This window comes from Ixodes scapularis, unplaced genomic scaffold, assembly GCF_016920785.2.
Source record: "Ixodes scapularis isolate PalLabHiFi unplaced genomic scaffold, ASM1692078v2 PGA_scaffold6__148_contigs__length_123643588, whole genome shotgun sequence".
NCBI lineage: Eukaryota > Metazoa > Arthropoda > Arachnida > Ixodida > Ixodidae > Ixodes > Ixodes scapularis.
The window spans coordinates 71110441-71182529 of record NW_024609881.1 but is presented as its reverse complement, the minus strand read 5'-3'; the positions used below and the strand labels follow the sequence as shown (position 1 = coordinate 71182529).

General features: G+C 46.8%; 1 protein-coding gene across 1 annotated transcript; it reads right to left on the bottom strand.

The window, feature by feature from the left end:
• Positions 1–17532: 17532 nt before the first annotated feature.
• On the bottom strand, positions 17533–45998 carry LOC121838293 (plancitoxin-1-like). Its single transcript, XM_042294446.1, has 7 exons — positions 45837–45998; positions 41890–42103; positions 31081–31153; positions 30246–30413; positions 28333–28530; positions 22704–22948; positions 17533–17667 (listed from the first exon to the last, which is right to left on the bottom strand). The coding sequence occupies exons 1-7, from the start codon at positions 45956–45958 to the stop codon at positions 17533–17535; spliced, it is 1155 nt and encodes a 384-aa protein (XP_042150380.1). The 5' UTR covers positions 45959–45998.
• Between the last annotated feature and the right edge of the window lie 26091 nt (positions 45999–72089).

Sequence of the window (72089 nt, the reverse complement as noted above, 5' to 3'; positions counted from 1 at the left end):
ATGGGAACACCATTCATAGATGCTGAATACAGGGTGTTCCCCACAAAAAATTTGCACAGCTTTTTTTTTTTTTTTTTAGCAAAAATAGGTTACGCTTACAGAACGCTTTTTCTCCGCCCAAATGTAGCCCTGTGGTCCGAAGCAGATGACAAAATTTAGGAACCAACAGCTACATTATTGAAATGCTATAACCATTTTTTTTAAGTTTCAATGGGAAAATGGCGGCCGATGAAGCTCTCATCATACATGGAACTCAATGGCGCCGGTTACCGAAAACGGGCGAAAACACGTTTCATTTTCCCATTGAAAGTTTCAAAAAATACCCTCATTTTGGTTGCGATAACAGTTAGTTTTAAAACTTTGACATCTTGTTCGTACCGCTAGGGCCAAATTTGGCTGAGAATGAGCTTCTGTGGATGCATAGTTTATTTTTGCGGTACAAAAAAACAACAAAAACACTTCTATATTTTTTTGGGCGGACACCCTGTACATAGCTTGCCCTGAGGTCACTTGGTCAGACATAAGGGACGATAGGGCGCGTGAGAGCCAACGTTACTACCAGCGTTGTTCGTGTTTTTGTACGTGCTCTATTATCACTGAACCACTAATAAACAAGGATTAGTGACTTGCGCTTTACATGCTGCCTTATAGGTCCCTTTACCTTCGTCGTCTTCAAGCTGAAAGAAAGTGTTAACTCATGCACGCCGTAGTGTATTTTGATTAAACCAAAGGCTAGGATTAAATGTGAAGCGTTACACAACATCGTCCCTATAGGCTTTTTTGCGGTTGCTTGTCTTATGTTAGCGGGCAATCCAAGATGCACGGGGTCCAGGGCGCGTGCTTTATGCCTTGGATTGAGGTTACACAAAAAAGTTAGATATAGTGAGAAAATCAAGGTCCATGTGTCGTTTCCACGGAGATTTTTTCGCCAGTGAAAAGCCAGAAAGGAGCTGTTGTCAGCTCTGCCTCAATGAAACGCGGAATGTCATATAATTCGCGCCCTTGTCTGGATCGCATTTATGCAACGGGGAGACTTAACAAATAATAGGTAAAACATTCCCAGAAGTCATGCTCTTCAGAAGGTCTGAACGTAGTGGTAAGGGAAGTGGCCAAATTACCTTATTTAAAAAAAAATTCAATTACATATGTACTTACTCTTAGTGATACGAGAGAAATGTTATTAAATTACACTACGATTTCTCACAAAGGAAAAGCGAATAAGCACATATAGAAATTATTTCAGAACAGTAATGACATATTCTTTTTTATACCTTTATCAAAATGAGGACCATTAATCCTTTCTCGCTACAAATTAAACCGGAGAACACGTTTCGTGAAGAGAATGCGCAGCTTGTTTCTAATATTCGAGATACGAAGCGCATTCGATGTTTCGGGACATTCGTTCCCGAAAGAGCCAGAGCTGTTTCGGGAACGAAGGTTACGTCCTTAAATTCCTGTTCCTTCTTCAATTTTTTTTTTTTTTTTTTTTTTTGCTCTAGCATTAGAATTTTGTGTTTGAGTACTCCTCGAAATAATACATGCTTCCAACGACCCAACAGCCTTCTATCCTGCAAGGGGTGTCCCTGAGCCACATATATGTTTTCTAAGGCATTTTGTGTTTCAATGCGAAAGCATCAACTGTCCCTTGGAGCGGAGTCGGCATTTTGCGTAACCCCGAAAAACGGCAGAGAAATTCTCTTTGCGGAACGGCTCTTAAAATGGCTGCGACGCGGCCCGCACGCCGCATAGTCCAAGGAACGCCACACCACACTGCTGGCGCTGCGCCCGCGCGCCGCCCCAGCAGCGCACACCCGCCGCTCCCAACAGCCCGGCCGAACTATGTCCGCAGAGAATGCCCGGTCGGCCTCTCCAGAAGATAGCGGGACGCGCAGCTTGTGAAAATACGCTACATATACGAATGCTTTTGCATTCCTACACATACGCAATCTCAAAGAGATAAGGCAACGAAATTTCGACGCTTTTTTTGTGTGGTCTATACGTGTTCAAAGGAGCAGTACCACATCGAACATACCAATATCTTGTTAAAAAAGACACGAAAATGTAATTTAAAACAAATTAGGTGATTAGCAAAGAGCACCTAATGGATGTCTCTAAAGCCTCGTTCCTAATGCCCGTCAAGAAACCTTGACAGGTAGTGACGATAACTGTCTCGCCTAGAACTATACGTGGCTTGCACATTACGTCATTTCCGATGACCTCCAGAGAAAAGGGTAAGAAGGAGCTCTCCTCTTACCAGGATCCTCCTTTGTGCCTCCCGGTTTTGCACAGGCGTCGCTATTCTCCTTCCAGTAGATTATAGAAGATCAACCTGTCACTCAAAATTCTTACAAAAGCAGCTTCCCTCTCCTCCTTTTACATGGTGTTCAAAAGTATGCGATGTGACGTCAGTGCAAGCAGCCTATAAATGCCTTGAATCTTACGTCGTCCCGACAGCTCTACGGCCAGCAGAAGAGAAGAGGGGAGGGAGGAACTCCCCACTCAACGGGACTCTCTTTTCTGTGTCCCAGAAGTCGCTATTCTCCCTCTAGAAGATTATAGAAGATTAACCCGTCACTCAAAATTCCCACAAAGGCAGCTTTGTGGTTTGGAACGGCGAGGGCATCCTGGCGACGACTTGCCGGAGATTTGCTTATTCCGAGACAGATTTCGTCACGATTGCGCCGGACGTGACGTGCTTTCCGCTGGCTGTTCTTCGAGCGTTTGCCAGAGTGGGCCATTTATAACGAAAATAAAACGTGCGATTGTCATTTACGGATATTGTGGATCACATTCAGCCTATTTCTGAACACGACGGGCATATTTCAATTTTTGTTGAAGTATCCCTTTAAGTGCCCTCCTGTAATTTTTATTTCTCCTTCTAGTCTTATTCGAGCTGTTTTCTTTAATTGCCCGAGTTTTCTATGCGCGCTAAAACATAACCGAAACCAAGAAAAGCAATTCAGTATTTTATTACCATTACTGCCCACTTGGGTAAATCATCACATCACTATCTTACCTAAACTATGGTGCCTGGAGCCCGTCTTCGACTGGTGTGTTTAGCCTCCTATTCCGCGCCCACACATCAAAAGTGGTCCCAAAGTGGCAACGAATGGCGTCACAGAAGCCGAAGTGTCATGCTGTTGCATGTCGCGATCCTGGCGGCTGGTCGCAGAAATGCTAACGAGAAGGCTGCGAGTAGCACAACCGAACACGACCGTCGCTGTTGTCATGGCGTCCCAACTTCTGGCTGCCGAAACTTCCGTGGACCGCCACACTTGAGAGCGACTTGGAGCAGATCAGGCATATCTGCTACAAACACCACCGATACTGGGACGCCACCAGGATCGCGACCGGCGACAGCATGACACTTGTATGACGTCATCCGGCGGAAATCGAGGGACCACTTTTTTTAGGCGCGCTAAACACACCAGTTGGGGACTCGTCCCAGGCACTATACCAAGAATGAATGAATCGCATTATGCAGTGCTCTAAAATTAACTGCATTACCGTAATTTTATTAGAGTGAATTTATTGCTGTCGCCACTGAGCAGTAGGGCCTACGAATGCCCCGAGTCAAATAACACGCGTGAAGAGTATATGGATATACAAAAATTTCATTATTTAAACGAGAACGCTGTTTAAATATTTCCTGAGTGTAAAATGGAGTCACTAAAACAGGAGTCGTTTCAATGAACTGTGCTGACCATTAGTTTACTCCTCTGAAACAGGGGACTCAGGGTGTAAGCCACGGGGTTGTCTTCGTCGTAGATGCTCTGACGTGACTGCTTCCAGCGAGGGCTGTGGCTTGGTTCGTGGTGGAGTCAAAGTAGGCAATCTCTTCACCGTCCGGAGTTACATAATAGCTGTCAGTAGTCTTTATCTTCTTCATCTTGGGAAGCTTATAGACGACAAACCTGCAGGAGAGTGTATTTAATTGAACGACAGGAGCGTTCCATTCAACTTTGTTATCGAAATCCTTGATATATTTTTTGTAACCACATTGTATCTCCCGTGAGCGCATGAAAAAAAGTGCACTGTAAACCCTACCCCCCTTTCACATTAACGTGTTTTTTTTTTTTTAGAAAAAATTGATACAAAGCTTATAAGCGCGCCTTGCCTTAGATGATCTGGTTGTGCGAAGGCAACGCCGTCGTCCTCCAAATCTTGAACTCCAGCGAAAAACGAGGGCAATAATTACGCGAAAATGCCAAGACGATGGGAAGAGTGAAAACGCATTATCACTCTCTGCCATCCACGACGTAGTCTTGCAGTTTTTGCGTACGGAACCCCCTAACTTTTGCACGAAAAATGCACTGACAGTTTACTCCTGTTAAAACGAAATTAATCATACGCATGATATTAGAAAGTATATGAGCCGCGAACTTTAGTTTGTGAACTTTAGTTTAAGGTTGCGCTCTGCGGTGTCTGTCGCCATTTAGCGCGTTTATCTTCTACAGAAACCGCGGTATAAACGTGTATACCTGACCAGTAAAATTATAGTCAGTGTCGTATCTTAGCACGCTGTGTCTCGGTGGCCAAATGCGATTACCCGATATGCGATCAGCGAGCTAGATTTGTGTTAATCCGGTTATATTTTAGAAGCCTACTATTACTTCTGGCATAAATTCATTTGCTTTTGATCTTAGGCCTTGAATATTCTGGGATCATACCCCTTTCTTTTGTTTATTCATTCGTGCCGTTTTAGTGCCCAAGAAAGCAACCAATCAGAATTGACTAAAAAAGCAACCAATCAGCCTGGCTGCTGACACCTTGATGCTTGACGCACCGAAGTGTTGCATAGGTGAATGGAGTGATTTCTAGAACGTGGTACTCGTGCAACGCCTACAAAAAAAAAAAAAAGCATTTTTTTTAGAAGAAGAAATTTTTTGCAGAAATTTCCGGGAGTAGCGTGCAGTACTTATTATGAGGGTGAACGCTTATGCAGTGATTGCGACATTGCTATGAACCGAAAAACATTATCTTATACAAGGTGTATCACAGAATGCCGGCCAAATCGTTCCAGTAAAATGCACTGATTTCATTCAGTCTATTGGTCCCTGGCCAAAGGGTATATTTAGAAAAATTCATACCGTTCGGCCTAATTACGGTCGGTGACATGCAAAGTATTCAGGGCAGGCACGTAGCCAAGGTGGAGAGGAAGTCCAGCCAAATAGAATATTTCGAAGGGGGGGGGGGGAGGGGGCGGGGGGGGGGGGGGCAGGCCCCATGCCCCCCCCCCCTCCTCTCTTTGGTTACGTGCCTGATTCATGGAAAGCTCTTCTCACCTCTTTCTACTTTAGCAGAGTGAATGGTGGAAAGAAGGTTGCATCCTCTCCAGAATTCACTCTGCTAAAGTGGAAAGAGGTGAAAGGAGCTTTTCCTGAACTCTTAACCTCTCACCGACTATAGCTTCTCAACTGCTTTCGAGTCATTACATTCCTAATTGTTGAATTGAATATTATGGTTTCAGTTAGGAACCTTCTCGGCACCATCAGAAACTGCCAAGTCAGCCCCATTTTATAAACGTTTAAAGCAGACAACAGATTATTGTATTCCGAAATGACGGTCGACGCGCTTTGTCTTTATTGCATTCTACCAGAACGTACCTCCGCGCCAGCGGTACTGCTCCCTGAAGCCAATGCGCGCCAACACCGCACTGCCTTCAGCTGTGCTGTTCGAATGCCTTGATTGAATAAGCTTTGATTCTTGGGTTCACCTCCGTCGTGCGAGGAATGCGTGTGGCGCACGCTAGTTGCGCACTTTTTAGGGCCGGTCCAAACCAGCCCGCAAAATATCTCCCGGAAAAATCCGGGAAATAGGAGTGACGTCGCTTGTGACATCAGCGGTGAAACTTTTCGGGTTCCGCAATTCCAGCTGAAAGTTGAATATATTGATCTTCTCCCGCACGGGGCAGATGAGGCCGGAAAGCGCCGCATTTTCCCAGTAACCAATCAGGGAAAGGCGGTCCACCCTCCTAGCCGTTCTCGCAAACTTTGCGCGGGAGAGGGGTTGTGGGTGGGTGGGAGTGATTTGCTTGTCGTTCCTCGGGACTCCTACAGAAGGACAAAGGTGCACTAAAATGCTTTTTGAGAAGTTTTATTGCCACGGCTCCATCTACGACTTTGAAGCGTCCTAAAAAAATACATTAATTTGAGGCCGCTTTCCGCATTAAAAAAATGTTCAAAGTTCCCGACACTTACCATCGGCGCACAACGACAGATGGCGCTCAAAACTTGCTGAATATGGTGGAGCAGCTGATTGCGCCTTTCAGACACTTGAGAAAGACGGGTTCCCGCGTCGACGAGCGGCCGACCAGATCCGCTCATCCACGCGGGAACCCATCACTTTCGACCGGCTGACAGGCGCCGTCCGTCGTTCGACCATATTCAGCAAGCATCTGTCGTTGTGCGCCGACGGTAAGTGTCGAGAACTTTGATCGCTTTTTGTAATACTTAAATCGACCGCGCATGAGTGTAATTTTGTTTTTTTTAGGATGTTTAGAGCTTGTAGATGGAGTCACAACGAAAGAACGAGGATCTCATGAACCACTTTAGTGTCCTTCTAAGATGGAATTGCTTCTGACGTATTCCCCCCCCCCCCCCCAAAGCTATCCAAAAATCCTTCAAGGGGTGCCTTTTCTCCGTCTCCTGCCCGTGAAGACTGATATGATTTTTTCCCTCTCTACCAGGCTCTGTTAGTATAGAGGAGGCTATGACATAGGGTAGTCAAACGCGGAATCGGTTTCTAGTCATATCACTTTTGCACGGCTGTCGAAAATCCATCTTTTCCTTCATACGAACGAGGAATCTTCCAGAATGTGTTGAGGGACTAGCTCCAGGAGCACGCTGGCGTTTGTCCTTTCTCAAATGCACGCGCTTAAGTAAACAAAAGAGCAAATGACGGGTTGCTGTTTGCTTCCAGCCTAAGAGAATGCCGTCTGCATGAAAAATTGTGGATAGTGCAGTACTGCACAAATCACATTTTTTTTATGCAGTCCGCATTCTCTTAGGCGGGAGGCAAACATGTCTGTGTCAAGTTTGACATGCTATGTCTGCTTAACTTGTGTCACTAAAAAGGTTTTACGCAATAATAATCAAACGACCACATAGTGGTAATATGCTCATTCTTGTTGAAACCCACAGGTGCGGGAGGGGAATTGAATTCTGGGTGTACAGGTTCTGCACCGCGACTTGCAGGACATGACCTCCATACTTCGTTTTCCCAAAAGTCCAGACGCAGCCGCTGGTGTTCATCGTATTTTTGTTAGTGTTCTATCATCCCTAACTCAATCATAAATGTAAAAGACTAAGTGACTTGCGCTTTTGCAGCAGCTTGATCGGTGCAATTAGCTCGTAGCGTCGCCTGCATCTGGATTTAAATTGAAACGCAGTATAGAACACGCCATTAACAAAAATCTACGATGCCGAATCTGCGTTCAGGAGCGTCGTTGGTCATATTATCTACATCCGTCTTGATTTATTGTTGTGCTTGTTTGACCCACGCTCTTTTATCTTTGTCATGTTTTTCGCACACTGAACTGAAGCGCGCTATTTTCTTATGTGCAGTTTTGACCGCGGTGTTTTGGCGCGTGCTCTGTTGTTGTGTGCTATTCTGCCGCGTTTCCTGGAGATGCACTGTATTCTGAGGGGAACTGTTTTACGGCCAAAGAAACGAAAGAGAAAATCGTAAATTCTTACCGCAATAAAAACGCAGAGAAGATTTGTATTTTAGTTATTTTCTGTCAGATAATGTATTGAGGTGGTAGTTCCACTGGAGTTTATATAGCCAATATGCAGAGAGCAACCTGCGAACTTGGCCCGGTGGCACGCCCGGTAAGCGTGGGGGGCGTCCACTGTTCTTAGGCCGCTTGCAGAGCAAACGTCGCCATGCGAATTTCATCGCTTGTTCGTAGCGTTTTCGTTTTATTAATTGTGTTTATAACATCCCGAAAAAATCCTATATGTTAAGTTTTCACTTGGTAACTGAATGAGACCTAAGTCTAAATTGTTTGCAATCTAAACACCAGGATGAATTTCTGGAAAACGTTTCAGCGTTGACGAGTGAATCGTTGCGCAAGTATTGCATTTTAAAGATACAACTGAAACTTGTTGGCCGCTTTATAGGTCTCCTCAAATTATTTGGTTTCACATACTCTTTTATATATTATAGGCCATACAGCCCCCAAAACGTAGAGCTTCAGTAAATCTAAAGAAAACCGGCGGATTTCAATTAATGTTCTAGTATCCTTAAAATATACATCTTCGCGACTGTTACTTTCACAATTAGTAGAGACGAGAGGTCCTTCAAATATCCGAGGCATATTTTTTTTAATCGCCCGCTACACATAAGGAAACACTCACCAGTCCACATTTTGATTTTGGTGGTTCTTACAGTGCACATGGTGCTCGTGCTTCACGCTGTAAGAGTTCACTGTCTGCAAAAGTGTGAGTACAGCAACGATACTTCTAATGGAGTGAGACATAATGTAATGTCTTCCCTAATGCTTCTGAAAATTGTTTTATAGCTCCGTGTAAAAAAGATGATGAGAATCCACTTGTATTTTGCTCTTATTTGTCAATCCTGAAAGGAACGTTTTGTGCGCCATAGGCCAAAGGGCCGTCTCCACACCCAATACGTGGGTGGGGAGACGGCATTGTCGTCAATGACAGATGCTGCTGTCTCTGCCACTGACGACGATGCCTCGCAGCTTCTTGCGACGAAGCCTTGTGGCTGACTGCATATGCGCCTTCGGGTCATTTTTAACCGCTATTTTAATACCAGTCGTGTGAAAACGGGGCAGCAGCACGCAACACTGCACTTTAACATGCTGGTAATGAGCCTCAATAAACGTTTCCTTTTCAAGTGTGACCGTGACTTGTTAAGCTCTTAATTGCATTCGATATAAATATAGAGGAATATAATAGGGAACACTGATGTTTATAACGCATGGACTTTAATTGCAGCCTCATAAATCCGAGGTTAATAATATAAATTTTAATATGACAGCAATGATGCGTGCCCGTGTAGTGCCTGTAAATACAGCGCTCTATGTTCCGAAGGCGTCTAGTGGCGAGTTCCGCCATGACGAATTGTCCTGTGACCAGTTTCCTTACTACTCTTCGTCCCACCCGACGATGGACTAAAGGCAAATGCTACGGACCGCCAGATCCAATCACGAGCCGCTTAAATATTGTGCGATATTTCGCCTTGATGCACCTATCGGATCCCGCGTCTCGGATCACTGATCGAGGGGATGGGTGGACAGTGGCTCGAATCGAAGAGCACTGGGTGACTCAACAATTTTACCTTGCAAAGAAAGCCGCGACATAAAGGCTCTTTGCAGCGTTAAAGCTATAGACATTATGCGGCGCTTTTGGATTCGGAGCATTATTCGTTCACGCCTAATCAACGTTGAGCGTGTCATAGTATAGCGTGGAACGGGATTGGACATGGCGGCCCGTGGCTTTGGCTTTTAGTCCATCGTAGGATGAGACTAAGTATTCCAGTTGGTCTATGACAAATCCTTGCATGGCGAACGGGAATATACACGATAACAAGTGTTCTAGCAAGTTAACTACGTGTCATCTCATTCCTTCATTCATCTTTCTCCCCAACTCAAGGTATTGAACCGAGGCGCGTCTCCTTGGATGTTTTCTTCATCTCTTTTTATAGCGCAGCTCTTATGCGCCCGTTTCCGGCTTGAGCGGCGTCGGCGTCACCGTAACCGCGCGGTGCATTATGAGACACGTGACGCACTGATGGCGTCATCAGTGGCGGCATCGTCATTGTCACTGATGACGTCATCAGTGACGTCACTAATGACGTCATCAGTGACGTCACGGATAACGTCATCGGGATCCGCATCGTCATCGTCACGTGACTTCATAGGGGTCACGTCACCCACGTGAGGCCATGTGACCCTCGTGAGACGACGGCCACGCTGCTCAGAGGGAGGAATACCAGACAGGATGAGGAGGTGAGAGGAAGGATATATCTTCTGATTATAATGCAATTAAATGCAAAGGTGCAAGCGAGCTGGACAAGAATGATGAAAATAATCCCTGGAGAAGGGGAACAAGAGGGACAAAGGACAAACACATATCTCCTAACACAGCTAGGTGACTGGTGCGCGACTGAAAAAATCCGCCTGGTCCGGGTATCGAACCCGGGACCTCTCCATTACAGGTGGAGCGCTCTAGCAACTGAGCTATTTTTTTTTCTTTGTTGAACACAGAATGCAGCATACGAATGCTAAGTCAATACACACACAAACCGCCCAACAACTTGTGGGCTAACTAAAATTCTTTCATATTTTTCATCGACTGAAACAAGTGTGCCCAGTCGGGCGCAGTGTCGGGGGACCTGCAGTATACAGACTGTACCTGCGTAACCAAATCAATAAAATGAAGCCGCGCAGGTTTAATGTGTGGGTTTGCATGATGCCGTTCCATTCGGGTTTTCCACAAACTAAAAAGGCTAAGTACCATAAATAAATCATAAGGAACCGGGTCTCCTTCTCCGACTGGCACAAAACGGATAGTGTCATGTGTTATAGTCAGATCCTTCTTCAACGTCCTCTGAAGAATATCCCACAAAAACACCGCATCCCAGCAATGAATAAAAATGTGTTCGGTTGTTTCTGGTACTTTGCACAAGAGGCAGTCAACCGACCAGGGAACAAAACATCCCCTTTCCCTCAACCACGGCTTGACAGGTAAGGTGCGGCTATGTAGTTTGAAGAAGAAGGACTTGACTGCGGGGGGGACACACATTCGTTTAACGCGGCACAATACGTTTTGCCCTGGACAATGGCTGTAAACAGTGCGATACAGGGGCGCGGGAAAAAGCAATTCAATCAAATCTCGCGACAATCTCTTTTTCTTTACACTCTCTAGGTACCCCATAGAAAATCGTGCTTGTAAAAAGGAGGCAGCATCTTTCACCTCTTTCAGAAACCCAAAAAGACTCAAAGGTTCACCACAGTCGCTTGTTACTAGCATAGAGGGCAGTGCGTTCGCCAGTTTTATCTGGATAACAGTTCGAAAGAAAGGATGGTTCTGGTCTCGAAGAAAGGCGAAACGTGAGACCAATTGTTTCACAAACAAGTGGGTGAGTCCCAGTCCACCGACTTTGACGCGGCGGAAAAGGTTATCCCGCCGCGTCCTCTCCCAGCTGGAATTCCAGACAAAAGTGGCAAATACTCGGTGGAACTTTTGTATGCTCGTTCGCTTGCATGCCAGCACCTGCAACACGTACCAAAGTTTTGCGACGAGAAAAATGGTGCACGCTGTGGCACGGGTAAACATCGATATATCACGGTTTGCCCACGAGGTTGCCTTTGATTTTAAATCTCCTAGGACTTCGGCCCAATATGGCGTGCTATTTTTGTAGTGCTGTAATGGCACTCCGAGATAGGTGGTTGGTGTGTCCGTCAAACCTATGCCTGCAAAGGATTGAGGTTTTGAGACCCAATTCCCGTGCCAGAGTCTGCAACACTTTCCCCAATTAACTGCGGCCCCAGTGACATCACAGAACTCTCTTGTTATCCGCGTGGTTTCCATTATGCTTTCTTTGTCGCAGCAAAAAATCGCAACATCGTCAGCATACGCTGACACCTTGACTTCAACCGCGTTTGTGGTAAAGCCCCGGATGCTTCTGCAAGCTGCAACTTTTAAGCAGAAAGGTTCTAGGTAGAGCGAAAACAGTAACGGCGATAAAGGACAGCCCTGCCGCACTGATGTCTGTATTTTTATGCGTTCTGATCAACAATTATTTATTATCAGCCTCGTCCCACAGTTGTTATAAGCCATTGCGATGCCCTTCAAAATAATTTCCCCGACATTTACGTGAGATAAAATCCGGTTAAGAACGTCATGGCGCACTTTATCATAGGCTTTTTGAAAATCCAACTGAATCATAGCTACGCGACCTCTCCCTACTGTTTCCAGAATGCTCCTTGCGACGTGTATGTTGGTTTGTATGGACCTCCCTTGCATGCCACAAGTTTGGTGGTCGCCGACGACGTTGCGAATAACAACTTGTAGACGGCGCGTGAGTACTTTGGTAAAAATCTTATAATCTGTGTTACATAGGGAGATAGGCCGGTAGCCTGTTACACTGCGTCTTCTGATCATGTCATCTGATTTCGGTATAAAGATGGTGTGAGCTTCTGCAAATGAGCAAGGTAATCTGTATTTTGTGTATGCTTCTTGAAATATTGAAAGTAGCAAAGGGCTGATAGATGTTTTAAAGGTTTGATAAAATTCTGCGCAGAGACCATCTGGTCCCGGTGTCTTCTAATTTGCTAGCAAATCAATAGCTTTTTCAATTTCACCTATGGTGATGTCCCCTTCCAGCCATATTCTCTCGTTTTCGCTTAGCTGAGGCATGAGCTTCAGATAATTATCGAGTTCTGTGAAACCTTTGGGAGTCGGCTTTTCGCCAAAAAGCTTAGCGTAATAATTGACAAAGCATTGCTGAATTGTTTTTTGGTCTCTACTGGTCGTTCCGTTGAAATCTATTTCATGAATCTCTTTCGCCAAAGCGTACCTCTTTTCGCCGGACAAAGCCCGCTTGGTGGGTTGTTCTCCCAATAGATATTTCTCAGACCGTGAGCGTATTACAGCTCCTCTGTACTTCTCTAGGTATAATTTTTTGTTCTGCTTTAATGTTCCGAATATCACCCATGCTTGTTCCAGGGCTTTGGTTTTCTAATCTGTGAAGTCATCTAGGTTACGTTTTAGATGTTTTTCGCGCTCTCTGTGTTGGAACTGAATGTTGCTGGATCTTTCAATCGCTGCTAATTTAACTTCCTCTTTAAATTGCTCCCACGCCTCGTTTAGTTCCCCCCTCGTTTCGCTCATACGCTGCAACAGTTCGGTAACAGTGCCAATAAACTGTTCATCCTTCAGTAGAGTTCTGTTCATTTTCCAGAGGTGCCATTGAAACTTTGAGGCTGCGCTTTCCTTTTTCCCTATTTTAACGGTTTCAAGGCAGTGGTCTGTGAAAAAAAGGGGTTGGACGTCATATTTATGTACCTGCTGTAACATGTCGCAGTATAAATGGATGCGGTCAAGACGGGCATGGGAGGACGCTTGGAAATGGGTGTATTTCAAGCAGTGCGGTGGGGCACACGAGGTGCCCACGTCATCTAGGCCACAGGAGACTATCATATTTTTCAAAAGGTTCACGCTATTGTCACTTATTCTGGTGTGAGAGGACTTGTCGCGTTCATCGCAAACGCAGTTGAAATCCCCCATCAATACAACTGATCTGTCGCACTCTACGTAGCTGGTTAGAAACTGGAAAAACTGTTCTCTGTCTGCTGCATTATTTGGGGCATAGACGCAAATAACCCGCCACTGAACATTTGCTAAAATAAAATCGCACGAAATAAAACGACCCTGTTCATCTACAGTCACATGCAGATCGGAAAGGTTAACAGACTTTTTCAAGAAAAGAAAACATGCCGCCGAAAAACCTACCGCGTGGCTAACGCATACTTCGTAATGAAAAAGAAATGGTTTTATCGCAACAGCAATGCCGTTATCATTTTCCATTTTCGTCTCCTGCACAGCAAAAAAATCCGGCTTCGCGTCAGATAACAAGCGCTGCAGCTGATATCGTATCTTCCTCGAGTTTAATCCTCGAACATTGAGGGTTGCGAAACTGAGGGCCATTTAGCGAAAGTTACAAAGAAAGGCAAGATCGTGCAGCGATGGTGTCTGTCTGACAAGTAAAAAGAACACAAGAAAAAAAACAAAAAAACCTCATTCACAAAGCGGAGCTCTCCTTGGCGGAGGCTTCACCGCGGGTGTTGTCGAGGCTTGTCTTGAGGGTTGCCGAGGCTAGGGCCTGAGGTCCCCCGTGGTGCCTGCCTCTCTTGGTCATCACCACCTTCCACCTGTCCTGAACCGTCTGCTGAAGTCCCTTAGATTGGTCGCCGTCCTGTGCGTCCGCAGTCGGAAGCGGTCAGCTTGACGGTGCTAGCCACGACTTCCATGGCTACGCTGCCTTTCTCGGATTCCGCGCCCTGGGCAAAGTCAAGTGGCACCCGGTGTAGGTCGTCATCCTTGCCTTTGGGTTTCAGGGGTGGCGGGGGACGAGTGGGCTCGTTGCCCTCCGCTTCTTGCGTCGGAGTGACGACCACCGGGGCTTGCGTTTTCGACGGAGGCTTCTGGGGTTGGACTGAGGTGCTCGCTGCTGTTCCAGCTTGGCCACGAGGCTCGAGGTCGACGTCGGTTTTGCCGGTTTCTCCCGCCGCCGCTTCCGCCTCGTCCTGGTCCATGATGTGCTCCGCCAGATCGTCGTCCACCTTCGCGTGGGCCGCGTGGGCCGCGTCAGCGTACGTCTTCGCACATTCGCTTCGGGTGTGTCCGTAACGTCGGCAGCCCTCAGAGCGAGGTACGCGACACTCCTTCCGTATGCGTCCGGTCTTGCGGCAGCGAAGGCAGAGTGGCGCTCGTCCTGGTGCAAGAACCAGCGCCGAGCAGCCAGAGGCGGAGCTGATGAGGTAGGCGCTCGACGGTGACGTTCTCTTTCAGGGTTAGTCTCACAGTCCTTGTGGTTGACTGGACTCCCTCGAATCCACCTACGTGCCAGGTTTCTTTGGAGACTTCTTCGACTTTGCCGTAGGGCTCCAGGGCTTTTTTCACACAGTCGTCTGGCATGTAGAACGGGATCCAGTGCAGCTTGAGACGCACTTCTGCCCTGTCCGGGTCAATGATAACGCACCGCCTGCCTTTCAGCTCGAAAGCTTTAGCGGCTGCTAACTTCTCTTCGGCAGCGGCAGATTTGAGCCTCACGAGCCACACGTGGTTCATCTGAAATGACCCGCACGCGGCTATCTCCTTGAGGACTCCTGCGTTTTCTAGTCCGGCCTGGAAGTCTTCAATTTTGCATGGTCTCGCTCCGATGTCGGCATGAAGGAAAACGGAGTTCAGGAGGTACTCGCCTGTCGGTATCGGGGGCATGACAATCCGATAAGGTTCGTTGCATCGTTCGTCCTTGTCGCCACGGCTATCAGCAGCCGTTGACACCGCTCCGACGGAGCTCATAGTGACGCGTCCGTTCGCTTCGAAAGCTAAACGACGAATCCCCCCAACTGAGCTAATCAGGGGTTAGACGTCAGTAGAGCAAACGGGTTTTATCAGCCGCCACCAGTCTAACACCAACAAGGGTGAAGCTTGCAATTTAAGGTTATGATTATAATGCTATTAAATGCAAAGCAGTCACCTAGCTGTGTTAGGAGATTTGTGTTTGTCCTTTGTTCCTCTTGTTTCCCCTTCTTCAGGGATTATTTTCATGATATATTTCCCCTCAGTACCCTTCCCCTCCTCTTCCTCAAGAGCTGCGCTCTAATCCTGCGTTACAGGGAGTTGTAAACGGCTTTCATTTTTGTCTTCTACCTGCTGTCTAAACCGTTATAGACTTTATTTACATATTATTCTTAATGACTAAAATAAAAAAAAAAAAACTCTGGATTCTTTGTGAGAATTTTTATGTCCCCACCTGTTTCTATTGCAGGTGACTGCGAGCTTTGGATAGCAACCAAGTATACCCAAAGCACAGCAACAAATATTTCTTTTTCCGGATCATTCAAAACTGCATGCAAAAAAAAAAAGAAGAGGATGCTATTTGGTGCTATGACGGCGATGAGTGCTACGCCTACTAATTTTTTCATGTCAAAATCACCGTCAAGATTACATTTGATCACTTTGAGGAGTTGAAGTTAAAATCGGAGCTTCTGACAAGGCTCCCAGGTGATTGTACAATGGACATTACACCCACGCGCATATTGAAACACGGGTGCACGTGCAACAAATCTATCAATAAGTTGCCTGGCCTTAAAATTTTGTCAATCCAATGAAGTTGCAATACCGCTTTAAAAAAAAGGGGGGGGAGTGTTTACGAGGCAGCACTTTCTATTGGAATAATATAAGATAATGCGCGTGTCAAAGGAACTGTGAATGTGTAACTAGCTTGTTTTTCTTTATTAACGCACTTCTTTTTTAGGGGCATTGTATCATTAGAGAGTTTTGAAATAGGAGGCCCCAACACTCTGTGCTCTCCAAGCAGCTTCAGGCGCCGCACAGAGGATGCTCAGAACGTCTGGACATGCGCAGTATGACAACCCAAACTGCTTGGGTGACCCACAGCCCTGTGGCCACCAATTGTAAAACTCTCTACTCTTCCTGAGCTTTCCCGCGCGTGCAATATGTCCGTACGATGCCTCCGCGCCTAGCATATTATTCTAGTAATACACAGTTTTTATGCAGCGAGAATAGAGGAAAGGGGGGGGGGGGGCGGGGGGGGGGGGTGTCAGGGCAGTGCTAACCCCCCTCCTCTTCACACGCAAAGACGCAAATACTACTCCAGGTCCGATGCCATTGGGCACGCTGTGCTGTCAGGTCAAGTCAACAACTGTGCTCCTTTGCTGGTACTCTCTCTCCCTCATGTACTCTGCGGCCAACATCAGCACGAGGAAGCAATGCCCAAGGAAGGTTTCAATATAAAGCTACCGCTTTAAAACTTACAATAAAGACTGTTTCCTGCTTATAAAAGTATTTATTCTCGCTGCCTCAACTAATTTCTTCTCCAACAGCAAACAAGGGCCCCTATCTACCTTATACTTTAACTCCCAAGAACGCCATGCATACAGTATCGGCGCGTGAACATGCCTTATTGCTTCTGTCAAAAACTCTTTGTAGACATACGTATGCCGCACAACTAGGAAGTTCCGTACTGTCTGTGCATAGCGAAGTACGTGTATAGCATTTTGAAACAGCCAGTACATCCTCGACATCACGGGGGATTGGTGGCAGAGTGTGTTAACGCACAACAGCTGTAATACGTGGGCCGAAAGTTCGCGCTAAAGAACCGAGAGATCCGGGATTCAATCCCCACCCCTGCTCTTTTGGACCTGGAGGAGCATCGTAACGGCGTGAGGTCTTGCATTACTACTGCATGATGCACGCCACAGACACCAGGTTAGCGGTGGTACAGCACTGGCTTAATTTCTCATCTATAGCAAAGACACCAGATGCCAACTGGTGCTGAGTAACATCCCGCTGTTCAAACAAACACACAACACAATTATATGAATTACTCTTGATATTTATTTGTATTTCTATTCCGTACAGATAACTTCGAGCTCTTTTACTGCATTCTGGTTCCCATCCACCAAAAAATATGTATATACAAAAGCTTTGCTAGCAAAATGATGAGAGGCCATCACCCTAAGCAAAGCGAAGATGAACGAATTTCCTAATATGCGGCATCCTTTGTGTATTGTGCAATATTGAGGATGTACCTTATATAGGTGGCCAAGCGTGTCTCTTTTTGTTAGTTTGTGTTAGGTCGGTGGTAAACATTCCTAATCTTGACGTTTCTTGTTTCAAAATAATCAAATTAGTGGAGAAAAGTTGAATTTGTTTGATAATATTCCAGTTATATTTAGTTTTCTGAGAATTTGAGAACCGCAAGCAGGTTTCCTTTCTCTGCCACTAGAGGCTAATGAAAGTGAAGCACAGCTTATGGTTTTCGGGATTTCGGTTTTCCTATTCGGTTCTTGCAGGCATCCTCATTAGCGATGCTGTTGTGGAAGAGATCAGCAAGGATTTTGTTTTCCATACAGGTTACTTCTCCACCTCGATGAAACTGAGACACCTGTGGGTGAGAAAGAAAAAATCACGTGTCGTTTTATAAAAATTTAGTTAAACAAAATCAGCTTTGTACATAAATATATTTTATAACATCCAGATATACGAACATATTCCACCTGAAGCGCCAAGAGGAGACGAAGCTTTCGCCGAAATATAAATGTTTGTGTTCATCGGAATATCAGGTTGCCATATGGGATTCATTAAACAGTGCTTCATCATCCCAGTCATGCACGACCCTATTTTATTCTGAATCTTTAATCGTTCGTATCTTAACAAAATACTGCTGCAAAAAGATGAACACGAAGTCGTTGGCTCCGTAAACTTGACACGTGTCCCGCCACTGCCCATTTCTAATTAATATTTTTTTGTTTGAAACACATTGAAAAGAACACTCTCACCACTTTGACCTTCCGACATTTAGGAGGGGATGGGGGAAGGGTTATAAGGTTGAAATAAAACTGTCAGAAATAGCGCCGGATGTTGGCAGCTCGAATTAATTTTAGAACAGAGTCCAGTGTCATCATGGCGTATTGTGTCTCTTCCGCTCGCCACATGCATTCGGGGAAGGTCTAGGGGTGATGCCAAACCGGGCAGAAACAGCCGATTCACACGACGGACCGAATCGCGATTCTCGTCTTCGGACCGTGTACAACGCGACCGTAACGTCACCGATTCCTGTGATCCACTCCTCGTCCGCGGACGCGCGGGCATATGAAGGGGAGCGTCTTTTCCCTCCCAGATTTTTGGCGGGAGATTGACTTGAAACGCGTTTAATCTGACAACGGTACAATGGTGTTGTTATTTTTTTTTTGGTGAACGATTAAAACAAAATTGACGCACCGTTGTGTTTTGTGCGTTCGTTGCTTCAATTTGTCGAGCTATTCTTGGTTCTGCGCATGAACGAAACTGCAGAAACTTCGTCCGGCTGGCGCAGCGCAGGTTCCGTTACTTCTTCAGGTCCGTGTCAAGAAGCGTCCGTCAAAACTCGTCTAGAACACAGCGATAATTCTTGCACGCCCAATCAGGCTTTCACCGAGCGAGACCTTTCTTGCGGCTTTGGTGTAAGTACATAAGTGTTAAGAACTAGCGCGGGGTGCGTCAAGGCATCTGCAAACGCGCCTCCGCCGACACAGAACTTCGTCGCTTCTGTGTCGAAGCCTTCTTGAGCAGGGCCGTGCCTGTGTCACTGTCATGCCTTGGGTTAGTAAAGCTCTTGGCGCTTCTCGTGAAGCCTATCACGGCATTCTGTCTCGATCTGTACGTAACAGCAGCGTACGATTCTTTATGGCGGTAGAAAACGTCGATTTCTCTCTTGGACAACAATGCCACGGTGAGATGTTGGAGTTTCGCGGCACTGTGCGGAGACGAACAGGTTCAGTTCGTCCTCGCTGGCGTCTGCTCGTCGTCTCCCTTGTGTCATCATTGCGCATCATCATTGCATTAGACGGGTCGACCACGTGGCGACGAACCGCGGATATGTCGCCACGTGGTCAACCCGCCTGCGGATCAGTCCGCCGCGTGAATCGGCCGAGATGAAACTGCGAGCGGGAAAGCGGGGGGGGGGGGGGGGGGGGGGGGGCGGTGCAGGAGGAAACAGGTAAAAACTTATAAGTAACACAATTATCCTTTCACACAAAACCCGTAAAACCACACATATGTGAAGGTCTGTACCAGATCCTTCCAAAATATCCGGGTTGATAGTATAAACTCTGCCTGTTTCAGCTCGTCCCGTATTAACTCACATGAGACGAAGTCGTAAAATACGCACTGAACCTTATTCTGAGCCCTTCTGGTATTAAAATAAAATCTGCTGCCTGAATACTTCGAGCAAGGGAAAAGTGTTTTTTCAGGATGGCGAAGCTCTGCTCCGCAACTCTCAACCAGACATAATGGTAGATTTTAACACTACCACTGAATTGTATGCAGCGAGATCTGTTATTCCGGCAACTTTTTACTCTTGTCTCCTAGCATCAGCGATCCGGTCAAGACGTTACTAAAGTTCAGAAGTTATCCGGGTGGTACCTTGGGGTTGAAAGGTTTGCTACACAAAACTAAAAGAAAAGGTGCCATTATTGTTTCTTTTCGTGTTTTGAGCGGCGATAAACTGGATCTCAGTTTTATTTTTAGATTAGATATGCATTTTAATTGTCAGGCCTCGTATTGTTGGCTGCTTGAAAAGTATCCTTAAAAATCTGGAGCGTATACTTTTCTCCTAAGCACTTATAGAGAGCCTACCGCTGCAACCTATGGAGAGCTTGGTGAACGAGGAAGCTGAAAATATATTTTGACCCACGAAATCAGTCTGCACTTTTGCTTTCAGCAGGACGTTTAACCTTGCTCAGTGCCACAGTGCAAGCTCTTTCCTGAGGTCTAGACATATTTTCAGCATCGTCATTCGCTGAGCTTTCCGCGCAAATTGCAACTACACTGAGGTTTTGAGAAAAAAAGAGCAGTGTTTTTTGGCCAAGTTAATGAACTTGCAACACAGAAAGCTCGAGCTCCGTGAGAATGTGACGCTAGCGGTTGGAGTAGAACGCAAAAGTTGGAGAACATGATGTTACCTGCATCGAAGCATTATTGATAAAAACGAAAGTTATCTGTGAGCCAACGTCCACCTTAGCCTAATTTCGTCTAAACAAACAAAAACAAACGAAAGTATCTGTGAGCGCCTGTAGCATCCACTTCAGTGAAACAAACTTGTCAGCAAAGAAAGAAAACGACATTCTCTTTCTTGCTGCCAAGAGGTTTTTTAGTGATATTGATACCAAAAGCGTTGACACTATAAGTTTTTGTTTTGAAAATATTTGTGTTAGGTGGACATCGGTTCACAGAAATCTTGCTTTTTTCAGCTACCTTTTGATGCAGGCAACGTAATGTTCTCAAAGTTTCGCGTTCTATTCCAACCGCTTGTGTCAGATTCTTACGGAGTTTGAACCTTCTGGGAGGCATTGCCTTTTTATACAGAACGAAAAACACGGTTCTTTTTTCTCGAAAATTCGGGTATATACTCTCACAAGTGCTTTGTGGGAAAGTAGACTCTCCAGAGTTTTAAGGCATGTCGTGCTTTTCAACGAAAAGCCCAATCTAAAATAATTTTGGCCGTCCGTCCCTCCGCACGTGGAGTATCCGCTAAAGTTCGAGTGAAAATTCACGTAACTCGACATAACGTCACGTGAGCTACACATCAAGTGGGAAAATTGACGCCAAGTGATCTATACGTCAATTCATTTGTCCCGCTAAAATTAGCGGCACAAGTGACGTAGTGTAACATCAATTCAGTTTTCCCGCTAAATTTAGCGGGAGAAATTGACGTCACACGACCTGATGTCAGGTGAACTATAGAACAATTTAGTTTATGCGCTAAATTTAGTGGGGAAATATACGTCGCGTTACACACCAATTCACTTTCATCATCCCTCTCCCCTCCAAGGATATCTTCCCCATCCCCTCCTTCTAACCTACCTCCAATTCTCTACCTTTCCTTCTCTCCCCCCCCCTGCCCCTCTTTCTCCCGATCACTACACCATTCCCTCCGTCTCTCCCCCTTACTGCCTTTCCCTTCCTCCTCTTCCCCCTTCTTGGTCATGTGACACAGTCATTCAGTTTCTCCGTTTATCACTCTTCCCTTCCCTCTTCCAACCCCTCTCTAACTTCCCCCTTGCCCTACATGGTCACATAACACACCGATATAGTTTCCCCGAAATTTATAAAAATACAGGTTCATCACTGCTGGAACGACTGTTTAATGTCTTCCGAACAACCGGGACAATCCCTCCTAAATACTATATTTCATGGATTATAAGACTTAAAAGATAAATTTCCTAAACAATATTTTAGAGTGATAACTTCGCTTCTGTTGCGAGTGAAGATGAGCTGTACGGAGTTCATCCTATGTTAATAGATCTCAATGAAGTTCATTGTACTGTTGAGAGGTATTCGACTGTTGCCAAGACAGGGGGGTAATTTTCAAGCAAGCAGGGATAAAGCAACTGTGTTTTGCAGTTCATGACATGAACAAGAGGAGCACTATCCTAAAAGCTGTTTCGGGTAACTCTCCAGCTAAAGTAATTAGCTAAAAATTTGTTCCCGAAGCACAAATTAATATCTAAGCTTTTCTTTAAACATTAGTTTTCGTTATGGACGACATGTTTGGTTTTGCAGGTTTAATGTTTTGAGTGTGCTCTGTTAGCAACGTCAAGGGGTGCTGTCCTTTACCGAAAACAAAAGTAGAAGGCGACTTTTTCCAATGTTCGTTTTCTGCTCGCTGACATTTTTTTATCTACTAATCTATGGGAAAAGCCCTGAGCATGTTAAATAGCCAACTTCGGCAGACTGCATGTGATTGGAGATTTTTTTGCTTGGGTCATAAGTGCTGAAAGGGTAAACGGAGAGTGTTTGGCCATTAATTGGAGTGGCTTGCACAAAAATTATATATTGCAATTGGCCAGACGCGTGTTTAATGTGCTCGTAAACTCATTTGACCGTCTATAAACCTTGTATGATATCGTAGCGGTGTCTTGAACGAATACTGCAACCTCTAATTGATTGTTTTGTATAAAAGTCACTAGACTTTCGTCGGCTCAAAGTCCGGCAAACATGGTACCATATCTTTTACTTTGAGTTTAAAAGCGCAATTGAGAAATGTCTTCTAATATACGAACAAAAGAGTGCTGAAAGAAATATCACAGTGCAAGGAGAGGAAGAAGAGAGCCTTTCGATTATTTTCACCTAATGAATGAAGTATAATCTCCGCTGACTTTGCATCACTCGAAATTTCTCGGGAGATATTGAAATAGTCAGCCACTCACTTCTCTTAATAAACGTGCCATCTCATCGTGCTGAAAAATTTAATGACATAACAAACACTCAAAAGGGGGTAACACAAAATTGTTCTTTTCGTTTTGTCTTCCGTTTCAGGGTTTTTAGAAATATTTGCAGGTCCTCAGGTCGCCTGCGCGGTAAATCGTATTGGTGCTGTGCAAATTCATATTGCTGATTAGTGTAATTTTTTTTTTTGTTTCTGGGTGTAAGTTTACTTACCATTCTATTAAGAGAAGAAAAGCAGAAATAGGGCTTAGGTACAGCCACTGCCCATTTGCTGTGATCCTCCGTGTAATTGAACTCGGTGTACCACCCTGATTCGAATACAATTCTTACTGTCTTCACGTCAGTAACAGAATAATAAGCGCAGGATTTATCAGCGATTCCTCCGGCCCCTTTTCTCCAACTTTCCACGACGAGATCGCTTTTTACTATAAAGGGAGCCACAATTGTCGTGTAGATATCTGCACGAAAGACGAAAACAAAAACTCATGTCGCATGCATGTAATAGAATATATTATGCTTCAGTGATGTGCACCTGGGTATTGGTTAGACATTGCTTTACTAAACACGCAGTCTTTACTTGGTTGTTTTAAGGGGTATGAGAACTAGAGCTTCAAGTTAACTGAGCTAGTGATTGATCAGAGTCAGGTGAGTGTAATATATTGTTAAATTTATACAAAGTCATAATTTAAAAAAAAGCGAGCGCAACGACGAGGACAAAGTAAAAGGTAACCGACAGGACCCCAGCGCTGACTCTCAACAATAAATCTTCAGTTGGGAATCAGCGCTGTGTCCAGTCGGTTATCTTTTAGTTTGTCCTCGTCATTGCGCTGTATTGTTTTTAATTATGTTTGTATGCCAACTAGACCAAACTTCTAGGTTAATCAATTAAACAAAGTGTTACATAACAATAATATACTTTGCAACATATTAGGAGCATTCTTAGAAATTATGTATTGTAGAATATAATTATAGCCCTGTGGCTTCATTTTTTTTTTCAAATTTGTTGTGTTTTACGGTGTTTATTTTTTCCAAACGATTCGGTGTTTTTTTTGTGTCAATCTTTGATGTCGGATTAGAAATCGGTGTCCATCGGGCCTTTTGTTGAAGAAACAATACACGGGCAGGGTAATACTCCATCGTCTAGAGAACATGCTAGTGGCCTGTTTAGATGGAAAACGTCCCCGTAACAATAAAAGAAGGAAACGACGTAAGGGGCCTGGTTTCCGAAGCAAGAAGTAGCATGGCGGGCAATTCAATGTGACTGTGTTCTAGGTAGACACAGAATAACATTGTCGTTGAAGATTTTTTCCCCTTTAGTTTTGGTTTTTCTCATTGACGAGAATCTCTAATTCGGGGTTCTTCGGTTTTTCTCGATTTTTGATAAAACCAGCTGGGGGGTTCCTTTCAGGGGGTTTATCGTATTTATTGAAAACACAAAATCCTGCATATAATTCATAACATGTCGAATGCTCGAAACCTCTAATGCAATCAGTCAGAAAGTTTGTAAAAACTAAGGTTTCGGTTGCGCTTTTTTGTTCATCCTTCTTCCACGACAAGTGTTAGATCGTGTTTATGCTTGGGTCCTGTGCCGTTCTCATTTTCAATCTATTAGAAATAACAACCCTAGCCTCACACAACAAGAGGCCGTTTGATAACTGCTCTTTTAATAGACCTTTTGCAAAACGTGCAGCGCCTTCTGCAGCTCCGAAAGGAATGCCGGAAATGGTACGTGAAAATGCGGTTGAGGAAGACGACGGAGAATATACAGGCCAGTGGCGAGTGCTGACGAGCAGTTGTGTTAACCTCTGTCTCTCTTCAAGGAAAAAATCCTTGCAAATGGAACAAAAGAGTGTTTGACATGTTGCAATGTTTCTCTTGGAGCAGCGCCATTTCCCCCCCTGGCCGCTCTGTCGAGCCGCAACCGTTGAACGGCGCAGTTCGGCGAGGTTGTGGATACCGGCTGTCGGCGCAAAACATGCAGCGTGACTGCATCATTACATTCCTATTTCTTACTCGCGGAAATGAAAATGGATGGTATACCCAAAAATGAGCAAGTTATCCCGTAGGATTATACGATTGAACGGAGCGAGTTTCACACGTTGCACGGCTTTGTGCAGGTGAATGCTCCCAATCTTCTGTACTATGCATCAGGGTTTGCGCGGTAGGGTAGTAAGCTATCTCGGTAAGTTGGTCTAAACGCGGGGAACGTATGGCGGGCGCTCTGGCATGTAACGTGGTGTAGAGCGTTCAATATCCACTTAGGAGACGCCAGTTTCTGGGGACATGGCTAGTATTTGGAGTGTTCACGCGGTAGCACAGTGCAGAACAGCACAGCTTGATTGCATAGTTTACACACACTGGAGGCTCACGGAAACCGCTAAAGGGGAAAAAAAGGAAGACGCGGAAAGCAACTTTATTATGATGTAAAAATTAAATAGCGCAAAGGTTACACAAAGGACAAAGGACAGAACATGTAGACAGGACAAGCGCTTGTCCTGTCTACATGTTCTGTCCTTTGTCCTTTGTGTAACCTTTGCGCTATTTAATTTTTACATCATGCATATCCAACTAGCCCACCTCAATATCTTAGTACAATTTCTGTCTTCTACTATGGGCCCTTTTCCGTGTGTCTCTTCTCATGATCCTGTTTAGCGCTTGTCCTGTCTACATGTTCTGTCCTTTGTCCTTTGTGTAACCTTTGCGCTATTTAATTTTTACATCATGCATATCCAACTAGCCCACCTCAATATCTTAGTGCAACTTTATTCCCTATTTTCCACAATAAAGGAAAGGCATAAAAACCGAAGCACCAATGTTATGTCTTATGTGTGTAGAGTCAAATGTATGCTAATTCTCAAATTATTCTGCACCAATAATTTCCAGAAGGGGGACACGTAGATGCACTGTAATTTGATATGTCCAAAGCTTTTGATCGATTTAATCACGAATTTTTGCATAACCGTTCCCTTCATGGTACCAGTCCGTAAATATGTGCGCGCGGTGTAATAGTTACCTGAGTGATCGTCATGCCTCTGTTAACTTGTTTTGTTGCCCCTCCGATGAGTTTATTGCAAACTCCAGTGTGCCGCAAGCCTCAATCATGGGAACAATTTTGTTCCTCTTGTTTATTAATGATATTGGTTTTTGTGTTAATGATACAAGGATTCATTTGTTTACTTATGATGTCAAGCCTTTTCTAAGCGTTCAGTCGGTATGTGATATTCTTGTTTTCAAGCTAATAAAAATGAATTTTACATGGTGATTGGAAAGCTGTTTAACACCGTCATTACCTGAAAGATAACAAAAAATAAAAAGAGCGGCTCGGAACAGATGGGGCACAAGTGTGGAATTACAGCATCGCCGGTCAGGTATGTGACATCGTCACAAAGTCTGACTGACTACAGGGAGAGGTCGGGGGTGTATCGAACTGGGGTGGCCTGGACGATCGATCAACAATAAAGATTCAGAACTCTGGTGGTCTCCCGGATCTAGGCCATGCCAATACCGATCGGCGGTGCCCTAGAGGCTTGAATAACCTTACCAAGCTACGACGTAAATTGAAAATAATCACCGAATCCACGACGATGGCGGCATCGACATTATCCATCAACATCCGCTGGACATGAAAACTCGTATGAGACTAAGATAGATTTCTATATATGTATATATGTTTCCTCTTAATTAATGTAATATTGAATACAATTCTTAAATTGGTCAGCGGTGTTACTATTAATTGCATTCGGCGCTTGGACTTGATAAAAACCCAACAATCAGTTAACCCCAAGTAAACAAAATCTACCGTGCCACCTGGAAAGCTCGATACGCCCTTGGTGGCGTTTCCCGTCCACCGAGATCTCTTATCTGAGATCTTGGCGTGTCTACCAAGAGCGCACATTCTTTTAATAAACATGTCGTTATACCCATAAATGCAGGGTTAAAGGTAAGGTATAGTGTTATGATTATGTCGAAAATGTTTATTTTTTTTATTTTAATATTATATCAGTCCCTCGTGGTACAATGATAGGGAGGGCCTAATGCAATCTGTGGCAGTGTAAAACAGAACAAAAAAGTGAGTTGTTAAGATGTAAATCACAGGTAGTAATCAAAATTGTAAACAAAAGGATTCAATAAATCTCACTGCTTACTGCAATTGTATAACTCTTTAGTAATATCACGGTTGGAGTTTAGCTTTGTTATCTGGCATTTCTTGACTCTTGCCCATTCTACTGTTATTGAAACATGCATAGAAACGAATGACAACAATCGCTTATGAGTTTGATCAAGGTTATTTCTAGCATTATGAACCGCTGCTTTACAGATTTCCAGTGGATAAGCTGTGTATCAGGAGACGGTACAGATATTTTATATTATTTACGAAGTAGTTTGCGGAATGGTGAATTCAATGAATTTAGTCCAGTGTATTTACCACCATGTTCCAACCCGTGTCATTTCGATAGAAGATTAACTATTTATCCCGCTTGTATGTCCTGTGCGTCACCTTTAGGGAGGGTACAACTGAATTTTAACGCTGTTCTTTAGGCTAACTGATACTTTTATCTGCCATGGGGTTTTTATTTGCCATGTACGCGAATGGATGTATTCCTTATGAGCGTGACAACGCCGGCATACCCTTTATGATCTACACCTTACTGTTCTTCTTTCAAATATACTGATGACATCTATTCTCTTGTATCTCTTATGCATTGTATTTCAGTTATGTTTTTTAGCACCATTCGGTAGATCGCGAGATTTTTTGTGGGCTCAGAAACAAGAAATCTTGTTTTTATTATAATTAATATTATAGGTGCGAGTCAAACACTCGGACTAGAATGTGCTCAACGAAGCCTTCCAAGAGCTTTCTGAGATAGCCATGGCTGATTGAGAATTCAGTATTATTATGTGCGTTTTCTAAACATCCTTAGTCTTTCGCATACTGCTGACTGATGTTCATATCTACTGACAGTTTGCAGGGTGTGCCATGTTATGTTAATTCACGCTTCTTGCTTCATGATCGGTTTTTCGGCACTCTTATCTGATAACACCGCAATCTCATTTGCTGCGGAGCGATAACGGGATGCTCGAAACCCGCCACGCCCTTCCCTTCTTATGTTGTCAGTAATTATAGGTCGTAATATGGTACGGGTTCTTGGATGAGGTTTCGAACGCTTTCATGGGTTCTCACCTGAAACATAATTTTGGTCCATTCTATCTGACAAGTAAATAGACATAAATAGTCATTTACCCATGTTCCTTACAATCAAACCTCCAATTGCTTCGGATGCAGTTCTTGTAAAAACAAAATAGATAACACCGACTTCTATGTTTTCATACCTTTCGGCTGTATTAATAAGATTGTAGTACGGATGAACACTTTGTATAAAAAGTGCTCTAGCGTTTGTTTTCTAGATGGTATAAGGGAAAAAAAATTATTCACAATGTTTCGTGCATGAAAGGGTATTAAATTCGCCAGTCTTTTAATTATTTTTAAACGGTGAAACTTGAAAACCAATCTAGTCAAGAATTTTAGGTCTTGCACGGCGCGGCCGTAGCTCTTTTATCTTACTCTTTCTTCAATTCGTTCACACTCTTTTTAAATGCAGCAGTGTTCACGCACGTAACTAAAAATCCCAAATATAGTTTTCGTAGACATTCGAAACCCTAATACAACACGTTTGCTCAGAACATAAATGAAGCCCCGCATTTGCACTTTTACAGTAGCGTTACCGTTACGCAACTATCCCCACTTAATTGAGAGCGTTTCATGCGTACTTACTATACTACGTGTGGTCTTAATGCCATAGTAAATATTTATAACCGTTTCGAGAAGGAAAGGATCACATACCATAATGCCATGTGCTGCGCTTTGCAACTGATTGTATCCTTTGCTTTTTAATGGTGAACATGGTGTCATTAGCAAGGTTTTCCAGCCCTTTCACGTAGGCATCACGAAGAAGCATAAAAACTTCTGGGTAGTTTTTCTCGTTTATCCATGCAGAATACCTCTGGTAGACGTTGGCGTACTGGAGGCGGAGGTGATGAGCTGCAAAATCGCCCCCAATACAGAATTTAAATTTTAAATCAACCTACCTTGCAAGCTGGTTTTATGCCAAGTGGTCGAAGTATTAAGAAAGCGTTGAAGCGAACAATTGTATATTTGACTCGACGATTGTCTTCCTGATGATCGAGGCTCCATCGGCGAAGGCTGCAGCATTGAAACACATACCGGCCGGATTTTATGACGTTATGACGTTTAACTGTAAGCAAAAAAACATACTGCTCGACAATGACTGTTTTTTTATGCATAAAGAAAAATGAAAGCCGTTTACAACTCTCTGTAACGCCGAATTAGAGCGCAGCTCTCGAGAAGGAGGATGGAACGGTACTGAAGGGAGGGTGTTCCCCTCCTCCCTTCGGTACGTCACGTGACCTCAGGGGGGTCACGTGACCTCGCGGTTACGCCGACGGCGACGGCGACGCCGCTCAAGTCGGAAACGGGCGCCTAGGAGCTGCGCTTTAAAACCAAACTTGACATTAACAAAAGTGGTTTTCCCCGTTGCAAAAGAGCGTCACACAAGCGCGTTAGCGTTCGGCTGGTTCACATCACGGAAAACGCACATAGAAAGACGCTGGGTGTGAATGAATTTTCAAACGCCTGTGTGCAAGACCTTTACTTTGGAGGGAGACCGAGCGAATATGGAACACGGACAAAGTGACCCAACCTCGAGTCCCCTGCACTTCCGTGCTCCGTACGCCGCGTGCCAAGCTACTCTTGGTTTGGTTGCCAAGCTTAGTGAGGAGCACGGGGGTCTCGAGAACTCGCGCTTGCAACACGACGCAATTCGTCATAACGTAGTCAAGAATAGTGAAGCGACACTGTATCACTGGGCGTTTGTCTAGAAGGTGTTTGGTGTAGCGCGCTCCACAGAAATGGTAGGAAGTGTTCCGTAGGCAAGGGAGGAAGAGAACAAACACCTGCTTGGAAGGATACGGGGAGTTGCGAAATAGCAGGGTAAGAGCTGGTGTCCTTAACTCATTGGTATTTAACCTTCGTAAAGTACAACATACTAAACGTATACTAACGCTTAAAATGCGTGCTGAATATATTTTCAATATCTTAAGCATCCAAAGTACTTTAACTCGTATTTAGTGCATATTGGAATTTAGCGATGTCCAGTCTGGTAAGTAAAGCGTATTCCCGCAGATATTATGAGTTCAAACACCAGATCCGCCATTTTTTTTTTTTTGCGTCTATGCTCAACACACGCTCTAATATTCTTAATTTGTCAAACGTCTCAAAGTATTGGTGGTCTATGCCGCATTACATTCCTAGTTTGAACCACAACTCGCATTACATTCCTAGTTTGAACCACAACTCTCTCAAAGACTGGCAGGCACGTGGAAGATGAATGAAAGGCTGCTTCAGTTCAAATTGCCCGCGATAGTACAAACTAAAAGTACATGTTTAATATTAAACTAAGCATATGCCTTTTGAGCATATTTTATATTTCTTACAATGACTCTATAATGGCTCTATATTTTTAGTGTACTGACGTTTGTTGAGGGGAACTTGATGTTCATTTCCCGCTGAAGTGCCAGCTTCGGCACGGCTTTATTTCGGAGACGCTACGCACGCCGATGTCAGCACCCTCGAGACACACTTTCTGTTATCTCTGCCACTGCTACAATAGTACGGGATAGGAACGAAATGTTTGCTTTTTCGATTAGGTAATTTTGTTTCATTCAGACGACTCGTACCAATGATGTCGGCCGTCGACTTGGTGTTAACGGTGAGGCAGAGAAAGAGCTGGGCGTTTTCTCGACCGCTTTCGGGATATTCGTAATACCCTTGGTGAAGCTTCGTGGGGAACCTCGGTACGCTGTGCTGCAGCCAGACAGAGGTGGTCGGTCCAACCATAAAAACTCCTGCACAAAAAAAAACAAAAAAAAAAACAGAACAAAACAAGGTGCACTTAAATATTCGAAATACTGCTTTGTTTTCTTGGGGATCCAAATTTTTAAAATACACCCTCTTCCCCAATAACACTGATAACAGCAGGTGAACACCGACAGAATTCTGGGTGCACTACCTAAGAAGAGCCAGAGTCAAGCTGATATGCTACAGGATTCTTATCAACCTATCGACCTACTGATTTTGCGATGATAAATCAATCTACATTTCGAGCAATCATCTAAACAGTATCGCAATCAATTAATCAACCAATCAGGTAATTATACATCCTTTCACTTATTATGCATTTAATCAGTCATTCTACAAATTAAAGAATCAATCAATTCTGAAAAAAAAAAGTTACTTGAAGGCATCTTGCGTTTTTTCCCCAACCGCACTGTCTTGCTTTTAGAAAGATCTGAACATTCGACACACTCAGCAAGTGTGAGGCGATCTAATGTTCAAGGACAACTACTCGAAGCTCCTCAAATTTGATAAGCAATGAACTATGCTTTAATATGGAGTGCTAAATGGGTAAATATGATAATGCTACGTAAATCTAGCCTGAAAGTCAAGTACTTACTAATTGTTTATAGGCTCAAATATCGAAAACATCAAAACAAGTTTGCCATAATGTATTACCTTTTGAATGACCCCCCCTTGTGCCTCTGAACTCATTCGGTACCTGGTCGTTGTAGACCACGTATGCGATGTACTGTAGCATGGGAGGGAATAAACGTGAAATATGCAATTATTATCGCGCATCAATATTATCACATGATTTATTTAATGACTGGAAAACTGACTGTATTTATGTAATATCAAGCCATTAAAACAAAGGAAATAATCATGACTTTGAAACACGCCCATTATAAAAAAAAATACTTAATAAAAAATGTTGAAGGGACCTAAATGGCACACGTACTTTCTTCAAGGAAAAAAAAAGTGAAAGCCGTTTACAAATCCCTGTAACGCCGAATTGGAGCGCAGCTCTTGAGGAGGAGGAGTGAAGGGTACTGAGGGGAGGGTACACCCCTCCCCCTTCTCCTCCTCCTCCCCTCATTCTTTAATATGCTCCGGGGGGGGGTGTCACGTGACTTCGGGGAGGGGGTCACGTGACCTCGGGGAGGCGTGACCTGGGGGTGACCTCAAGGCCACGTGACCCCAAAGGTGACCCCCACGTGACCTTGGGGTCACGTGACCTGGAGGGGTCACGTGACCTCGGGGGGTCACGTGACCTCAGAGGGGTCACGTGACCTCAGAGGGGTCACGTGACCTCAGAGGGGTCACGTGACCTGGGGGTCACGTGGGGTCACGTGACCTTGAGATGACCTTGGAAGGGGTCACGTGACCTTGGGGGTCACGTGACCTTGGGGAGGCGACCACGTGACCTCGGGGGTCACGTGACCTCAGAGGGGTCACGTGACTTGGGGGTCACGTGACCTTGGGATGACCTTGGAAGGGGTCACGTGACCTTCAGGGGGTCACGTGGGGTCACGTGACCTTGAGATGACCTTGGGAGGGGTCACGTGACCTTGGGATGACCTTGGTTACGCCGACGCCGACGCCGACGGCGACGCCGCTCAAGCCGGGAACGGGCCCCTAAGAGCTGCGCTCTAAAAACTTGAAAGCCGTTTACAACTCTCTGTAACGCCGAATTTGAGCGCAGCTCTTGAGGAGGAGAAGGGAAGGGTACTGGGGGGGGGTCACGTGACGATGCCAATGACGTCATCAGTGATGATAACGATGCGGATACCGATGACGTCATCAGTGATGATGACGATGACGATGAGGATGCCGGTGACGTCATAAGTGACGTTACTGATGACGTCATCAGCGATGATGACGATGACGATGCGGATGCCGGTGACGTCATCAGTGACGTCACTGACGACGTCGTTAGTAACGATGACGTCATCGCATCGTCATCAGTGATGATGACGATGACGTTGCGGATGACGGTGACGTCATCAGTGACGATGACGCGGATGACGGTGACGTCATTAGTGGCGATGACGTCATCGCATCGTCATCAGTGATGATGACGATGACAATGCGGATGACGGTGACGTCATCAGTGACGTCACTGATGGCGTCATCAGTGACGATGACGTCATCGGGGGGTCACGTGACCTCGGGGGAGGGGTCACGTGTCTTGGGGAGTCACGTGACTTTGGGTGTCACGTGATCTTGGTGGTCACGTGACCTCTGGGGGTCATGTGACCTTGGGGGTCACGTGGCCTTGGGATGACCTTGGTGGTCACGTGACCGTGCGGTGGCCTTGGGATGACCTTGGGGGGTCACGTGACCTTGGGGTTACCTTGGTTACGCCGACGCCGACGGCGACGCCGCTCAAGCCGGAAACGGGCCCCTAAGAGCTGCGCTCTAAAAAGTGTGCACAACATTTGCGCCATTAGATGCAATTTAGGTGGAGGTCACGGCCCGCTCTATGCTCCGCCCACAGATCAGTGGCCCCGCCCATTAATACTAGATTAGGTTGTCTGCTCGGCAGAACACGCTCGCAAGCCCGGTGTCTCCCTGTCACGACGTCAGGTGCGTCTATTCTGGCGTCTGACACCGCCTGCTAGTCGTGCAAGCAGACTCGCGGCAGCCTCCGGGATCGTCTGCAATTGCACCACCATCTGTCGTCGTTTACAACGCCCGTAAAGGGCTGTTTTTACTCGGTCGTAAGGTCCACGAGTGCACGCGCCTATTGCTTTGATTAGCGCTAGCTTCAAACGGGGGTCTATACTACGTCATCATGCGCAACGGGACGTAGCGCAGCGCAGCTCAGCGCACCTCGACGTAGCTCACAACGGAAGCGAGCTTGCTCTATTCGCGTCGTCGACGAGCGTAGAGCGGCGACGTTGACTATCCCAGATACCGTCGTGCGAGTGCTCAATTCGGGATTTTTGTGTCAGGGCCAGTAGGAGTGTGTGTGACGCTAATTTCTGATATCTTAACCTACCGTTCTAACCGTGTGTCGTGTGATGTTCTTGTGTTCCCGCATTGGTGTGCATATTCACCGTTCGAGCGCTCGACTGTGCGACTGTGTGCGTAGACTCCTACTGCTCCAAGTATGCGCTACCTCCGAGCCTCGTTAGGCCTATACGGCTAACGAGCCGGTGACGGTAAAGTGCTGGAAAAAGCTGAAAGCTCGATGAGGCGCCAAAGGTAGAGTTAAGGATAACCTAATGTGTGTGCTATATAGTATATGATCTCGTGCTAGTCGTACGCACCGGAGGCCGCTCCAGTCCGAAAAAAAAGAACACAAGCGCCGCCGAATGTACGGGAACAGAGTACCCAGTGAAACATCTGCACTACTTAGCCGTCCAGAAATTTTCAACTGGGGTGTCTCAGCTTGTAAACAATAGTAGCGGTACGCGATGTAGATTCGGCTGGATCCTGTAGTGTTTGTATGAGCTCTGTAAAGTTCGCAACAATTTCCAATACGTACATTACGTGATTTAGGCATCGTCCGCACTTTTCAGTGTCAGTTTCTTAAGTCATCGTGAAAGTGTACTATGATGACAACACACTGGTCATCTGTAAGAAAGAGGTCACTATGGAATTTTGAGTGCATAGATTTCATCGAAGCATCCAGGCGCAATCATCGGCTTCGCTTAGCACGACCCCAACGAACCTGCCAAGTGCCTATTTTGGACGAATGCAATGATGGGATTTTTTAGTTCTTCGGTCGACATTTGAACGAAATTTCGTAGAAGATAAATGCTTGTTTGCACTCGTTATCCCACATCATTTGTTTGTTTTCGAACTGCTAACCTCTTCCCCGAATCGCTGTTTTGACGCTTCACTACACGATGTGTACGAAGTAAAGACTCTAGGACGAACCACACCGACTGATCGCCGAATTAATAACGACCAGAAAGCGGAAATACGGTGAAGTTGAGACGATGCGGTTGCCACGGAGACGCTTATGCGCAAAGTGAGGCAGTTTGTCTGGGCGCGCTTCACCGCGCTGCACTACACTAGACAGTAAACACGGTCGTTCGGGCGCTTCTCATGCGGCGGGACGTGGCGCAGTGGCCGACGAACGTCGGTCTGCGCCGGCGCGCGTTGCGTTCGTCGACGCTGGACCATAAACAGCCCTTGAGGAGGTGCCGTGAAAGCGGTGCGTCGGCGTCCGCAATCGCCTGCGTCAGTCTGCTATTCCACCCCCGTCTAAAGCAACCTGTAACGCTCGCAAGATGCGACCATGAAAGCGGTGTTCTAGCGCTCCGTCACGCACGAGCTTAGCGTTTGTCGATGTGCTGTAAAATGCGACCTATACTTCGTTTCAGCCTAAGCCCAGACGCATCCCATGCTACAAATGCGGGCGCTCGTGCAGTGCAAGCACTGCGGAGGGCCACATACTCACGCTTCTAGCATCGGCTGCGTCTGGACGTGCTGGAATGAGGTATAGATGACTATACAATGAACAAAATAAACGTGCAGCCCTTTAAGCTTTCTAGATATTTTTCTTTTCTCGCATGGAAACTGCCAGCAAGGTGGGTGGCCGTCAAGACGCATAATTCAAACACAAACTGAACCTATTCGTTTTGGCAGGCAAGGTGTGCTGTCAAACTTTGGAGCTACTTGTCTTGTGAGGCGAAATGACGGGGACGTACTTAATGCCAGGCGAACTCCTTTTTGCCTCCAGCCGAACGGCTTGCAGGTTCCTTTTTATTAGTAGGTATATTCTTTGTATTCAAAACATGATCGTAATGACGACGGTTGCACAATTCAGGGAGCAGCGGGGCCTCTTTTACGAAAACTAACATCCTTCTTTAGAATCAACGCGCGCCAACAAACAAATCAAGCCAGATCAAGCAAAATAGTTGACGTGGAAAGCTATAGGCTTAAACCAGTCCCGCTGGACTTTCAGGGAACAGAAAACAGGGAGCACAATGGGCTGACCAAAAGAGATCGTTTTCTGATTTCTGCTCGTCACTTGTGACTTCCGTGATTGCATGCTGTCGGCGGTTGGCGAAATGGCAATTGAGTTAAAGCGACGGAAGCTGCGTTCGTTTTGACTGCAGCCACGTAAGTAGGAGCATGGAAAGGGCCGCATGCATGGAAAACCGTGACAACGGCCTAACGAATTACGCGCACCTTGCATTGCTTCTCAGATTCTGAGGGCGAGCAGTTGTACCGGTTAGCCTGTCGTCACTGTCGTCTCAGTATGCTGCCTAGATCGTCTAACAACGTGAACGAGATATTGCGAGTTTGTCAACGTTCATGAGCGTGGAAAAAGGGCACTGGTGTAGGTGGTGTTACTTACAACAGCACCGCGTGTGCCTAGCGCGAGAGACACACGAGACGTGACTACCGCGGTGTTCCTTGCGCGCGACGTTCTTCGCTATGTTGTTTTGATTAATCTCAATGGACCTTTTCCGAGAAGCGAATTCTGCGCACGCGCAAGAGCCCGATGCCAAGCGGCGGAAGTCGAACGAAAAATTGAGGAAATTCGGAAGGAGGCTGTATATCAGCGAGCAGAACACGTAACTGCAGCATATATATAATTGTGTTACACAAAAAAAGAACGTCGACGGAAAGGAAAACACGACGTTTGGGTGGACGCCATGGATGCCCCTCTTTAAAGTCGCGTTGGGCAGGCGCCGCTGCTCAGAGAGCGAAGAAACTGGTAGCATAGCTCCCATTATCGATTGATAGCGCAGGTAGGTCACTTCCTCGATTTTTAGTTCGTGCAGCCACCGCCTGGTGCCGTCGGTATGTGGAAACGGTCCATTGTACGGCGTTCTATGCCATGGGTTATAAAATGGCAGTGTGTATAACACTTGGAGACATCATTTTGAACCAAATTGCAGTAACCCAGTGCAAGCAACGAGGTTCAAAGTAACGGCGAGGGACGATCCAACTCAAGCAACGAGGTCCAAAGCAACAGCGAGGAATGAGGAAAGAAAGATGGCTACGTTCGGGCAAGCAAAACCCTTTAATAATTCCAAAACTGGCTGGTTGAGTTATGGAAAGAGGCTTCAAGCATTTTTAAAGGCCAACAAAGTTCCCAAAGAGATCATGGTGAATGTTGTAATCAGTATGATAGGTCCAGAGACCCATAAACCGTTGAAAAGTATGGTGGCACCCGAAGACCCCGTCAAGAACTTTGAATAACTTTTCGCGTCGTTGCGCCACCGCCTGTCCCCTAGACCGTCCGTGATAGCCGAAAGGGTTACATTTCACAAGAGGCAGTAACATGAAAGCGAATCGATCACCAAGTACGTTGCAGAGTTAAAAAGGCTCGCCGTAACGTACAACTTCGGAAGCAACCTTGAAGAGGTTTTGAGAGACCGGTTCGTGAGCGGTCTCGCATGCGTAAACATTCAACGCATCTTGTTCACGGAGGACGAGACTCTCACATTTAAAAGAGCCGTCGACAAGGTGTTATCAAGTGAAAGGGCAACAAAGCATGTACAGGAGTTTCACAAACGAGGTTGCGGTCTCGAGAAGCGTCACGAGATGCAAGAAAAGTCATATGACTTGCAAATGCTCGTAAAACAAAAAGGGAACAAAGATGACAGAAACCGCAGCAAATGTTCTCGCTGTGAATCTTGGAAATATTTTGCGCATGCATGCCCGTATCGGAATGCTGTCTGCCACAGAAGCAAGAAGCAAGGTCATCTGCAACGAGCTTGCAAGAGTTTTCCGAGAAGCGAGAAACCTTCGAAAGAAAAGTACAAGGGTTTCAGAACTTTAAAAAACAGAAGAAAAAAGTGCAGGAGTCACCCATCCACACGATGAGACGAAACAGAAAGAACCAGCCTTACTGCGTAACTGTTTACAACCAAAAGAAGCCATTGAAGATGGAACTGAATGCGGGTTCTGATGTTTCGGCGATGTCAAAGCGGCAGTATCAGGAAATGTTGCCGTTCGTGAAGTTGACCACACCAACAGTGATGCTCCGCACATACACGGGTGAAGCCGTCAAGCCACAAGGTGTGGCGAGGGTCAGCGTGCATCACCAAGGTTTTGAAGGGACGCTACTACTTCACATACTGCGGCCATTGATGGGAAGAGACTGGCTGTCGAAGATCAAGTTTGCCTGGACACAGCGTTCAAGTTCATGAAAGTAGGCACAAAGAACATGCTCTGTGGCCTGCTAGAAAGGCCCGATGAGTTGTTCCGAAACGAGCTTGGCTACACTAAAGGAGAAGAGGCACAACTCCATTTGAATATAGGAAGCTCACCAAAGTTTTTGAAGGCACTGAACATGCCGTTAGTGATATTCTATTTAATAAGTTCCTTTGTGTTTCACAGAGAGGTATCACTTTTGCAAATTTGTCGAGAACAATATGTGTGTGATGATAAGGGGTTAATAAGCTTCTGTGAGAGTTTGAAAATAATTTCGTTCGCCCATGTATGTGTTTGAAGCTAATCCTGCCGATAATCTCAATACAAAGCGAGCGCATAGGCGACCTCCGGCAGATACAGAGCAGGTGCATATGCAACATCAGGCCGATACGTGGCGACAGTCCGACCTGGGCAGTACTCGCACGATATCCCGCCAATACTAAGCCGGTGGCGAACCGGCGGTACGCCAATGCCTGTCGGATGTCGGGACGTGTTTGCCAATTCGCACATTCGGCCCATATTGGAGCTGGTTTTCGACCGACATTGTCACAACACTGGCCGAGTATCGCCGTGCTGCTTGAGACGAATTTACGTAATTTGTTTTTTCAGTCGTTTCATTGGGTCTCGGGATACAGTGTAATTCCGAAAAAGAAAGTGTACTGTGGTAATTAGACTCTTACGACGAGGTATTCTGTGGTTTTACGACTTTATAAAAATGTGTACTGCTGTAACTCACCTTTTAGTAGAGGTGTTAGAAAAATCACATTTATTTAAGGGTGTGAGGTTCCACCCATTTTCTAAGGTTTATCGCTGCACGTATAAAAGTGTTAGTTACGGGACAGGCCCCTCACACCGAGAAAGGTGTGAAAACGTTTAGTGCGTAGGTATCGTCCTTGAAGCGTTTCCTCGAGAAAGACTAAGCTCCTGCAAGTTTCTTTACATCAGCACAAAGCGCAGGCATTTTCAGCCTATTGGATAAACATTTGGCGAACCAAATTGTAGCCAATGTTAGCCTGCTTGCAGTCGTGCATTTTCCGTTGAGCTGGCTCATGACACGGCGCGACCTGCTTTCGACCCCAGAATTTGTTGAGAGGGGCGGCCGTTATAGGCCTCTGGAGTTGCGATCAAAACAATCGTGTTTCGTCTGCCGCATGGAAAATGTAGACAAACGTTCGACGTAGTTTGCAACGGAACAATTACAAGTAAGTAAATATATTTTCACGCAGCTTTCCGAATCGTGATTGGTCTTCACAGCTACGTCATGAGACACTCTACCTGATGCCAACAGGGTAGGGGCTATCTGACTTTCTGCCGCGCTGCCGCTCTATGTTACTTTCATTGATGCGACTATTCACGGTATAAATATATGTAGAGAAAGATTAACATGACTGCTATGGGTAATGCCTTGCATGGGGAAGTAACGCGGGACACTTGAAACGCGGCACACACCTTTGGTGAGCGCGGGGAACACCAACTAATCTGATGGCGAATTCGCACGGTTCTTTCTACGCGCTCTCGAGCGCTCTTTCCACAGCGCGCGAGATCTAAGAGGTTGAAAAGGAGTGCTGTGGCGCCTGGTTGTTTCCGAGGGCGTTCCTTGCTCTCAGAGCGCCCCCTATCACTCCGTCTCTAGCCGTCGGAGTGCGGAGCGGCGCAGGCGTCACGTGGTGCTTGGACGGGGATCACGTGGTTTTGCTAAGGATGGCTGGCAGTGGTCTACGGTGGTGCGGTGGGTTCGGCATGAGGGCGATGGATATCTGGTTCTACAAAGTGCTTGTGCGTTCGACGGGGCGAGAATTAGAGCGGACGGGACGACATTTGCTTGTGGCCGTCACAGAACTAGACGTGGGAAGCATTCCCAGTGCTTTTACGAGATCGCTCACCTCACGGCGGTGAACCCACTGAGCCGAACTGATGAAGAAACACCTCGCAGAGCTCGCCGCTGTTTTACAGGGTTTTATAGGCATTCCAAGGAAATTTCAGGTTTGGTAAAAGTGTGTTCGAAGGATTTTGTTGGAAAATGAATGGAGATCCGACTATAATGCATTGAGATTTATGTCACACGGCGATACGTGCTATGTCCTGTGGGTGATGCTGGCATGATATTCCGAAGTAAGACAAACGCGGTTTATTAACCATTTGATATTTGCCTGTTCTGCCGTACGCACGACCGCCATCGGAGCGCATTCACTGTCGAAAACGTCATTAGTTGAGAGCTCTTCCCAAACAGAGGCTTCTTGCTCTGTTCTGTGAAAATTAATTCGCAAGCTGCTGATATTTATTTTTTACGTGTTGATGCACAGTGTAAACAGCCGTCTTTTCATCGCGATGCGAGCGTAGATATTGCTTAATGGTCCATCGTACACTTTAAAAACTTGTTTTTTATACATCACGAATCTCAAGAAGATTTACTACTTCCGTGACTGGTCCGCCAATGTCAGAGCCCCCTGAGCCCAGTAGTTGTGATCGGCTGAAAAGGATCCCGAGTAGCTTTGACGGCTAGGAGGGAGCGCTTTGTTGAATAAAGGTCAGAGGAAAGGACGACCACTTGGGTTCACCATGAGTAACACAGGGTCGGAGAAACCACAAGCGCGATCGAAGCCCCTCGAACTGGCCCGCCACGCAGGTCTGCTCCTGAGGTGCAGGCGTCACCCAAGACAGCTAGATCGTGGTTGCACCACGTGCCCCCGAAGTCGGGTTCCGCAAAAATCGGCTTGGAAACGTATCGCGCTTCGATTTACCCGAGAGTTGCCTAAAGGTGGTGGAAGCATCGCATCAAATTTATGATGAACGAACTTACGTAAATAAAAAAAGTAAAAAAACAACAACAACAACAAAACGATAACTGTTTTTATTCACCGTCTGTTAACCGCGCACCGCCTGACTTGGGCAACAGCCGACAGATGGCAGCAGCGCGGCCTCGGCGGCCGGCGGCAGAGCAGCAGCCGCCCGGTCACACCAAAAGCAGATAATCTTTTTGAATCCTAAACGGATAGTGCTTTTTCGGTGCAATGATGGTCAGTGTATGATTTTTTTGATTGCCAATAACACACGTTAAATGGACATATAATAAATAAAACTGACGGTTTGTCGAGTAATTTCAGCGACATGTCGTCTGGTGTTTGTGCGACCGGGCTGCTGTTGAGCTGCCGTAAGCCACCGTAGAAAAAGTTTTCTAAGTGGCTGTAAAATCCCCAGAAAAAAGCTTCCTACAAGTAGCGGCATTTTTTGAAGCGCCGAATGTGTGACGGTGGAGGTTTTGGGAAGTGAATGGCGGCGCACAGCAGAAGACTGAAATGAATGACACCATTTTTTTCCAGCGGAATGTGCTTTGTCATTTTTGATGGTTGTCGTTTCTTGTCACAGAAGTATCAAGGGACTTTAGGTTACTGGGGCCGCTTCCACCATCTGTCGGTTGCGCCAGTCAGAGGGAACGTACGCGGTTACTGTCGGTGACATTTTAAGAGTGAAGTGGAAGGTCCTCATACTTCTTTTCACTTCAGCAAAGCGAACGCTGGAGTTGAGGTAGCATATTCTCCAGCGTACACTTTACTAAAGTCGAAAGAGGTAGGAGGAGCTTTCACTTTTCTGTTAACCTGTCACAAACCATAGGTATAGTTCTTCTTCAGTTCTTACGTAGGTAAGAATCTTCTTAAACATTTTGATGGGATGGTTTTATCCCCTTCGGAAACCTCAGTGGTAAGTCGTGGCATGATACACAGGCCGATTTACGCCGTCAGTTTGAAGGCTTCACCCGTATTTGTGGGCACTAGGTATATTTCACCATAATTACGGGCTTTGCCCGTAATTATGGTGAAATATAAAATAGAGAAAATACCCAATCAATAACAGACAAAACAATTCGTCCCAAAATGCGAAACGTCTGTTGACGCACCATTTAGACGCTGCACACTGAGCTAATAAAAAGCGCATTTCTAGTTCAAGAAAAGTTATAACATTAAGCAATTAAAAATTATGGTAAACATGGGGGGCGGTGGAGTCCCCCTCAAGAACATGGGCAAGAAACACTTCAAGGGGCACGTTGTTTTTGTAAGCTATGTACTACTAGACACGATACAATGCACTAAGGAACCACTGCAGAGATACTTGTGTCTGCCAATCGGAGAAGCTAGGGCCTGCGGGAGCGGGCGTTTTGTTCTAGCACGCGCTAACACCATTCTACCCTTCGCGCCTTTCTTCTTTTTTTTTTTTGTGTGTGCGCGGAGAAACGCGTTTTGTTGACTTGCTTGCTTTATGTACCAGAGAATGGTCATTGCAACATAATAGTTTTTTTTTTTAGTTTAGTGGGTATAAAATAATTTCTCTAGAGAGATGAAAACAGCTGCATAGAACGGTACTGACCTTTGACTGCTTCTTCTCCAAGAGAGGCCTGAGGGTGTATGCAACGGGATTGTCCTGGTGGTAGATGCCGAACTTGCTTTCCGTCCAGTACGGGAACTTCTTGCCTTTGGTCATGGTCGAGTCAAAGTAAGCAATCTCTCCTCCATGCGGATTTATATATCTCGAGGGGGGATTCTTTCTTGGTTTCATCTTAGGAAGTTTATAGATAACAAACCTGTAAGAAAATGCGTGCAGCAAAAAACCGTAGCATTGCATTTTGATTTGCTTTTGAAATTTGCAATTTATTCGGCTGTAAGAGCAATGCATGCCGAGTGGCGGCCTCCAATAAGCGGAACATAGACCCTACGACGTTGTTTTTTTTTTTTTTTTTTATTACATTTGTTTGTGGAACCTGACGCAAAATTGAAGCAGTAACAGACCCAAAAACCAATGTGGTAGTTTGGCCCGTCAGCAAACGAATACATTTTAATACGCTAGTATGCTTGCTATTAAACGTCGTACAAACGAGTAGGAAAAAGGCATCAGCGGATCATGGCACATTTCCCGTTTGACTGACAGAATAAACTCACAAAGCGTTTTGAGCTTATCAAGTTGAAATAATTGGTATATAATGTTGTAAACACACTGTACTGAAAAGGCACTTACAAAAGTAGTCAAACGTCGCCTGTGAATGGAGGTAAAGCAGACCGTTTAGAACAGGTTGTCTTTGCACGCTGGATTTCGGCCTATAGACGCTTAACAGCAGCTGTGCATGGGTTCCGCCATAACCGACCTTCAGTTTTTAGTTTCCTCTTATTCCCTTTACTTCACTTCATTATGATTATAGCAGGCCAGGTTATCGCCATTTTAGATTCTAGTTTGTCCTTCTCCCCAGCATCGGCGTTTGTGGGGGTTCGTCAATGCCCGTTTCAATGGCTCTGTGTCTCGGTGAGGCAAAAGAAGGTCAGCAATGGCGGCCGTAATCTAGGCCGTGTGTAAAGCGTCTATACGCCCCGAAGAAGCCTTGCTAAATATTCACGTGTTCTAAGCTCTGAGGTATGTAAACTGCAACTAACAGATCGCGAAACTAGTCACGAAGTTGGAGATGCCCAGGCTTATTTACCCTGGTGTAAGTACAATAAAAGATAAAATAGGCCATATCGCTGTGTGTTCTTATTAGCTCTATATAAACCTAGATGTGTTACAGCCAAGCTTGACAAGTGCCGCCCGTGTTCTTTGTGCGCGCGAGGGACCAACGCGAACTTTGAAGAGGCTGCTCAGTCCAGCTTGCAAGTGTCGGTTCCGTCACGTTCTCACGAAAAGGTTTTGTTAATACTAAATGTAAACAGAATACAAACTGCTGCTGCTGGTTTTTCATGCAATTTTGTTGATTTACGTTAATACCAAGATATGGAGTCAGCCGTTAGAGCAGTTATGGTAATGAAGAAGAAAGAAAACTCCGCAACGCATGCGAAGCAGTTGAATTTATGTCATGCGGGATAATCGAAAAAATCTGTTGCCATGAAGCTGGCTACTTTTAAAAAGCTCCGGCGTTGTTTTTTTTAGGCTATCTGAACTATACATGATTTCAAAATAACTAAGCTTGACTTTTTCTCAGCATGCTCTTTATTATATGTAAATTCAAAACATTTATTGAGAATACGCCAAATGTAGGTTATGTCAAAAGAAACAGTCTATATTTTCGCACTTTCTACTAGGGTGACGTCCTATTGCCACGTGCGTCGGCGAGTGAGCGCGCGCGTGGCCGAGTGGTTCCCGCGCTTGACTTTCGCGCGGAGGCGCAGGGTTCGATTCGTGGGAGTTATGCGTCTTTTATGTATTCTTTCAGTATACAGTTCTGTTGAATTTGAGAACCCTGTGTCTTGTTCAAGGTCCGAATGTTCTAGCCGCCGAAACTTCAACGCCGATTGTTCCAGAAGCCTACGCGTGTACATTAGGCGAGCCGCAGTCAGTATCGCCCCAGCGTTCGATCTTGCTGTTACGCCGACTTCCACACCTGCGACGCTCTGGTGTTATCTGCTGTTCACTCTTTGTTTTGGGCGCAGGTTCGACCCATTAAATATTTCAGTTACCTCAGCTTCTTCTTTTTTTTTTTTTTTTGTCACTTTGTCATTCGTGACAATATGTTTTGTATCCCGGAAAGTCGAGCAGGCTTTGGCGCCCTTTGTTTTTTGTTGCGGTTGTTTTGTCGGCGTTAGTTTTTCCACTATTCATTTCACTTCATCAAATTTATTAAAACCGTGAGAAACGAGCTGTGCCGACCTCATATTATGACACTTGGCGTCACGTTTTAGCACTGCCTGTAGGGCATCTTAGCGTGTCAGACCAAATCTAAAAAATTCATGACGTTGCTAAAAACAAATTATTGTGTCTGGTAAGTTTTGTTACCAGTTTAGATTTGCCGACTAAGGTCTCGAACCAGTTTTTGAGGAGGCGGATTGACTATGAAAGTTTTGCCGGAATAGTAATACTTAACGAAGCAATGGTGAGGGTGCAGGCTAGCTGGTGTAAATTGAGCATAGTTGTAAACCCGAGACTGGGGATACGGACAAGGGACAAAACACAGAACGACACGGACGTCTGCCCAGGCCCGCACTGGAGCAATCACGGGAACGACGTTCCTTCGATTCCCTGGTGATAAGTAATTTGGGCCAATTTGATGCTTACAGAATTTTGAGTGTAATGCGAAGTCATCGTGAATAATCGTCGTGTAGATTGCAGAGACCTGTGATATCACTTTTGAAATATATCGTCAATGTCTGCGTTTTTCACACTGTGCATGCAATTCACTCTTCAACCGTGCCTGAGCTGCAGAAATCACTTACAATATTATCATTCTAGTGATTGTTGTTTTAGCAGGAGTATTTTTGAAAGCCAAGAATTCACAACAACCTAACCCGGGATTTAGCTCGGAGCCAGCGGGGTTGTTTATAAAATTTTTAGCGTTTCTAATCGAATACAAGCGTCTTTGAAGCTGTACGAGAATAATAATACTGGAAGAGATTTTTGCAGCTCGGCCAGGTCGAAGCGTAGCAGAGTATCAAAAACGTAGACTTTGATGGGAAATTTGAAATGTGATACGACAGGTCTCTTTAAGCTACACGGCACTTATTCACGATGACCCCGGATTACACTCAAAAATGTGTAAGCATCGAATTGGCAGAAATTACCGATCACTAGGAACTGAAGAAACAAAGTTCCCAATATTCCTCGAGCGCGGGCTGGGGAGCTTGGGTGGTTTTCAAAATTATTTATATATGTGCGAAACCATCATGCGCCGAGGGAAAGGCATACAGGCACCGCAACTTCCTCGCAGTGAATGCGTGCTGAACTTCGTAAATTAAAATACGACGGCCGGAATTTCAGCTGTTTCCGTCTTCAGCATGTGTTTTTCCGACGCTGCGCCGCAGCGTACGTGGCCGTGCAAAATTCCTTCGTGACCGCCAAAAAAGATTACACTTGTTTACAATATGAATTGTAATTTTAGAGTGTTTTAATTCGAAGCCAGATGTACTATGGTGCTAATTTTGACGTGTACGGTTCAAAACATTGTATGATTCATATAAAAAGTATTAAATAAAAAAAAACGCAGCCGAATATTTTTTTTTATTGTAGAGGTGTCACCAGATATATGATTTGGCGTGTGATCTTTTATATTCGATTTATCATAAAGTCATTTTTTATTAGCACCCTCAAAATATCGGTCCATTCCTCCCCCCTCTCCCTCTGAAAAACAAAATAAATAAAGGATTGAAATGAATTTATATTTTTGTCTCTTTCAAATGGGCATCCTTTCTACCGAGAGTTTCGCACACGCTATTGTTGATAACAAAACAGACTTGATAACTCGGTAGAACACCGGAAGATAAACCGTACGAGTACTTGAGGCACATTTTCTAATCACAGTTTAGTAATTAGTTGAACAACATTGTTTTGAAATCACTCACCAATCCACATCCTTTCCCTCGTTGTTTTTACAGTAAACATGGTGATGGTGATTCACGTCGGCGGAGTTCACCATCTCCACGAGTGTAAGTACAGTAAGGAGACATCTGACGATGTACCACATGATGTTATCATTTTCTTTGCTCTAAAGAAAGTACTCTATAGCTGACTCCACTCAAGAAAGACATACAATAAAAACCTCCTACTTCACTGTCACTGGTCAACCCTGTTGAAGGTCAAATTACAAATTTGTTCAGTAAAGTTATTATTTGTTTTTTTTTAAAGGCCCCTAACTTTAGTGTTCGCAGTTGCGATAATAAATGACATTTGCAGCTCCCATATTGTGATTGACCTTTCTTCATTTCGCTTGCAATCGTTGGTTGCTTGAGCTATATGCATGCGCGGACGCACGCATGAACACACCGAGAAGAGCTCGCACAATTTTATGAGTATACTTAGGATGTTCGCAAGTCATTGAACGCACCTACCCAACAGCTTGCGTAAATACCACGTAAGCATGGTTCAAACAGCGTCGTTTTCTTACATTTCTTACGTTACGTATAAGTTGCCGAAATATTCGTGCCTCATATGTGGCCACTCTGTCTCCATGCAGTGGTAGCTACGCTTAATATGAAGCACGTCTATTCCGAAAATTGTGGCGTAAGCAGACGGAAGCTTCCGTAACGCAAGGCAACCTAAGCAAACGGTACTGTGTGAACCAGCCTTTATTTTTGAGTTCTGACAAAGCAAGAGTTTGGTGAAACCGCGGCCTACTGTAATCCTAACTTGCCCACAAAATGACTTCGTATGGGAGGGGCTGTCGCCGATAGGGTGCCTTTTTTTACCATTTAGGGAGCTCCGTAAAGAAGTTTCTGCGACACACAACCCAGAATAATCCAAACCCGTGCATTAGAATTTTGACGTCATCACAGTGATATCGAGCGAAGACAGATTGGATACGATTGCTGCTTCGGTGCTCGGATAGGCCTCGTGTCCAATAAACGCGTCGAAGGACTCTCGGTATCGCTCTCGGGTCCAATCTCTTAGTTGGCGCCATCCGACTGTGAGGTCGTTCCAAGAGGGAAAAGTGCGGCCGCTCGGAGACCTTCATTATTATAGATGGTGTTGCCCAAACAAAACTCAAAATATGTCTTGTGCACAGCTCCTTCCAGCTGGTTACCGCAATGTCGCCCTCCGGGAACAAGTTCGAAGCGCATATCCAGTCGTAGAGCGGCGCCACTAGAAGGACCGTACCCCAGAGATGGCAGTAATGATATTACTGTAATGAAATTAGCGGAATTGAATTACTTGTTGTGGCAATGAGTAATGGGATGATTTACTTTTCTAGGCTGATTATTTAGTAATGGAATCAATTACGTTGAGGCGGTATTTTCGCGAAAATTACTAATTGCTTTTTAAATTACTTTTGTTCTAAATAAAAAAAAAAAGTTCGTTTGCGAGCTCCAAACAAAAAGAGAAAATGATTTTTCACGGTGAAATTTCGTAAAAAAAGACATCAGGGAAAATCAATGACTGCCATCTGCTCGCAAAGCCACGTACGAAGAACTAGACAGACGCACAAAGGCGGACTGTAAAGGCGAAGATAAGGTTACGTGTAAAGACGTCGCTGGAAGTCCACGGCTTACGAACAACAAGCAAGAACGATTCACGGCATCATGTCCTTCCGATGAGACTATACTTCACCCATGTCTAAGCTGACAGTGCGGCGGGAGCTACGAGCTCACCAGAACAAATCAACCCCCTTCGTTTCCTCACCTGACCAGTCCCTTTCTCTGCGCGTGCGTATGAGCTAGAGCGTGGTTACGTGGCAAAGAAAGACGTGTGACTGCTTCAATGAGCATCTAGCTTCCACCGCACTGTCAGCTTATGAATCAACGGGTTATAGGCTATAAGACGAAAGGCCACATCGCCACTGAGGTCAACACATTTTAAAATCTGAGAGGACAGGAAAAAGAGATCCCCAGCTTTCTTCCTCTTTTGTCCAGAAAGGTCAAACCATAACCTCCGACCGACCGCTGTGAACAACAAACCGCCGGAATGAGTTAATTCCAAATGCTTTGTCAAGGCCCCAGAACAGCCGCCTCGGTGGCTCCGAGGCGAGAGCGCCGGCCTACGGATCCCCATGTGGCTGGTTTGAATCCCGGCCGAGGTGCCCGCAATCTGACGGAGGCTTATTGCGGAGAAGGTGCCGTGTAACCGAGCTTTCGGTTGCACGTCAAGAGATCCCCAGGTGGTCGAAATTAATTTTCAGTCCTTCGCTGGGGCGTGCCAGATGCCCGTCGTTGGTTTGGCACATAAAACCCCCAAATTTGACTTTTTTTAAAAACCCCAGAACGTTTGGGGTGATCCTTTGGTCTCGTTAAGTAAATGTGATTTTTGTGGTCGTCAAAGACGGGAATCGGGCAAAGCAGGTGCCGCTCGCGGTATGCCTCGCTGCCTTTCCTTGAGAAGTTTATTCCCGAATAAGCCTACGAGCAGATGTCGCCACCCGTTTGTTGGGAAAGTACAGATTTTAGGAAGCTCGCGACACTTCTTTCTTTAACTGGCGACCCTTACGCACGGCAAATATCCAGCCCCATTGTGTGACAACGCGCAATAACTTGGGCTCTTCAGCTGGCGCGGACGGCCACGTTCAGCTATTGCCGAAGTTACGGACGCTGACGATATACCCCGTGACCCAAGTAGCGGCCAGGCTCTTTAAATCGACCGAAAAAGTCGGTTTCTTAACTTATCGCGTTCCGATTTTGTACTGCGTTGGCCAGAGATCATGCAGTGTTTCTATGAAATTCGCAAAGAGCGAACTTGCCTGAGAAAAAAGTAAGAAAAAGAAAAAGGCTTAACTCCTATGGGAACGCAGCGAAACCACCCGTCTTCAAACCATTGGGCGCCCTATGGTTTGAAGACCGGTGGCTTCGCTGCATTTCCATGGAAGTTAAGCCTTGTAGACGCTTCTTGCTGCTTAAGACGTTTTGATTCACGATCTGCTTTCGCTGGTGACTGCTGCGCCGCTTGGCGGGGCATCGCCGGGAGTGCGAAGCTCAGCGCGGCGCGTGCTGAAATCACGTATCCTCTCATTACATCATCGCTCTAGCTGCGTGTACACGTTAGAGCTCAAAGGCGTAACGATAGGTCTAACGTTAGGCCTAAATGCAGGCCAGCGCAAACTGGCGTAATGCTGCGCCGCCAGCAGTTAGGCTGGCTCCTTAGCAATGACGATTTCGTTGCTATGGAGCCATATGACGCGTCGCAGCCAATAGGAATGCAGGTTCCGTTTCGCTTCTACAGACAACCCCCAGCCAATGGGCGCGTTCAGTAGCGGCCCCGGAGTCAAGGAGTCACTGACTCCTTCCACTGGACGGCCAAAAGTCACTTCCGGTGCACGTAACTCCGGGGCTTCGGAGTCAAGCTCCGAAGCACCGAGTCCGGAGACGGTGCACGTAGAGTCAAAGGAGCCAAAGATGACGTCATTTCTTGACTGGTGACGATTTCCGGCGCTAAAAAAGGAAAAAACAAACAATATGGCGGGATAAGCTGCTTCGGTTCTGTCGCTGGTGCCCGGTTTGCTCGCTTTTGTTAATGAAAAGTGCTCAAGGAAAGACGAATAACGCGTTCGAATATCTTTTTCAGGTGAGGCTCTTTCGGAAAATGCATTGGGCCGTATTTTGTTTGGTTTGAATATGCTAATAAACAACGCAAACGTTCATTTGACGCCGTGTCTTGATCGCCGTTGCACGGAAACTCGGTAATAGTGACGATAGTCCTGTCCGCGCTCAACAGAGCAAAACAGGGTATGAACGCGACTTTGGAAGCCGGTTGGACACTCGCTGAGAGCATGATACCGTTTAATGTTTTGTTTGCGTAGCTAAATCGGGGTGCACGTTGGCTGAGGCTCGCTTCGGCCGACAAAACCTTGATCGCCGAGCGCGGCCGAACTTCCCGTGTGTATACGAATACATTTTATAGGAAGTTCGTTACGAAGGGCAGAACAAACTTATGGCCGTATAAAGGTATCGCAACCGGCGGGGTAGATTCGCTGAGCTCTGTATTTTGCGTGTGCTGACCAGACGACGATTTTCGTCGGCTTTTACAACAGTAGCTGCCTTTGCACCGCCAAGCGAGGGGCTCGATCGCGTTGCATCGCTTCGAACAGCAGCGCTGTTGTGTACAATCACCCGCTTTTTTTTTCAACGACTTTGTAAAGACTTCTTCAACCGGCGTCAAATAAAAGCGATCGTGCTCGCCATCGTCTGCTTCCAGTTTATTCGGAGACCGTCTGGCACTGGGGAGGAAGCGGAAGTTGCGTAGAAGCAGGTTTGGAGCTGCGGGGTTTTTTTGCCGTTCAGTAGGCGCTCCGATGACTCCGACTCGAGGCACTCCGTTCGGAGGCAAGGGAGGCGCTACTGAACGCGCCCAATGGGACTTTCCGTGCCGTTTTTCGCTAGCTTCGCTTTATGGCCCCCAGTTAATGCTTTCGCGTTAAAATTCCAGAAGGTGATATGAAACAGGGCTGAGGCATGCGATCTATTAACCTTCCAAATAATCGATTAATTTTTTATTCGCGATTAATTTGTTGAACCAATTATTAAGTAGGAAATATACGAAGGAAAAAAAATTAAAAATTAAGCGCTTTCACGGCGCGGATGTGAACGCGAACATGTGTATGAAGGGCAAACTTTAGGTGAACAATTTTAAGGTTGATTCAAAATCGCAGTTGTATATTGCGCCGTTAATTACATGTTCAGCAAAGGCACAAAAATAATGTAATTTTGATTTTTTTGCTTAATATGCATGAAAGTGAACGAGACTTATTATTCGAATAAATATTCGGTGAATCAGTGCGATTAGTCGGGTGAACATGGTTAACCGATTCATTTCGGTTTAAAGTATGTCAAGTGATAGTTTGTATGAAGACACTATTGTATGTTCAAGGACGCAACGGGCTCTCTGTGAAGAACCCAGTAAGCAGGACCTCATAGGGGAAGACAAGTACGCTTTGTCCAAATTAGGGTGCCTTCATGTGCGCTTTGCTTAGGGTGGAGACATCTGGCCATTTTATTCCCACTTTTACTTTTTTTTTCTTTTCTTTTTGTTCAGAAGCGCTGACTGTGCTATGGCGACATTTTGTTTTCGTCGATTTTTTTGTATTTTCCTCGTGAGCGCGTGCTGTCGGCATCGGGTACTACAAAGGGCGGCATCACTCTAAACAGAAGGTCATTGAGGCGCCCTAGTCCAAATATATTCTCGACAGAAAGAAATTTCGCCATAACAAGTTACAACAACAGACAGAGCGAACATTGAGGACTCTTTTGTGGAACATTATCGACGGTTATTTTAACTCTCCCCGTAGTGACAGGAAGATGGAATTGACGAACTCTTATTCTCTACGCCGAGGATTAATGAAAAAATGAAAGAATGCGCGGAGGAACGCATCAGCCTGGAGGAAGTCGAACAGGCAATAAGCGAACTGCCCGGAGGTAAAACGACATGCCCAGACGGGCTTTGCTGAAGTTTTTGCAAGAATTAATATAGGTACACCGTCCTATTCTGCTCTCGGCCATAAAAGATTTCTTCAAAGAAAATCATCGGCACTGTTCTTTGAGAACCCCCAATGCTAATTCTAATATCAGATGACGCCGCCAAGTGGCGCCGTGTAGAAGGTTATCGACCAATAAGTCTATGAATGTAGATTATAAGATATTAGCGAGAATCCCGAGCAGAAGAGCAGAATCCCGACGTGTGGCATAAAGGGTAGGACAATCCAAACAAACGTTCATCTAGCCAGAAGCCTTTTAGAATGTTGTGCAGGGGAATTAAAACAGATTGCCATGCTTCAAATTGACTTAAAAAGCATTGGATCGCGTACGTCATAAATTTCTTTGGGCCATTCTGCGACGTATTAATATTGGAGATTTTTTTGTATTTTTCTAAGGCGTACGAATGGCATATGCTGACTGTTCTACGCGACTAATTGCAAATCGTAACGTACCTTACAGCATTCATGTACGGATTCGGATTCGGATTTGGATTTAGGGCTATCCCCTTTGTATCGGGGGACCTCAACTAGGGCGCTGGATTTAGCCACTCATGTTATTTCCCTCAATTTTCTCCGCTTGCTTTGTCTTCCACCAGCACTCCAGTCTTCGTTTTGTTGCCTTGCTGCTGATATCGGAGGCGCTTCAGCAATGTTCACTCTGGTCGACACACGTGCACACTAAAAATGCCAGTCGTCTGCCTTCCCAAAAGATACTTGAAGAGCCAATCATAGAGACCGAGGGATAACGAGGCCGAAATTATGCTTATACCTCAAAAAAATTATAACACAAATTTGGCCTCGTCATTCCCAAACTGGTTGCCGGACGAAATTCTCTATGCTTATTGTAAGCCAGGGTTGGTAATAGTAACATAAGGTATACGTACGGCAGAATTCCTTGCCATAAATAAAATGATTTGGCTAACGCTAATGTAACGCGAAATAGGTGCAAAGAGTTTTGCAAAAGGGAGCATAAACCGAAAAAAAGGAGAAAAAAAAGACAGAAGAAAAGGAGAAGTAATAATAATAAAAAAAATCTCTGGCGACGTGTCCTAAAAAAATTCTGTTCATGGGATTTGTATTGTCACGTGACTGAACAAAAAAAAATAAACGAAATAAAAAAAAGAACGCGAGAAAAAATCATCCCCCTGCCCGGTTTCAAAGCTAGGCCCTCTTGATCGTGAAACTAGCGCGCTATTCGTTGCGCCTAGTTGCGCCGACATAACTTTTTGTTTTCTTTCTTTATTGCAAGTTGCGCCAACATAACTCTGCCTGTAATGCTCGCGCATTTTCACATCATAGGAGAAAGCTTAGGTGCCTTCGTAGTTTTTCATGTATGTGTTATTTTTATTTGTGGCAAGAGTTCACGTTCCAGAATGCTTTTAGAGTTTTGGAGCAAAACGAGTTTTCTTCATCCGAGTCGCCTTCTAGAGCCAGTAGACCGCACTGGGTCGTCCAGCTAATCAAGCAGCTATTTTCAAATTCTCTGACGTGCCCATCCTCGCGGTTACGTCCCAATCCGGCTGATGCCTCAATTCGGCTATTGCCTCAATTCGGCTAGAAGTTTCAATTCGGCTGGACGTTCCAGTTCGGCTACATCCTCAATTCGGCTGGACGCTTCAGTTTGGCTAAATCTTCAGTTCGGCTACAAGTTTCAATTCGGCTGCATGCTTCAGTTCGGCTAGATCCTTGTTTCAATTCGGCTGGACGTTCCAAGTTGATCAAGCTAGACATCCAAGCATAAGGTGCCCCCAATTTTTTTAGAGAGACGTTAACTATATCTGCATCTTGCCTTAACATTGCAACGTGCAAGCTCAGATCAATAAGTTCAAGCAGCTACGAAGGCTTTGGGCAAAGAAACATTTGTGTTTGTGTTGTTTGTTCTGTGGAGCTGCTGTGCAAACACGAGGTCTCTGCTTCAAAGAAATTTATTCACTTGCCCAAAGAATGGATTACAGCAGTCCAAAGATTGCTTCTTCCAGTGCTGGCCACTGTTCACGTGAAAGGCACAGGACGCCTTGGCAGCTCCTACGTCGAACTGAGTTGAAGAAAAAAAGAAGATACCTGCATCAGTTATGAGACAAAACAATATGGTAGGGGTTCAATCCAGTGATTTACATCTTCAGGAGGCTAAGGAGAATGTAACAGTATACCTGTAATTTTTTTCAAGGTCACAAATCTGCCTCAAAATTGGCTAAACACACCAGTAGCTTTGACTGACCTCGTAACAAAAACCTTACGTCCGCAAAAAATTGTTTGGCGACATTTAATTTTCAAATTCGGTCCTCATCATATTTTCAAAGTGAAAGTTTCTACTGGCAGTATTAAAAATATGGAGGCTCGGGCAAGCTGGTGTTACATACTCCTCTACAGCGCGAAAAATTCGCAACCAAGCACAGGCACACACAAAAGGAAGACATTCATGAAGCTCCGACTTGCAACTCAGACTTGTATTATTTCTTCTCTGCCTGCGCCTGTCTTTTTAAACAATAAGATTTTTTTTGTTATTTTTGGTTTTATCTGGATGCAAGATTATCTAATTCTTTTTTGTAATAAATCTGGACAAGGTTTAGTGACAGTTTTCTTCTAACCTCGAAATCTTTTCAGCTTCAATAACTTCCCTAATTAGTTGGTTATTATTTTTACTCATTACGGGGCAATATTTTTAGTTCTGCTTGACATCTGCAATCTTGGCAATGTATGACTTAGTGTCCAGAAGTGATTCTGTTTATGTTGTAGTCGTGTTCCCCTTGTCTATGTGACACCAGTATTTGTGACGTCGGGGTGGGGAGGGGTTGGGTTTTGGCAGTAGAACTTGTTTCCAACTGATTAGAAGAATTTCGATGGCAACAAATAAAGCCTGCGGAACCCCAACAATAGCTCAGCAGCACGAAAGAAATATGTTCCATTCTGCTCTCTGATGTGGTTGTGCTAGCCATGCTCCAAACAAACAAGAGTTTCGAAAAAACCATTTGGGCTTCGTAACGTGAAGAAAGGTACAGTTTCTATCATGAAGGAAGCCATTAGCCCGCAGATTTTGTGGGACGAGCGAAGGCGGCGGAACTTTCTAGATTTCACACTTCACCCCGCACAGCCATGCAGCATGGCACGTTCCCGTGGCACCTACGGCTGTGAGTAGCAAGTATGTCGGGAGCCTTTAAAAAGGTGGGTAAAACAAAGTTTTTCAGTGACCGAATCGAGGAGACTGATAGCTTAATGTACCGACACCTGGATAAGTAACCCTGTTGTTGTTTACGGGTTTTATGGCGCAAGAGCTCAGACGGCCATACTGCGCCAAACTAGGTAGGATAAGTAACCCTGGTTTGCAAGTTTTGTCGTGGGAGAGTTGGTATTAACTGGGGTGTACTGCGAGTTGTAGAGGATCTAGAGTCACACCGCCATATTCAGCTCAAGAAACCTCGTCTAGGCACAGGCAACTCCTTCCGCAATCATTGAGACTATAAATTAATTAATACACTTGTATCTGGTTATTTTTTCTGTTTCTTTTAACTTTCTGAGAATCGAGAAACTCAGCAAGCAAATTTAATATCTAAATTCTGAAAAACTGAGAATTTAATCAAAACAAGCTCTGAGAAACATCAAATTTTCCACAAAGGTAAACTCCAGAAAGCACCCTCCAATGCCGCAAAGGATTACATTCTTTTCCCGTCTTTCTTCTCCGACATTGTTTCCCAGCTTTTATCAGTCTCGGGTTCTCTAGATTATGATCGACAAAGGATTAATTCTGGAAACACGGAATGCCGCTTATAGTGATGCTGCTATATGTCACGCTAGGGGTAGCCAGGCAGGCTCTGGTGCAGCTTGGTTATGACCTTCCTCGCAAAGGGAAGTTTTGGCATTGCATACGAGGCGATACTTGCCCAAGTCTAGAGGTTACCTTGGCAAGGTTATGGAAGCACCCATGCTCACAAGTACGGTAACTGCCCAGGTCACCTTGGAAGGTCTCAGCACACGGCAGGCACCACCGTCTGTCGTAGGTATGATGTGCTGCAATGTCTGATGACACAAACTGCAGCAAAACAAAACATATTTTCCTGTGAAACAGTATCCATAGCTGCAATCTCCGTACCAGCACACTGCATGACTAGCTAATCTCATTGTGCACTTCTTTCTACATTAGAAGCACAGTTTAGCCTGAAGGCGTCGGCATATTTCGGTTCCACGTATGAAGTCACTCATATAGATTTACGTCAAACAAACATATTTCGCCACGTCTGTGGCTGTGGCAGAAAATACTAAGAAAGGCGAGATAAATCTATGATTGCATGCTTGAAATGGTCAGAAATGGGAGGAAAAAGCCCCGAGACACTTTCCTCCCATTTCTCCTCCTGTGAACAGCAAGGTCGAGGGAGCACACCAGTGGTGCAATCGGTGGTTTGTACGCGGTGCTCGAACGCGATTAATTTACGATGTTTGGATACCATCATTTCAGCCATGTTGCGATTACATCGATACCTTAAGAACTGTCAAACGCTGATTGAAAAAAAATTGTACCGGCTCATTCACGACTTTCTTAGCTTTGGTTGCTCCCATTACGGAATAAAGGGTTTGTTCACCAAATAAACAACGCACTCCCGAGCTTCACCCAGTTTGTCACTGAAGGCTTTGTTTGTGTTCGAAGCTAGATCTTCGCTCAAAAAGCACTTCGAAATTACAAACAAATCTACAACGACTCTCAGCAACCCTCGTCTCATTGAACCGCAGCGCAGTTTTCGCCCAAAGGAGCCGCAAGTAACGACTCTTGAGAACAAAATAATTATCTATAAAAGCAATGCATGGTTCCGGCATTTGAGCACAAGGTATTTGACGTCTTTCGGAGAACGCTACAAAAGCTTAGTATTCCAACAAGAGCTTAAACGTAAAAAAATTTCAGTTTTCTTCGTATCTGCCTGAACTGGGCGGAGCCACCCGAACGACCCGACGTATGCAAGATCCAAAGCATGTGTCGCAAACTGCTGTGTGCAGCACGCCGGAGCAGCCATCTTTCCGACTGTTTGCACGCTGGCTCACATTGTTTCGATGCACATGTGTCTTGCGTTTAACGTTTCGATGGCAGCCTTTCAATTTTAAGAACAAAGCGTCAAGTGCTTGCCTGGCTGTCACTAACACTGTTCACACACACAGTTGCTCAATGCAAAGTGTAAACAAGTACGCCCATGACATCCTGGAAAGGACAGCCTGGCGCCTAGGCAGTACGGCCACGCAGGCCCAATCAAAGCTCGCAGGATGCTGTACATAGACTGCGCGACACTGTTAAGCACTAGACACAACAAAGAAATAAATGCACCTTGATCCTATGAGAAAACTCTGATGACACAGAGTATAGTAAGACTTGCGAAGCTTGTAACTGGGTTCATGAGCTTTTAATCACTCCCGCGACACACACCTGCACACAATGTGTCATCCGAATTTACCCATTGGATCAAGGTACATTAAATTTCTTTCCGCTGCCAAATGGAAGGGAAGGTGCGACAACATTATCCTTTTGTCTTACCCTAGCACGAACTAGCTGGTAATGGTACAATTACAAGGGAGTTGCTTTCACTGCTGTCCCTCCTGCTCGAGCTCTCGTACAACCAAACCGCAATTAAACGCAAGGCGCTTGCCCGCACTTGTAGCCACTCTGGCTAGTCCATGCTAAGACGCAACAAAGCATGGCAGGAAGCCTGCCACTACAGCACGTCGGCCGCCGGGCATGACTGGTGAGTGCAAGCGCCACGCGAGTCACATGAATGTTCTGCAATAGCTGCGTGACTTAAAAGAACCCAGATGAAACGCCGTTCGTTGTGCCATTCAGTGGTGCAGGGGTAGAACATCGGGCTCCTAATCAAAAGGCTGTGGGCTCGATCCCCCTATAGGGGAGACATATCATTGATCTTCTTTCATTAAGTGAACCCTATCTTTGCTTTTATTCTCTGTTCTTCTCATTCGACGTGCTTCCGTGACCGAATGGGTAATCCATGTTGATCTACAACAACTGGATCGGTCGTTGCATGCTCTCAACCCTAGATATATAACACAGAGCTGCAAACAAAATCACAAAATTTTCAAGAGCCGCAGAGGGAGGGAGGAGGGGGGGGGGGGGGGCCGCGGCAGGTTTTTTGTTTAGAGCAATAAACGAAACTCAAACTAATTTCGGTCTATCTTATATGAGTGAAAAGCAGTCCAATTGTGCGTAAGGCAGCAGTAGCACATTTAAAACGCGTTTCATTTCTCTTTTTGGGGAAGTGCTCCAGGAGAGAGGGGGGGGTGGGGGAGAGAGAGGAGGGATAAGGGAGGGAGCGGCGAGCCGCACTTTAACACGTGGAGAGCCGCAGCTTGGCCACCCCTCTACTAGGGCATCGCCAGGCAGGTTCTCAAGGAGCTTGGGAACGGCCTTTCCCTCTAAATTAATTCCTGGCATTGTATACTAGGCGATACCTGCTGTAGTCTATGGGTTACCTTTGCAGGGAGATGGAGGCATCGATGATCACACGTACGGCAATTGCCCATGTCGCACATCATCAAGGAAGGTCTTCATGAAGCAGGCAACTTGTCCTGTCGATGGAGACCCAAACATATCCTGCATGTGTGGGTAAAGTGCCTAAAATTTAATTTAATTACAACTACAACTACTTCTCTCCAAAAGCATCATGACATCAAAGCTTGCCGCTTTCCATAGATGGACTCGCTAGCACAGCCTGGCCTTTTTCGGTCGGCCAGGGTGTCGAGAGTGTTTTGTAGCGACCCGCCACACGCCCTCAAAGTTGAACTTGTGTGTTACTCGAATTTCGGAAGAGAAGCCTACTACCAAGTATGATAGAATTGTAGCAGGGGATCATGATGTTAGCTCCGTAGCCCCCGCAACCCAACCTCCATTATCGCCAGCCCCTTTGCCGTCTACTTCATCGCCCATCATGACTACCCGTCATCCCTTGTGGTTGACGCTTGTTCGTAGGGAAGGACTGGCAGGCACTGCTGGGCTCTGCGCCGCTACTCATCCCAATTCCCAAATGGAGACTGCGGCTGACCGATGACATCTGTCGTCTGCTTCCTTTCTTCGGTACTTTGCTTCGGTTTAGGAACTGTTTTTTGCAGATAGTATAACGTGTTGAAATCGCTTACCTACTAATTTCAACGGCAATTCATCTTGGAAGTGCCCGCGCAAAGCTGGTGTCGCGATGTGTGGTGATATCAAACGCAGAGTGTGCCTGAAGAATTTTGAGGTTGCTCAAACGATTTGTGGATTTGTTTGGACGCACTTTATGACAAACAAATCAGCGGCAAGCGGCTCATAGTCACATCTTCTAAATTGCTGATTGCGACACTTCCCTGATGACTTGCTAAGTGCTTGGATATGGTCAAAAAACTTCGAGTGAAACCTATTCCTTCAGACTACGGATACGGAAGGCTCCGCTTCTCAGGGCGCGATGACCCAGGTCCCCTCTACAGCCCATCGAGACTTTGGACGGCGCTCGAATGCGTGCTCAGAGTGCAGTCCAGTGTTACTTTACTGCCATCGGACGGCACTCAGATACAACCTGGATTAAAACAGTCCGCTTTTATTGTTATTGCGGTCACTGTGTAGGTCACTCACTGAGGTGAAGAGGAGGTGAGACGGGGTCCAGTCACCGCCGCGATCAACGACCGAAATCCAACGGTTCTGCAACTTGCTGACCCTTGTAAAACCAGGAGAACTGCCCACAAATTCACTTTACTGCGAATTGTATTATGCTGTGGGACTGAACGGTGAAATGTAATGCCTGCGGAAGAATAATCTCAACGGTCCTTGTAGTCGCGCACACTGCAAAGCCCCATCCTGGCCCCTCCGACGCGCGATGCCACATACTTTCGATTCCTAGAGTTTGCCTGTTCATCGCAGTTCGCCCAGTCTGCCGCTCACGGCAGCGCTCGCTATATCCCTTCCGTTCTGATAAAACCCACTAGACAGAACGAGTGAACGGCTGTGGTTTCGGAAAACGTAGTGTCTAGAAAACTGTCCGACGGCACTCTTGCAGAGCGTTCAAATGCCATCCGATGGTACTCCACTCGCGCGTTCAAGTGGCGTCCGAAAGTCTAGTATAAAACGAGTTCTCAAAACGACTTTTACAAAGGCGAGTGTGGCGTATTGGTAAGATGTGTCACATAAGCACGTGATCCCGGGTTCGATCCCCACTGCGGGCTTACTTTATTGTTTTTGTTTTCTCGAACATTTTATTTTGCCGACGCATTTGGCGATATGTACATTTATTTTTTTACCATTAACACAGGAAAAAAACGAATGTTGTCGCCGAAATTTCGCTGAACGAAATAGCATGGTACTTGGTTTCCGGAGGTGCATTGGGGAAAGCGGGGCTTGGTTTGGACGCCGCGAAGCGGCGTGTACGACAGGGCCAAATGGGTCAATAGCTTTGTAATTAGCAGCCGCATACTGTCGCCGCGAAGCGGCGTGAACGCAGGCGGGGGTGTGTGTTAACGAGCTCCCCAGTGATACACGCGCCGTCCGACTCCCGGACGGCACTTGCAGGCGCGATCGGAGTGCCGTTGGGCGGCACTGTAGACGCAGCATTCGGAAAGTGCTTTGTGGCCCCTTCCCGAACTTGCGCTACCATGCTTTCGTGGAAACTCACCCTTGATGAACGAACTGTGAAGTGGGACCGGTCAGTGATTCGGTATTACTTTCGCTGCAATCGGAGGCGTTGATTTGAACCGCTCGTGCCGTCGGGCGGCACTGTAGACACAGCCTTCGGAAAGTGCTTTGTGGCCCCTTCCCGAACTTGCGCTACCATGCTTTCGTGGATACTCACCCTTGATGAACGAACTGTGAAGTGGGACCGGTCAGTGATTCGGTATTACTTTCGCTGCAATCGGAGGCGTTGATTTGAACCGCTCGTGCCGTCGGGCGGCACTGTAGACACAGCCTTCGGAAAGTGCTTTGTGGCCCCTTCCCGAACTTGCGCTACCATGCTTTCGTGGACACTCACCCTTGATGAACGAACTGTGAAGTGGGACCGGTCAGTGATTCGGTATTACTTTCGCTGCAATCGGAGGCGTTGATTTGAACCGCTCGTGCCGTCGGGCGGCACTGTAGACACAGCCTTCGGAAAGTGCTTTGTGGCCCCTTCCCGAACTTGTGCTACCATGCTTTCGTGGATAGTCACCCTTGATGAACGAACTGTGAAGTGGGACCGGTCAGTGATGCGGTATTACTTTCGCTGCAATCGGAGGCGTTGATTTGAACCGCTCGTTCTCGAAATAGGAGCCTTGTCTTGAACAAAACCATCCAATAACTCAAAGGCCGCAACCACGTCGCACACAACTCTCTACCTGCCCCACGTGCGTTGCGCCATCTTGGGTCCCAGTGTTGCCAGGTGAGGAAAACAAAAATAAGTGGATACTGGATAGAACTCAATCGAACTCCCTAAAATCAGTTAATAAAATTATACACTTTTTTTACTCCGAGACTAATCTTTTAGCAAATATCATAAGCTATAAAACAGCAGTTTAGATAAAACTGTATTCCGAAATTGAGCTATAATTAGTATTATTTTTATTGCGTCACTCTGCTGCAATGTCCGACAGAAATGTTTTAACGTCCAAAAGTCGGTTTGATTGTATCAACTATTCCGATGACTTGACTCAACGCTGCAATACAAAAACCCAAACTCCTCTGCGTGAAAACGGAACTAAGTGGATGCGAGTTGCAAAACCTCTTCGTGGTCTGGAAACACTGTACGGGCGGCCGTCTTGAGTTTCGGTTTCTCCGCATTTCCTTCTAGGGCATGGACGCTCCGCCACTGAGTGCGATTCGGAAATTTTATTGTTTTCTGACTTACGACCGATCACCCAACGTGGCCGAAGAGCTAGGCCGTCATGCGCTTCATCTCTGAGGACACTCTTTTTTCGATGCGAACACCGATGAAATCGTACTGTTTAGCGGTAGACTGTCTACCGTGTTACAAGCGACTCAATTTTTTTTTTTTTTTTTGTTATTGACAAAAGTGTTTTATTATTATATTTTTTTTTTAGAAAGCTCTGTGTTTCAATGGAAACTGTGCCCTGGGAAATATTTTTCAGACGTTGCAAGAGCTAAATTGGTTTCAGATAGGAAAAATTGGGTTGTGTGTGTGTTTATACAGCCTAGAACTTGGTCTGCCTCACAGGGACGACGAGTCTCCCAGCTGTAGATGAGCAATTTAGCCAGTGCAGTACAATCGCTAGCCTGGGGTCTTGAACGTGCACCACGCAGTAGTGATACACGACCGCACGCCGGTACGATGCTCATCCAAAAGATAGCACTTACCTCAAGCACAGTTGACGGATGTTTCGCTATTATTGAAGATTTGTTCAACCCTGGCAGGATAACTGCATTGACTTTCTCAAGACTAAACAACTTTTTTTTCCACCTCGGCTGCGAAAAAAAAAAAAAAAAACGATGTAAAAAAATGAGTGTGAAATGAGGTTGGCACCACCCGTTTTGCTCCACTCGACGTCCGCCACGTAAGTTTTCGCCGCCGCGGCCGTCGAATTTTTAGCCACTGCGATAGCAAAATCCCTTCTCCATGAATGGTGAGAAAACAGACACGTAGTCTGTGTCTGTTATGTTTTCTATTCAAGAATATTTCAACAACAAACTTCTGTTTTGTTTTAGATGTGTTTTACAAACCTCGTTTACCGACGCCAGACAAAGTGTATGGAAATCGCTGCAAAGCAACGAGGTTGTTTTTTGGCTTTCCAAAACATTAAAGCAAGACCTCTGTGGTGTAGAATATTTAAACTCTCGGTATTTTCCGCACACATTGAGCTACTTGCGCATCAAGAAAAACGACTCTACAACGCGCATAAAAAAAATTCATAGAGAGGTTCGGTACAACTTCGTGAAAAGATTAGAGCCCAGTTATCCCAGTTCTAGTACACCATAGCCCAGTTTAACAGTTGTAAATGGCTTCACGCCGCGCGATAACGTGCGCATGTTTCTTCGCGTTGTCATTGATTGTTTTCCTAAATTTTTCTCAAGATTTGTGAAACAAAATATCAATATTAAAAAAAGCTGGAAAAAACGCCCGTTTCTGCTTACATAAAATTGAAAGAATAAAACACAAAGGACAAGCACAGGACAACCACTTTCTTTCGTGAAAGAAAGTGGTTGTCCTGTGCTTGTCCTCTGTGTTTCATTCTTTCAATTTTATCTATTCATGTTCAACCCGCTCGCCTTCACCAGTCCTGCTTACGTCGAGAAGTTTGGGTTGGGAGTCGCTATCAGGTGGATCCTTTTCGCATCCCAAAACAAGATTGAATCGATGTTCTTTTTTTTCCCCCTTTTTAAATGTATTTTTTCACAGATAACGCAGGGCTATCTGGCTACGTTAGCACTGAATCAACATTAGAAACAGGGACATAGGTACTTCGCATGAAGCGCAGCAACAGGAGCAACCTAAATGCGGTATACGAGACACGGCCGGACATGCCGGGGTGACTCGCGGTTCTAACATGAAAGCTACATCGGTGCTGTATGTGGGAACAAAAACATCAGCGCTTGATTAGCGCGTGTAGCCGCCGCAGTGAGTTAAAGTCCCTCATCTTGGGAAAAGTGGCGTCATTAATTGTTTTGGAAATGCTCAAGACACGTGCCGCGCGTTACTTCTGGGAAGAGCATAACGTCTGAAATATTGATCATTGCTGCGCTGTGCAGCCATGATCTTCCCAAGTACGGCACGTGCCTCGTGGATCCACGCACGTTGCGCTACTTTTGAAACGTGAAGGGGCTTTAGAGTGAGGATCGCTGAAGCGCCCCTTACGTGCTTCTCGCCGGGAATACATTCGTGTTATCTTAGTGCTGACAAAGCCCCAAGGCTACGAGCGCGAGCTCCTAGTGTGACAGCGGCACGGCTAAACGAGCGCTCTAGCTGCAGGACCAACTGTAAAAATTATTGACACCAAGTATAGAATTTCGAACGGGGGCTGATGGCGCGTGCTCCATTTTTGTTTTCTTGGTTTAAATATTTTTATTCATTAGCGCGCGTGGATAGACGCTGTAGTGCCGCTTTATATTGGCAGGCTCACGCCCTCGCCAGACAACACGGCCGCCGCTCCGCCATCACTCCCTCTGACCAGACAAAGGAGCCCCGCAAAAGATGGGACGTTTGCAGTATTGATCTCTATGAAAATATACCTAATACTAAATTACCCAAGCATCAAGAAGAATGCAGGGATTGGTGTTCCAGGCGCCGCACGCCTATGCCTTCCCCGTGTAAAAGATTCGAAGTAAATAAGCAAAATAAAGCGTTGACGAACGCGCGTGTAAGATGCAATTTGTTTTAGACATCTGCTTTGGAAAGTTACTAATGTGAGGCCAGCACGTGCGGCGCGTGGAACACCAATCCCTGCATTCTCCTTGATGCTTGGGTAATTTGGCGATAGGTCTATTGTTGATCGCGCATACCCGCTTGGTCGCTGAAGTGCTAGTGAAGTCACCGGGCGGCCATCTTGCAAATAAACAAATTGCGGTTTTGCTAGCGTTACAAAGGCAGCCGTCAGCGTGCTGGAGAAACGTTTTCTACTCGTTCGTCGTCATTCGCAAAAGAGGTTTTCCAAGACCCTGTGTAAGCGTTGAGACTTACTGTTGAGAACACGTGGAAAATTTTACGAAGGTGCAGGGCCGCACGAAAAAGGCACAATTCGTCGAGAGCAAGTTTCACCGGTCTCGCGACGTAATCAAAATTTCCTTGTCACGCCGAAGTGCTACGTCTCTGTGCCTTCGTACGCTTGCATACCGATCAAGATTCGACGTCATGTGGATGTGTTTTACTAGTACAATGTGCGTGAAGGTGTGTGTGCCTCTACAGCAGCGTTTTACTTGGCTCTGCCGACTGTATTTGTAACTTGCGGCACTCGCAGTCCAGAAACGAGCTACATCCAGCATTAAGTGGCGGCGGAAGGAGGGCGGAGGGGGGGGGGGGGGGGGAGTACGTTTTTTTTACGGGTTACAGAATACCAAGGAACATTAGCTCATCACTGATCAGTGGTCTGACCCGTGGGTCTGACTCATGATCAACAACTGCACGTAACATCAAATTTGAGCGCGGCTCGATTAATTATGATTGGTGAACGGATCCGCTTCAAAGATTTTCAATCTCGCTGTCTTGTACTTTTGCCTTTTGCCTGCTCAGCAGCGTTGCTCTATTAGTTCTGCTATGTCATCGATTAGAGATCAGTGCTGCAATCTTTTGCGGGGCGCCTTTGTCCGGCTAGAGGGAGCTCGAACCACCCCTCTATTAGGGTGCCTCAATGTGCGTTTGTCATAGGGCGAAGACACTCATTGTTGTATTGAAAACTGCCTGCGCATGCCGAATGACCTTAAAGGGGCGATGCAACGATTTTTGTATTTGCGCAAATACCGCTTAAAACGGATTCCTAACGCTAATGACCCGTGAAATACCCGTTCGTCTTTCACCACACGCAATCGAAGTCGTAGAAAAAAAAAAAAAAAAGAAAAACGAGCTCCGTTCACCCCCTCAACTCGCAACCATAACACGCGGCCACGTGATCTGGAGCCCATTATATGCTGCCAATGTTGATCATAGCCGTGCGCTGGGGTTGGCAAGGCACAGGACACGCGCTGAGTTCCAGACATTGTTATGGTTAGGCTGTTGTCGTCAGAAAAGTCAAATTGGACGTTTGAATGATTTATACAGCGTAAGGTTGGTCTGCCAGTAGGGGCGACACTGGTTTACACTGTAGATGAGCAATTTAGCCAGTGCAGTACAACCGCTAGCCTGGGGTCTTTAACGTGCACCACGCAGTAGTGATACACGACCGCACGCCGGTACGATGCTCATCCAGATCGAAACGGGCAGGGGTGGGGCTCGAACCCAGGATCCCTGGGTTCTGCAGCGCGAGCTTTCGCTCCACGCGCGTCGAGCTGGGTGTGCGCTTCAGCCCACTCGGCCACCGATCCCCCGGCTGTTGTCGTCATTGCAGCGATTGGACGCAGGATATTGTCGCGGGTGGTGATCAAAAATAACAAATAAACAGGAAGAAATAAACGTTTAATGTGGCGAACTTGTGCCAAAAATAAAAGAGTACAAAAGATAATAATAGAGCGTCGCGGGCGTCGAAGTCGGCGTGGCAGCAGAGTCGAACGCTGAAGCGAAACTGACTCGACAAGGTAGCGGGCGGCCTCTTATCTAGAGTGTGTCACTATCTCGAAGATTCGGCGAAAGCGGCTCGAGCGTCGCGTGATCGGGGCGAGAATGAACACGCACTTTCTAGAAAACAAAAGCAGGAATAAATGATAGAAGTTACGTGCGGTACATGAATAGACGAGAACTTTCTGGGGGTCCGTGACCGAGCGTTGCTTTCTCAGCCCTGCGCGCGGCATTATCCCCCCCTTTAAAAGTGCATCGTCCCGATGCAGCACAAAAACGGAAAACAAAAAAAAACAAAAGGACACCAGAATTGCTAGCCGGAGTTCACAGTCCACAGTTCACTCGTCGACGAGAGTGGAGAGTCCTATCGTTCGTAATACGGCTTCAGCCGGACGACATGCACCACCTCGGGTCGCGGCTGACGTCTTGCAGATGGGCGCGTTCCGTCGGGTAGAACTTCGTAGTTCAGATCGCCGAGGCGTCGGATGATCTTGTAGGGCCCAAAGTAGCGCTTCAGCAATTTCTCACTGAGGCCGCGGCGACGGATGGGCGTCCATACCCACACCCTATCTCCGGGCTGGAAGTGGACGTCCCTGCGACGAAGGTTGTAGCGGCCGGCGTCGACGCGTTGCTGGTCTTGAATCAGGAGTCGGGCGAGCTGGCGAACTTCTTCGGCGCGTTGAGCAACCGCCTGGGCGTCGTCGCTCTCGTTGTCAGATGGCTCATGGGGCAGCATGGCGTCCAGCATCGTCGTTACCTTCCGACCATGTACCAGCTGGAAAGGGGTGAATCCAGTGGTCTCTTGAACCGCCGTATTGTAGGCGAACGTGACGTAGGGCAGCACCTCGTCCCACGTCTTGTGCTCTACGTCGACGTACATAGAGATCATATCGGCGATTGTCTTGTTGAGTCGCTCCGTCAGCCCGTTGGTCTGCGGGTGGTACGCAGTTGTACGACGATGGCTGGTATGACTGAGTCGGAGGATTTCTTGGGTCAGTTGTGCCATGAACGATGATCCGCGATCTGTAATCAGAACTTCTGGAGCGCCGTGCCGGAGGACGATGGACTCAATGGAAAACTTGGCAACTTCCACAGCAGTCCCCGAAGGAAGAGCTTTCGTTTCGGCGTACCGTGTGAGATAATCTGTGGCGACGATGATCCAGCGGTTCCCCGACGTCGAAGGCGGAAAAGGACCAAGTAGATCCATTCCGATCTGCTGGAAGGGTGCAGTTGGAGGAGAAATAGGCTGCAGGAGTCCGGCCGGCCTCGTCGGAGGTTTCTTGCGTCGCTGGCACTCGTGGCATGATCGTGTGTACAGGTGGACGGTCTTGGGGAGCTTGGGCCAGTAATACTTTTCACGAATACGGGCCAGTGTCCGGCTGTATCCAAGGTGTCCGGATGTCGGGTCGTCGTGACATGCTTGAAAGATGTCCCCTCGAAGGTCGGTCGGGATTACCAGCAGCCGCGGTGAGTTGTTGTCCCCGAAGTTCTCTTTGTAGAGTACACCTTGTCGAATGGCGAAGGTCGACACGGCTCGTGAGAAAACACGGGGTACGGTACCGCCGCGCCCTTCTAGGTGCTCGATTAAGGCTCGCAGCTCCGGATCGTCTCGTTGACGTCGTGCCATGTCATCGGTGTTCACTGCCCCTAGAAAGCACTCGTCATCATCGTCGTCGCTGCTGCCGGAAGGTGTTTCGACAGGGGCCCTGGACAGGCAGTCAGCGTCGCTGTGCTTGCGTCCTGACTTGTAAACCACAGTCATGTTGAACTCTTGTAGCCGGAGGCTCCATCGAGCGAGGCGTCCTGACGGGTCCTTGAGGTTCGCAAGCCAGCAGAGCGAGTGGTGGTCCGTGACTACGCGGAACGGGCTTCCGTACAAGTACGGACGAAACTTCGTGATTGCCCAGACGACCGCAAGACATTCTTTCTCAGTCGTGGAGTAATTTCTCTCTGCCTTGGACAGTGTCCGACTTGCGTAGGCGATGACTCGTTCGGTGCCTTCTTGTACTTGAACTAGTACCGCGCCAAGTCCTGCGTTACTTGCGTCAGTGTGAATCTCGGTGTCCGCATCCTGATCGAAATGTCCAAGAACCGGAGGCGTCTGGAGTCGTCGCTTCAGCTCGTCGAATGCCTGCTGCTGTTCCTCGGCCCATTCGAACCTCTCGGCGTCCTTCGTGAGGTTTGTGAGCGGTGCGGAAATCCGTGCGAAATCCCGAACGAAGCGACGATAGTAGGCGCAAAGTCCAAGGAATCTTCGCACGGCCTTTTTGTCTGTCGGCGCTGGAAATGACGCGACGGCGCGAGTCTTCTCAGGGTCTGGGCGCACGCCTTCGTTGCTAACCACGTGACCTAGAAACTTCAGTTCGTCATAGGCGAACCGACACTTTGACGGTTTGAGGGTGAGTCCAGCGGTCCGTATGGCTTGAAGAACAGCTCGGAGTCGTCGTAAGTGTTCGTCGAAGTCGTTGGAAAACACCACGACGTCATCGAGGTAGACCAGACAGCTCTGCCACTTCAGTCCTGCCAGTACGGTGTCCATAACACGCTGGAAAGTTGCTGGAGCCGTGCACAGTCCGAAGGGCATCACCTTGAATTCGTACAGCCCATCTGGCGTGACGAAAGCTGTCTTCTCTCGGTCCCGTTCGTCGACTTCGATCTGCCAGTAGCCGCTCTTCAGGTCCATCGATGAGAAGTATCGAGAGTGGCGCAGCCGGTCTAACGTGTCGTCGATTCGGGGGAGTGGGTAGACGTCTTTCTTCGTCACCGCGTTCAGCTGCCGGTAGTCCACGCAGAACCGAAGCGTTCCGTCCTTCTTCTTAACCAGTACGACTGGAGAGGCCCACGGACTGCTTGATGGCTGGATTATGTCGTCGTTCAGCATCTCTTGAACTTGCTCCTGGATCACCTCCCTTTCTTTAACGGAAACTCTGTACGGTGATCTATGCACAGGGCGCGCGTCGCCCTCGGTAATGATGCGGTGCTTCGCAACGGCTGTTTGGCGTACCTTCGACGACGTCGCAAAGCAGTCACGGTATTCGGCGAGGAGGTTAATCAGCTGCCGTCGTTTCGGGTCCGGAAGCTTAGGGTCGATGTCGAGTTGTGCTGGCGACGTACCGTCTTGCTGAGGTGGCGAGGATTCATCAGTAATGGCGGCGATTTCGGCGGAGTTTCGGAGATCCTCGACGTGGCCAACGGCTGTACCTTTTGTGAGGTGTTGCGTTTCATTCCGGAAGTTCGTCACGAGGACCACAGTGCGGCCATCCTGAAGTTCGGCTACTCCTCGTGCGACGCCTATTCCTCTTCCCAGGAGCAACTGGAGGTTGCCTTCCAGAAGAACTTCGCTACAGGTAGCTGCATCGGTCACGACGGGTACGACAACACTTGATCGCGGCGGCAGATTCACGTGGTCGGCAGCGACTCGGACGGCGGCTGACGCAGTTTGGAGTTTCTCTGAAGGCGGAACAGGTGTCCGCAGCGTCAATCTGTTTTCTCCAAGGTCGATGACGGCGCCGTATTCACACAAAAAGTCCATGCCGAGAATGACGTCTCTGGAACAGTCTTGTAGAATGACGAATTTCACAGGACACGTCTCGCCGTGAATTTCGACGCGAGCGGTGCACCTTCCAACAGGCGTGATGAGGTGTCCTCCGGCGGTTCGTATCTGCGGTCCATCCCACGGCGTCGTGACTTTTCGAAGGTGGCGGGAGAGCCTCCCACTCAAGACTGAGTAGTCTGCTCCGGTGTCCACCAGTGCCGATGCGTCGTGGCCGTCGATGATGACGTTTAGGTTGTTGGACACCGTTTCAGGAGCGTCGTTTCGGTCTCCGGTAGCGTTCGAGTGGGGGCCCTCCGACGTTCGTGGAGGATCTTGGCGTCGGTCGTCTTCGGCAACTCCACCTCCAGGGGTTGCCGCGCCTAGTTTCCCCGGCGTGGAGCAAGGGGCGACAGGCTTTCACGTCGGGGTCGGTGCATCGGCGAAGCTGGACGTCGTGGTGAAGGCGATCGGAACTCTCGGCGGGACGCAGGCTCGGGGGACTGGGGTCGTCGCAGATACTCGTCGATCTCCCGAGGGCGTTCACCATACCGGGGGCGCGGGTCGTTTGGGTGGAATCCGCGCAGCCCGAGTCGTCGGTATGGGCATCGGCGGTACACATGGTCAGCTTCCCCGCAGTGGTAACACAGCGGGCGTCGGTCGGCCGTCCTCCAGACGTCTGTCTTCCTCGGCGCAGGTTGCTCTGGGTGAACGTGCCCTTGATCTTCCTGTCGTCGGGGGTAATGCGGCGTTGGGGCGTCTCTTCGGGGTGGCGACGTGGCTTGGCGGGGGGCTTGCGGCGGTCGTCGGGCCATCGCGGCGTAGCTCAACATGGGTTCCTCCGGTGCCACCGTGGTGACGGGAACCTCTGGTTGGAGCGCCCGATGCACTTCTTCTCGGACAGCCTCGGCGATGGAAAGGGCTGGCGGACGGTTTGTAGTTGGCAGCAACTTTCGCAGTTCCTCCCGGACAACCTCTCGGATCATTTCCCGGATGTCCGGTGTATCCGGAGTGTTTTCGCCGTTAAGCGGTGCGGGTGCACCGACGCCTGGATGTCGCTGGAAGTGGGAAGCACGTGCCTGAAGCGCGCGCTCGATGTTGGTTGCTTCGGCGATGAAAGCTTCGACGGTGGTGGGCGGGCTCCGCACAAGGCCACCGAAGATGTTCTCCTTGACGCCGCGCATCAAGACTCGCAGCTTTTTCTCCTCAGGAGCGATTGGGTCGGCGCGATTCATGAGGTGGAGAACGTCTTCGACGAAGCTTGTGACGCTCTCGGTCGGCCCTTGGGTTCTCGCTCGCAGGAGTTCTTCGGCACGCTGCCGTCGGTGCTGGTTGGCAAATGTCCGTCGCAGCTCGGCCTGGAATTCTTCCCACGACGCAATGGACGCTTCGTGGTTCTCGAACCAGGTGCGTGCCGTGCCTTCCAGAGCAAAGTAGACGTTCTGAAGGCACTGCTCCGGTGTCCATCGGTTATGGCGGGCCACTCTTTCGTAACGTTGTAGCCAATCTTCAACGTCCTCGTGGATCTCCCCGGTGAAAGGCGTCGGAGTCCGGGGTGCGACGGGCAAGTATACGACGGCAGAAGCGGCCGGGATCTCCGACTGGTTGGCCATCGCCGTCGTCTTGGGCCTCGGCTTGTCCGGCAGCAGACCGTACTCAGGATCCTCTCCCTTTATGCGGCGGCTGGTCCGAGGTTCAGGTTCCGCGGTGAATGGTCTTCTCACCAAGCCGGGAATCGGACTTGTGCTGCGGGCCCTTGGAGGGGAACGCTGCACGGGCATGCGGTACCCCGCACCTCCACCAAAATGTCGCGGGTGGTGACCAAAAATAACAAATAAACAGGAAGAAATAAACGTTTAATGTGGCGAACTTGTGCCAAAAATAAAAGAGTACAAAAGATAATAATAGAGCGTCGCGGGCGTCGAAGTCGGCGTGGCAGCAGAGTCGAACGCTGAAGCGAAACTGACTCGACAAGGTAGCGGGCGGCCTCTTATCTAGAGTGTGTCACTATCTCGAAGATTCGGCGAAAGCGGCTCGAGCGTCGCGTGATCGGGGCGAGAATGAACACGCACTTTCTAGAAAACAAAAGCAGGAATAAATGATAGAAGTTACGTGCGGTACATGAATAGACGAGAACTTTCTGGGGGTCCGTGACCGAGCGTTGCTTTCTCAGCCCTGCGCGCGGCAATATTACCCAAATTCTTCTCGAGCTAATGCTTTTCGAGCTCGAGCTTCTCGAGCCCAAATCAAGTGCCCACGCAATGCTCGGGTCCAATCTATGAGCCGCATTCAAATATCGTCACTGGGCGGGACTGCCACCGCCCAGCTACGTCATCAGGTTTTGCGAAGGAGAGAATGAATGAAAACGCTCGGTTTTTTCCTCGAAATTACAGCGCTACAAAGGTGTTTTTGGTCAGTGGCGTTGCGTGCGAGTATCCTTGAGTCCCACTTGTGCCAGTGAGCTCGTGTAAAGTGAAAAACATACCAATTGAATATCGTTGCATCGCCCCTTTAAAATTGCGCCAAAGCGCAGGGCAGGGATAAGCGCTCGCTGCGAACGAGATCGAAGCGCATGCATTCTGGGCATAGAAATGGCCGAGATGCCGCCACCCTAAGACAGACGTGGCGAAACTGTATGAAGGCACCCTACCCTCTATCCTGGGAAAAGTGGTGCCATTCAATGTTGTGGAAATGCTCGAGACACGTGCCACGCGCCCCTTCTGTGAAGAACATGTCGTCTAAAATCTAGCTCAGTGCTGCGCTGTGCCGCCATGATCTTCCCAAGGGCTGCACGTTGCACGTGCCGCGTGTATCGACGCATCTTGCGCTACTTTTTTTTAACATGAAGGGTCTTTAGTAATGATAAAAGCCCCTTCATATTTTAGAAGTAGCGCATAGCGCGTCGATGCACGAGGCAAGTGCAACCTGCAGGTCTTGGGAAGATCATGGCGGCACAGCGCAGCACTGAGAGAGATTTCAGACGCCATGTTCTTCCCAGAAGGGGCGCGTGTCACGTGTCTCGAGC

Excerpts from the sequence above, each read along its gene's own strand:
- LOC121838293 (XM_042294446.1), bottom strand. The coding sequence starts at position 45,958 with ATGTGGTACATCGTCAGATGTCTCCTTACTGTACTTACACTCGTGGAG. Across the intron at positions 22,949-28,332 it reads GCGCAGCACATGGCATTATG|ATATCTACACGACAATTGTG; the intron begins GTATGTGATCCT and ends TCTTTCGTGCAG. Across the intron at positions 17,668-22,703 it reads TTTCTTCTCTTAATAGAATG|GTGTCTCAGTTTCATCGAGG; the intron begins GTAAGTAAACTT and ends TCTCACCCACAG.